The sequence below is a fragment of the Desmodus rotundus genome, chromosome 5 (genome assembly GCF_022682495.2).
Source record: "Desmodus rotundus isolate HL8 chromosome 5, HLdesRot8A.1, whole genome shotgun sequence".
Taxonomy (NCBI): Eukaryota; Metazoa; Chordata; class Mammalia; order Chiroptera; family Phyllostomidae; genus Desmodus; species Desmodus rotundus.
The window spans coordinates 22,310,279-22,381,833 of record NC_071391.1 but is presented as its reverse complement, the minus strand read 5'-3'; the positions used below and the strand labels follow the sequence as shown (position 1 = coordinate 22,381,833).

Below are 71,555 nucleotides of genomic sequence, written 5' to 3'. Positions count from 1 at the left end.
CTCAATCCACTTGTGATCTGAAACCTAGTTCTATTTTTTTCTGTATTGGTAACAAGGTTTCTATTGCTGAACCATATCATGGCCTTTCCACATCCTAGATCAGTGGTTCTCAAATGTCCACATATGAATACAAATCCTAGGGGTCTTATGAAAAGGCAGATTCTGATTCAGTGATTGGGAGGTGAGAGCTGAGATTCCACACCCCTCACAAGCCCCTGTGGGCGCTCTGATGCTGGGTCCTTGGAGGACAAGGTTCTAGACGGCTCCGGCGATTTGAAGAATGATTGTCAACGTGAAGTACCAAAGCTGGGTAAACATGTGCAATTGAAATGGACGGGTGGAGAATATCCAAGAATTTTAAACATCATTCATCCGTGTATTAGGAACTGAAATTCTAAAGTTGTGTTTTTAAAATCCAATTTTTACGATGCTTTTATGACAATAATTTACCAGACCCATTTTAAATAACTTTGAAACTTTCCAAGTACAATTAATTTTGCAAGTATCATATCCAGTGCAGAATGTGGCTTCTCAAAATTAAATATATTAAAACCAGTGCAAAGTCCACAATGCCATAAGAAAGACTACCAATCTGGTGGTCGTTTCTGTCATATATGAGCAATATAAAAAAAAAGTAAGCATTAAAACTATCAAAAGAATTATTTCTACCAAGGCAAGATGTATATCTATACTATAACAAATTATTAGATCCAAGTGTCTTAAGTTCCTAATATCATAAGTACATGTTTGAATTTTCCATTATTTATTATGAATCATGTACTTGCATAATTTATACACAATTACTGTTGTTCTTTAGTATTTGTTATTATTGAGAAACAGGTAATATAACTTTATTAACTGCAGGAAGGGGTAGCTTTTGCAAATTTGTGTAAAATACCGCATGGGCTGGCGGTAACCTTGGTTTGGGTAGTGTACTTCATAAGGAATAAAATGACTTCTGAAACCTGTTTGCCTGTTTTCAGGGTTTTGATGATAGCCTGAAATTACCATCTGCCCCCAAGTAGATTGTTATAAGGATACCCACGGTACTAAGGAAAACAGGATTCTTGGCCATGGATCTGTCTCCCCCAAACCCAGGAAGACAATTACCAAGACCCCATGGGAAAAGCAGGAATTATGGGTGTACGCGGCACAGAATTCTGGAATCGAAAGCTTGTCCAGGGCCTCAGGCAGCTCCAGCTATCAAGTTCTGTGTTCCTTCCTCAGTCCACATGGTAGCCATTCAAGTGAAGGACCCATTCTTTCTCTCCCTCTTCTTTCCCTTCTTTTCCCACCTTTGCTGCTTTCTCTGTGGGAATCAATGCAAAGAAGAGAACCGTACTGGATTGATAGGGTCACTGTTGGTCCTGGGACAAAACTCCACTGCACTCCTAGACCTGTGCTTGGAGGCCCCTCTGGCAGCCTCTCTAAGCAGGAGGCACTGGGCAGAAACCCCGTACTTTCAGAATGGAGGCATTATGCACTGGGTAGGGAACCTTTTGAAAATAGTCCTTTTCTTTAAAAAGCACCCTTGATGGAAACGTACTTTCTAAACAGCATTTATTTTCCTGAACATATAAAATTAACACCTGTTTGTTTCACAAAATATAGAAAAAGGTAAAGAAAAACAATCGGTTAACTTTCATATATTTTCTTCCAGTTAAATGTGTTTGTTTATGTATACCCACATGCATAGATAAAACATATAGAAGATTTGGGATGAGACAACTTTTTTTTTCCATTTATCTTATGAGAATTTTCTCCCTAGGTCATTAAAAAAAAAATCTTCAAAAACTCCCTTGGCTTCCTCACATCCAACAGGAGATGGGGCATTATCAGCGGCTTCACTATGGTAAGACAGATGTGCACTTGAACCAGAATTCATCTGTATGAAAACGTTGGAGTGGGGGGCTGTGGGTTGTGCTTTGGGGCCTTTGCCCCTAGGCCTGACTGAAGCACAGTAGCTGGCTCCTGTCTCCAGGTCGGCTCTGGCAGCCCCCACTCCATCCGCACAAACAGAAGCTCCAAGTCCAGGCCCGGGATTTGTTGCACGTGTTTACGGGAAGGAGTTGGTGGTAAAGGGTTACAGGATTAGAGAGCTCCGCTGAAGGGCCGCACCTGGAGGCAGTCCTGTGCACTGAATTTACAACAGGAGCCTGGGAGTCGTATAAATGAGTAATGCTTCCTGATGCTCTTCTCCAGGCGAGCTGCAAAAATTGGCAGGGGCCCTTCAGTGGGCTGTCGATGTGTCTGGAATTCAAATAATTTGATTGTGAGATACAGTGACAAGGGGAAGCAAGGCGGTACCTTGAGAGACGGATGGCACAGACAGCTGCTGCAACCAGTATTCATGGAAGGCGCCGTGCCAACCGCTGTGCTCCCTTGCTGTCCTCCCTGAAATCCCCATCATGCCTCGTTGCTGTTGCCCTGACTCGAGGGCAATAAATTAAGAAGTAATATAGCTGGTAATTCTTTTTATTTTTTCCCCTAGTCCAGGCAGTGAAGAATGGGGAAAGAGAAACAAAAACCTTGGCTGAAACTGATATGTCTCTTTAAAAAAATGATGCTGACATCAGATACGGCTCAGGAGAGCACATGTGAATGTCGGGTGGCATTGCAATGTGCAGCATCGCTTGCTGCTGCTTCTTTTAAATGTGTCTTTGTGGGCTGAACACGTTACTGTTTTCCCAGGTTTAACAGCTGGGAGGGTTCCGTCAGTAATAACAGGATACCTGGTGAGCTGGGGGGCCTCTTATCTTTCATATCACAAGGCATTTTGCTTGTGATGGTTGTCATTTCCCTTAGGGGGGCAGATAAGCATATTCAGACTCCATTTGCCCAAATATAGGGCTCACGCCATCTCTTGTTGGTAGAGCGTTTAGCTTTTCTGAAGCACTTTTTAAAAAGTAAGTCTTTTTATCCAGAGCGTAGCATTCTGGAGAACCCTGGACAGGGACTGTGAGCTATGATTACAGGTTCACTGTCGAACTTTCTTTCTCTGGATCTCCTTCTCCCCTTCTGGAAAAGGAAAATGTTGATCTTTCCCTCCAGGTCCCCAATTCTCTGATTCTGTTATCTCGTTTGATACTTTATTACTAACAGTAGCATTCACTAAGCTCTCAAGTATCTTCACATTTCCTATAGAAATTGCACTCCTTTAAGATGAATTTGGCAAATTTGACATTTTAACCTAGGAGTTAGTTCTCAGAATGTGAACATGTAAATAATCATTGTCACTGTTTACATGGCATTCCTATGTGGCAGGTACTGTTCTAATGCTTTATTTATTTTCACAAAACCCTATGGGTAAGTAGGTAGAAATTATTCCACTTTCACCATTTAAAAAAATAATTTTAAATATATTTTGTTTTTGTTAAGAAATACGTTGGACAGATAGTCAAAAAGGAATAATGAATAAATAAAAATTCATCAACAATACATCCCCCAATCCAGTATTTCTCCTGGATTCATGGATTTAGGGTCAAAGACATTAATCCAATGTCTAAGTAGCAAAGATAAATTCAGCAATGAAGTGATAAATTCTATCATTCATTTTCATGACAACTGTCCAGGAATGTGGTCATGGGTCCATACTGGGTTGTTCGGATTGACTTCTGTAGGTGTCTTGCTACAGAGTTAATACTGCAACGGGCCAGCATTCGGACTGTTGATCACCCTCGTTAGCAATTGCTTCATTTGCAGCTACCGCTCCGGCAGCAGAGCCTTTGGGGTGCTGGGGAAACCAGGGGTGCTTAGGAAGGGCTATAGTTAGGTCAACGTTATCAAAACCCTTGGGAAGGCTGTCGGGCCACAGGCAGCTTCCTCCCACGACTGTAGCATTGTATTCTTCACGCACCGAGACACATTAGGGAACATTAGGAAGCCCTCAAAGAGAATTTATTGTTTTTCTACTTGCTCTTCCTGGGAATGAGAATTCAACCAGGATGTCTATGTTAGGTCCAGGTCAGGAACTCCCCACGGAACAAAACAATAGAACATCATGTATAAACCAGAATAGCCACACAGAATAATCCAGAGTTATGCCTGCTCCAAGAAAATACCATTGTGTTTCATTAGTCTTTCCCTCCCTTCTTTGCTCACTCCCTCCCTCACCCTGCCCCCACCCCAAACAAGGAAAACTGTACTTCATGTACCCCAAAATATTTTCAAAGACTGGAGATTTTAGCATAGTTCACCTCCCCTTCAGAGTGTATTGCTACCACCTGGAGTCACCACGAGAGCCTGATGGCCCAGAAATGGTGCTGGGCGTCCATGCCTTTGGCCCCCTTCGTTCACACTAGGGCAGGGTGGCAAACTCATTTTCACCGGGGGCCACGTCAGCCTCGTGGTTGCCTCCAAAGGGCCGAAATAACTTTAGGACTGTAAGGAGTAGTCACTATTCCTTAATAGTTAAGGAGCTGAAGCGCAACAAGTTTTGACAAAGGTGCACTCATGTAACCACGGCCACAGTGGCGATATCGAACATTGTCATCATCCCTGCGGGCTCCCTCACGCCCTTCTGAGGGGATTCAGTCCTCTCTGTTCACCCGCCAGCCCGTCCCTGCCCACCAGCCCTTCCCCAGCTCCTGGCAACCACTGAGTTGTTTTGATTTTGTCAGGATAATTTTCTCTTTTTGAGAACTTTGTATGAATGGAATCATACAATGTATATAGCCTTTTGGGTCTGGCTTCTTTCCCTTGGTGTAATGCTTTTGAGATCCATTCATGTTGCATACATAGTAGGTGTATTGTTTCTTCTTACTGCCGGGGAGTCTTTCACTCACGTAACTACTTTAGCACAAAGTGTCTATTCAAATCTTTTATGCATTTTAGTTGAGTTGTCTTCTATTATTGAGTTGTAAGAGTTTTATATAGTCAGGATAAAAGTTCTTTATCAGATACGTGTTTTGCAAGTATTTTCTTCCAATCTGTACCGTGCTTTTTTATTTTAATGGTTTCCTTGGAAGAAAAAATTTAAAAATGTTGATAAAGTCCATTTTATCAATTAAAATTTTTGTGTGATTTGCACTGTTTATGTTGCAGCTAAGCAATCATTGTCTATCTCAAGATTGCAAGATTTTCTCCAAGTTTCCTTATAAAACTTTATAGTTGTATGTGTGTTAGCCTAAAAATAAAAGGCCAGAGTGAGAGGCAATGAGCATTAATTCGAAACAAAAAGATAGCCATTCGGAAAGCACTGCTTCCTCCTGGTGGAGACCCAGCTAGTGTTCCAATTAGCGGGCAAAGGCAAGGGGCACTTAGGAGCCCAGGAAAGGGAGCAATTGCATCAATAGAAGGAAGTTATTTCTCTAATATAGTGATGTTAATTCTAAATGATGCTTTTAATTTCCAGTCCAGTACTCAACAACCCTATATTCATAATACCTGCTTCCTTGTGGTGCTTGCAAACCATTCTTCAGGGCGCGTGTTGCTTTAGGCCCAACCCAGAGGTGGTTTCGCCCTGTTTAACATGCGACAGCTCAAGGCATGAGATGTGCAAGGCGGCTCCTCTGGGAGGGCAGCTCCAGCTCCACGTTTAAGCGGTTCCCTTTACACAGTTTTTACATGTGTTATAGTAGGTCTATGAATCATTGTGAGTTAGTCTTTCTGTGTGGTGTGAACAGTTGACATTTATCTCTTTTTTGAATATAGATTTTCAATTATTTCAGCAGCATTTGAATGATTTATTGAATTTTCTTGGCATCCTGTCAAAAAACAGTCGACCATGTATGTGTGAGACTGTTTCTGGATTATCGGTGGAACTTCGTTCCACTGTCTACTCTTACACCAAGGTCACACTGTCTTGATTGGATAGTATGCAGTCCTCAACTTTGTGCGTTTTCAAAATTGTTTTGCCATTTAGAGACTTTGCATTTTACGCAAATTTTAGAATTAGCTTGTCAATTTTTACCCCTTAAAAAGTTTTCTAGGATCCTGATTGGGATTGTGTTGAATCTACAGATCAATTTACGGAGAATGGATATCTTAACAATATAAAATCCTCAGACCTGCGAACATAGAATTGCTCTTCACTTATCTGGGTCTTCTTCAACGATTCTCAGCAATGTTTGGCAGTTTTCAATGCACAGGTATGCAACATTTTATTAAATCTATCCCTAAGTGTTTAATATTCTTTTGATTTTTTAAATGGATTTATTTATTATTTTTCAATTTTGTTTTTGTTTCTTCTACTTCTAGTGTGGGTGTTTAGCCACATTCTTTCAATTTCTGGTTGTTCATTGCTAGCATGTGTAAGTACAATTGACTTTTGTAGTTCTGTCACCCTGATGAACTCCCTTATTCCTTCCAGTTGTATTTTGGTTTTGAATCCTTCCAATTTTCTACTTAGACATTCTGTTTATTAAAAGACAGTTTGACTTCATCTTCTAAAGCAAATACTTCCTATTTCTTTTTTCTCACCTTACTTCACTGGTTCGAATCTCCAGTGCAAACGACATTGGTCAAACGAGAGTAGTGAGAGCAGGCATCCTTCGCCTGTTCCCAAACTTAAGGGAAAGTATTCAGTCTTTCACATCCCGCATGATTTCAGCTGTGAGTTTTCCACAGGTGCTCTTTATCAGGCCAAGGAAGTTCTCTTCCATTCCTACTTGGCTGACTGTTTTAATCACTAATACAGTAGATCCATCAAATGCTTTTTTAATCTATTAGTTGTGTGGTGTATTCACATAGAAAATTATGCTGATTGATTTTCAAATATTGAACCAATCTCTCACTTTACAGCAATGTTTTTTTTTTTTTTTCCCAAATGAGCTATTCATTTGCTCCCAATAAATCGATCGGCAGTGATTAAGAAATCGATGTGGCCTGGGTGGGCTAGTCGCCAGCGGTGAGGGAAAGGCGCTTCCACCCAGCGCCCAAGGAGGCGCAGAGCACAATGTTTTTTTTTTTTTAAAAGGACTTTATTTATTTTTATTTTTAGAGAGCAGGGAAGGGAGGGAGAAAGAGAAGGAGAGAAACATGGATAGGTTGTCTCTCACACGCCCCCAACTGGGGACCTGGCCTGCAACCCAGGCAGGTACTCTGACTGGAAATCGAACTGGTGACCTTCTGGTTCACAGGATGATGCCCAACCCACCAAGCAACACAAGCCAGGGCAACCGCAGTCTGGATCTCTTACCCCTGCATGGTCCCAGACTGTAGCCAGCAGCTCTCCCAGGGCGACTCAGTGTCAGCTTTCCACAATTTTTCTGACTTTTATATATTTCTACACCTATATTTTCTATATTTGTTTTATTGCAGCTCATTTTTGCATTTAAATGTCTTTGGATCTACTTTATTCATCAATTATACTTTGTAGTTCGTATTAGGCTACCATGTTGACTGAACTAAGCATTCTCCAGCTGAGATTCTATTCATAGTTCCCAGCTGGGTTGACTCCTCTCACCTTCCCCTGTTCGGTTGTTCTGGGTGCACTCCCTGGGCACCCTGGTTTCATTATGAGCCATGGCAGGCAGGGTCAGAAGATTTCCATTGTTTTTTTAATAAATTCAAGTCCCTTGTAGTTAAGACCAACTATATATTTTTCTTTAATCACCGGGAAATGAAGGGAAGGTTTTGTCTATATTCAAATAAAAACTTTTTCCTCAGCAGCTCATTTCTTCTGATCAAACCGATCCAGTACAACCTTAGAGAACGTGGTAAACCGTATAACAACAAACACCATGAAGACGGTGTGTCTTTAGCAAGAACAAACAAAAATGGTGCTCAAATGGTTGAGAAGTTCCTACTAGTAGTAACGGTCATAAAATCTCAAAAACTTCTTTTAGTGCCTGCTAAGTAATTTTAGTTTCCTCTGAAATATACTTTGAATCTGCCGACTTTTCTCCCTCCTCATTGAAAACACCCAAGTTCAAGCCACCTTCGTGTCTCACCTGGATTATTCACTGGTATCCCACCGAGTCTCCCTGGAGTCCTACATGCATACAGCAGCCAGGGAAAGTTTTTCATTTTTAGAGAGAGGAAGGGAGGGAGAAACGAATGGAGAGAAACATCGACGTTCAAGAGATCCATCCATTGGTTGTCCCTCACACGCCCCCAACTGGAGACCTGGCCCACAACCTTGGCATGTGCACTGACTAGGAATCGAACCAGCAACCTTTTGGTTCGCAGGTCAGCACTCAATCCACTGAGCCACACCAACCACGGCAAGCTTCTGAAACATGAATCAGATTAGTATGTCATTCTCCTGCTTAAAAGATTCCAAATGCTTTCCATTCCACTCAGAAGAAAATCTGAGCTCACCTCCAGACCAACACGATCCTGTGTGATTTGGTCTCAGGTGTGACCTTTCTTCTCGAGCTACCCAGGGACTTCTTGGTGTTCTGTGAAGTCACCAAGCTTGCTCTGGCTTGAGATCTTTACACTTGCCTTCTGTTTCCAAATGTTTATGTGGATGGATTCTTTCTGTCTTTCTGGACCTCGCTTGAAGTTGCTTGCTCACCAAGACCTTCCCTGGCCACCGCCAATCCTAAAATGAAAACATCACTCTGTATCTCTTTACTTCCCATCATGTTGTCCTATTTCATTTTTTAATTTCATTTATCACTAAAATAAACTTTTTCCTTCCTTTGTGTACTTATTTATTCCTGTTTCCTCACACTAGAATGTAAGTGCCGTGGTAACAGGGGTCACGTCTGTCCTCTTCACACCACTGTATCTCCATCGCCAAGAACAGTGCCTGGCACCTATGAGATGCTCAACACATGTTTATTGAGAGAATGCATGCATCATGAATGCCAGGAACTGATCCTGTGTCGCTTACATAGATTACCCATGATTTTTGCAATAATATGTGAATGTAAGTGTTATTATCCCCGTTTTACAGGTGAGAAGACTGACTAGAACTAGGCCCAAGCCCACTTGTCTCTAAAAACTACTGTTCTACACTGTACATCTTCTATCTTGTCCGGTAACATTAAGTGCAATGAAAAAATTCCAGGTTAGCAAACGCTTTAGATACTGTATTTTCATCAGTTCTACTAAGATTTGAATTCTGCACAAATGAAGAAACTGAGGTCAGCTTGAAGACATCCCTCATTAGGGGCAAAATCAGATTTTCATTTCCATTTTAGTGTTCCTTCTATCATACCACGTTGCCTCCATACCTGTCTTACCTATTCCACATCTAAGGGCGGCATTTGCCTTGAGCTGCTCATTAAGTGATGGGAATGAATGGGGTGAGGTGGAAGGGCTGGGGCACCCGGAAGCTGCTGCTGTGGGCTGTCTCGGCATCACCTCAAAGCCGTCCTCGAGGTGGCCATCCAATAGGATAATTCAGTGAGCTCACTTCAAAAGCTTCACAATGTGACAATGGAAATTAACTTGATTTAGCTTCAAAAATTCTATTAACTCAGAGAAATGATGATTTTCTGGGAGAATTCATACACAGCCACGGGTAGAGAATGGAAATGACCTTAGAGCTTTGAAATGTCTTTTAACTGAACTCTTAGATCTAGGTATAACACATAAAACATTGTAGCTTAGATTCCTGCCCTATGGTACACACATTTCAGAGCCAGATGATTTCATCTTCATCCTAATTACAAAGGAAATGAAGAATTTGTAGTAAGCTCATTTTGTAAGGTTGCGAAATTACCTGCTTCAGAAATTGGCACTCGATGAACCCTCCTAACCACATTATTCACAAGTGTGTGTGTATTTGGGGGGAATTACTTGCTTGAGACACATGACCTTCAGTTCTAAGGTCAAAGTACATTGAAATTGAAATTATGACAAATGAATAGTAGTATACGAGTGTGTCCGGAAAAATCCAGCGATTGTTAAGATAATGAGAACAATTTGTGTGATATCGATGTAACCTGGCAGCCAAGGAGAATGGACTGGAATGTGCATGTGTGAACAATGACAACTTCACTGTACTAGTCAGTGGGGGCAGTAGACGCCGTTGAGTGAGCCTGTGTACTGTGTGGCTGTTGCATTCAAAGTGACTAAGCGAGTAGAGCAAAGAATCTCCCTGCAATTTTGCGTTAAGCTTGAACATTCCTCCATGGAAACTATTTGGATAAATCAGAAGGCTTTCGGGGATGATGCAGTGACTGCAGTGCAAATGAAAGTGTGGCACAAACGCTTCAAAGATGGTTGAGAATCTGTTGAAAGTGATCCATGTTCCGGAAGGCCTGCAACAAGCAGAACACCTGAGAATGTTGAACGTGTATGGGCTGCAACCAACAAAGAAGAAGGTGCGGCAAATTCACAGCAAGGTCAAGACCATGTTAACTATGTTTTTTGATAGGGAAGATGTTCATCACGAGGACATCCCTCCAGGCCAAACAATTAATAAGGAGTACTATCTCAATGTTCCTCATTGGTTGAGAGAGCCAATACAACAAAACAACCCCAGCTATGGGCAACCAGTGATTGGCAGCTTCATCACAACAACATGCCTTCTCTGGCATCAGGTCTCATGCAGAGTTTTTTGTGAAACATCAAAGCACCCAGGTGACTCAGCCCCGCTACAGCCCAGATTTGGCACCCTGCGACTTCTGGCTTTTCCCCAAACTAAAATCACCTTTGAAAGGGAAGAGATTTCAGACCATCAGTGAGATTCAGGAGAATACAACGAGGCAGCTGATGGTGAATTCAACAAAAGATTTTTGCAGAGTGTTTTGAATGGTGGGAGAGATGCTGGGAGAACTGTGTGAGGTCCCAAGGTGCCTACTTTGAAGGGGACTGAGGCGTCATTGTCCTATGTCCAATGTTTCTTGTATCTTGTATCTTCTTCAATAAATGTCTCTATTTTTCATATTACACGGCTGGACACTTTCTAGACAGACCCGTGTATTATAACTATATTTTCTCTCTCTTTATCTCCTTGTTCTTCTCCTAATTGAATCAAAAACCCAAAATAAGAAAAAGTCTCAATTCCAGAATTTTCAAAAAAATGTTTATTTGTAAATAGTTTCAAGCTTATAGAAAAGCTGCAAGACTAAAAATAGTACACCTGTATGTCCTCTACCTAGGTCCTCCTATTAACATTTCAGCCCCATTTGCTTTACCATTGGTTGTGCGTCTCTCTCCCTACACAAACACACCCGTCCCCCTGTAAGCTTTTTCCTCACTCATTGGAGAATGTTATAGACATCATGACCTTTTCCTCCTAAATGTTTCAGTGTGTGTTTCCTAATAACAGGGATATTGCCTCATGTATCCCTATTACTGTCTCTCACTTTCAGCTTCACTGGGTTTACCACTTCTGCAATATTTTGAACTGATCTACCCATCCACACTCCAGGTTTATCAATGGACCCAAAGATGTCCTGTAGAGCTCTTTTCCCGCTTCAGCACTGGATTCGGCGTAGAGGCAGCTCTCAGAGTTAGTGGTCAGGTCTCCCTAGCCTTCTTCAATCCGGAACATTCCCACAGCCTGTCTTGGTCTTTTACGACGTTGACATGTTTGAAGAACAGAGTCCACTCCCTGCCTTTTTAAGTACAAAGCTCGTAATTTTGAGTTTGTTCATTTGTACCATGCATTCTCAGCCAGAATTCTAAAAAGAGTGTCCTTCGCAGGCTGTCACATCTGGAGGCACACAGCGTCCACCTGCCCTTCACTGATCACCTGCACAAGGTGATCAGCTCTCTACTGTGTAGTCACTGCTTCCGAGCCTCCCCCCTTGCAACTAACAAGCAACATATGGGAAGGCACTTTAAGAGCATCCAAGTATCCGGCTCTCTCTTTGTTGAGATTTAGCAGCTCTTGATGATTCTTGCTTGATTTTGTTACCTGACTATGATAGTTGCAAAGTGATTTTCCAACTCCTTCACTCTCTCCACATTTACCAGTTGGAACTCAAGATTCTGCTGTAAACACGACCCCTCCCTTCTCTCCATTTATTTACTATTGGTATTACCTGACAACTTCTTATCCCCCCACTGTGGTTTCTAACTCGTCATTGTCCTTAATTATTTTGGTACTCAAATTCTTCCAGATTTGGCCGCTGAGAGCCCCCTTTAAGCTGGCTTCTTTGTTCTTATGACATGCCTATGTATATATTTTTAACACTTCCTTACTTTCTGGCATAAAAAGGTGTTCCAAGCTCATCTTTTACCTCCCTTGCTTCCTTCCCTTGCCCCTCAGACATTCCTGGGTTTTGATTTAGATTTGTAGAAAACTCATCTCCCCTATATATTTACTCATTGGCCCGGCCCCTCTCTAGCCAAAGCTCGCCACCAGCACCACCAGCACCATGAAAACCCGGGGCTCACCTGACACCTTGTTCGGAAAGGTCAAGGTCTCTGAGTTTTTGCCCTTGCCAGTGTTACCTTCTTCCTCATCCGGAGTAATTTCAAATGTCATTTTCTCTTTACTCCAGATAGACACCCCTGGGCCGATTTTATTGTTCCCTTATCTGTGTTTTCATAGCACTTTTTATATATCTTTATTATGATGTTTAATTTTTTTTTAATTTATTGATTTGAGAGAGAGAGAGAAAAACATTGATTTATTGTTCCACTTATTTATGTGTTCATTAGTTGATTCTCGCATGTGCCCTGACTGGGGATTGAACCCACAACCTTGGTATATTGAGATAATGCTCTAACCAACTGAACTACCTGGCCAAGGCCTACGGTGTTAATCTTGTATTATTGTGCTTTGGTTATGTTTCTGATTAGACTAAACTCAATATTTTCAAATACCCTGGGGATAAAGTATTGATTTTTATTTTTGAGGCAATAAGCTTGAGGTTCAGGGAGGGGAGCCCTAGAGGCAGCAGAGCCCAGGTGAAGGCCGTCAGTTACAGCCTACCCCTGTCATTTATCAGCAGCGGAACCCTAGGCAAGTCACTCAACCTGTTTGGGCTTCAGTTTCCACAGCAGTAACATATGGATGATAATAAATAGAAATAACCCACATGGAGCTGCCATGTGGGTTAAAGGAGTTAATATTTGTAAAGCACCTCGAAGTACGCCTGGCATGGTGTTATATAAATGTTTGTTAAGTAAAAAGTCACGTCGTCACAACTCAATTCCAAGTCTGCAGATGATAAAGTCCCTAGCCATTGCTCTATCTAAACTTCGTGGAATTTTAAGATTCCCTGAGAAGCAGTGGTAATATTAGAGATAGCAATAAAAGGAAGCTGGTTCTGGGCATAAGACATTACTGAGGTGAGAGGGAGCAGAATGTGCCAGCGTACTGCTGAATTAAGGCATGGGCCAGGGGAGGCAGCAGGCGCCTGGGTCTCCTGACTCTGGGTCAAGGGCACGTGGGTCACATACTCAGGCGAGGATCACCGGGGTGGGCTCTGGGAGCTGGTCCCCAAGGAGGTCTCTCTCTCTGTCTTTTCTTTTCTTTTCCAGGAAGTCTCTTATATGTCCTTCCTCTCGAGTCAGTTGTGGGTCATTCTGGCCCCTGGGGTGACCTGCCACCAACGCCATCCGTGCACTGGCAGTTCTGCCAGGTAGGGCCACCGTTAACTACTGCTCCACGGAGGCCGGCGAAGGTCCTGGGTCTTACGTGTGCTGCATTGCCATGGAGAAAGAATGAAGTTTACGTTTCCAAAGCAAGAATCATTTCTATTTCCACCTAAGACTGCTCATAATCGAGTTGCATAGCTAAAATCGATGACCACTGTCATTGTAATTAATGCTGATGCGACTGAAGGAGTGCATTGACCTGTGATTGAGCTGGCGGATGACAGCTCTTACCTGAGTGACAAAACTATGTGACGATTTTAGGTTTGGGGACCGTGGGTGGGCAGTGTTGGTCCACACGTGCACATTTGTGTCTGATGTGAACTGCTAACAACTTCGAGTGCGTGACCTGCCTAGCAGGGGGGTTCGAGAACAGCCGTCCTCAGTCACCTGCAGGCTGATTACAACTCAGATCGCAGGACCCCATCCCCGAAGTTTCCGATTCACTCTGACTTGGGCGGAGCCCGTGAACCTTCATTTTCAGTAAGTTCTCAAGTGGTGATGATGATACTGCCAGTTCAGGGATTACAATTTGAGAACCACATCCGCTCACTGGCCACACCTTACTGCCGCTGGAGTAGAAAGGCCATATAATTATATTTGTTTTTTTCTTTTAATTCCTTTAGTTGCCTTTCCTTTTCTTTTCTTTCTATCCTCACCCTAGGACGTGCTCGTTGATTGCAGAAAGAGGGAGAAGGAGGGAGAGAGGGAGAGAAACATACATGTGAGAGACATCAATCTTTTGCCTCTTGCACGTGTCGGGACCAGGGACCGAACCAGCAACCTAGGCATGTACCCTGACCAGGAATCGAACCCTTCGGTCCATGGGATGACACTCCAACCAAATGAGCCACACCAGCCAGGGCTAATTAGATTTGTTTTAAATAGGCCACCTTAAGCAGCCGGACTTCCCAACCACGTTTACAGACCGAGAGCCACCCCTTGATTATTTCTCCTCTACAAGAAAAAAAATACACCAAAGAAACCATAGTGATGGAAGTTTTAAAGAAATACCATAGTTAACTGTAGATATAGGTGCATGTTTCGGATGTCTTAATAATTAAACATGTTAAGACTGCTTGGTGCTTGCTAATTTTTATTAAACAATCCATGTAGGTTGTTCTTTCATTGGGGTGGGCTTGAGAGGTGAGGACCAGCAGGTGGCGCTCAAAGTCAATTCACGGAGCGACCTGGACTGGGTGGAAAGCAAAAGCACCAAGGAAGGTGCCTGCTTTAAATCCTCAAAGTAAGGTCCTCTTAACCACTTGTCATAAAATACCTTGAGACACGCGTCTTGGAAAATCGAAGTGTCAAGCTCAGCATCTTTGCCACATTTCAAACTAGGTAATTACCTTCTCTCCCAAAGGGAATCTGTTTTATGTGTTTGTGTCCTTTCTAGGTTACAGGTTTCCCAAAGGCAATGACCTTGCCTTCCGTTCCTTCCATACAATGCTGAAGTGAAACGCACGTTTTACAATACCAATTTAATTATTCTGCATCCCTCTGAGCTACATGATGACCTGTTATCTAATCGCTAGTAATATAGAAATGTGCCTGCCTTGTACAAACCCTAGCAATAAACGGAAGTTTTTATTTGACCTCAAAGTAAATTGCTTATTTACTTCTCCTTTACGATGTAAAAAAAGCCACTTTCCTGACAAGCCCAATTGTAAGTCATTATCAAACAAACACCACTGCGTTTTAGGCTGTCGTTTTTATTGTCCACAGAGGTTTTCTCTTCTTTTTTTAACTACACACAACGAATACTTTGATATAATCTAAGGTAATAAAATAGTTGAACGACCTTTGTTTTTCAGATTTACATTTGTATAGAAACAATCTGTGGAACTCTTCGCCTCAAAACTAAGGTATCTAAGAACCGTGATTCATCAGTGTTGTTTTAAATAACTGTTTGGTTCGGAAGCTGCTGTTCCCATTCTCAGCTGAAATGTGTCTCCATGCAGTTTCCCTTGGGTCCAAAGCTTAAGGCCTTGGGAAAGTGGCCAGGAGAAAAAGGATGGTCACTCTCCTCTCTGTCCTTCCCTTGTGCACAGGACAGTGATTGGAACAGGGCTGTCACAAAAGCCAGGAAGGAGAGAAATCAATTGCACATCTCTAGGTTTCAAGGGTCAGAGTCATACCACGTCTTCCCACAGCTCCCTACCTGTAGAGGTGACGTTCCGTCCTGACAGCATGATGCCTGTCCCTCCCCAAACGCTCCTTTCCTTCGCTAATCATGTCAGTTATTATGGGTAGGCTGTTTTGTCCAAGTCCTCCCTAAAGGCGGGTCACTCAGTCACATTTAGGTATCACTCTTTGCGTTATATCACTTTGATGCTGTGTCCCCTAAGAAATGCCTCATCCCGCCCTCAAATCCCCAAAGTGCCTAAGAGTGAAGACCCCACGGAGACAGTGATTTCAGCAGACCCTCCCCCGCAAAGACGCCTAGATCATCCCATTGATCTTAGTCCACTCGTAGATGTCCTGCTCGCACACTATGTCGGAGTTGATGAGGAGGTATCTGTCACCCACGCAGAAGTGTTTCTGACAGGCGGCACACTTGAAACACTCCAGGTGATACACTTTGTCCTTCACCCGCATCGTCATCTCATAGGCACGGATCCGCTTGTCACAGGAGGCGCAGAGACCATCTTGGCCAAAAAGCCTGGAGGGAAAAAAAAGAAAAGCTAAGAAGACCAGTGGCAGAGCCAGTGGGAGAAAGGGCTTGAGAAGCAGGCTGGCTTCCCAAGATGTCAGGGAGCAAGGAGGAACTGGGTGCCGACAGGTGGCCGACTCCGGCAGTGTTCCCTGCAGGGCAGGGGTGCTCTGGGATGAAACCGTCATCTGTGGCACTTGTGTTTCGCATAACTGGTCCCTTGTCTGAGCTCCCCCCACCTGCAGCACATTCTCCAGGCCTCTCGCCTGCCCCGGGCCCCTCTTCTGTGGAGAAGACTCAGCTGAAGCATCTAAGTGAAGAGGTTAGGCATGGATCATGTGTCCCCTCCCAAGGGGACTTTGATTTTAGAAGAGAAGCTGGAGTCAATCCCCGGGGACCCTTTGAGAGGGAACTGACCAAGAATGTAACGAAATGGGCATCTTTCAGAGGCTCCCCATGTTGAGAGCCACTCATCCCACCCACAGGGAGGGTGGGTCTTGAATTCCTCCGTAAGCTACCAAGGCCACTCCACCTGACAGTCCACAGAGACCCCAGCTTCTGGGTGACAGAGGGAGCCGGATGGAAAGCATGTGGCGCAGTAATCATGCCTCAGAGATCTGGAGGACAAAGAGCGTCTCCACATTGAATGGAAGGTCTTAATTCAAGGCCCTCGCTGCCCCATTGCTGTGAATCTTTGGAGAAACTTCTCTTCTGACATTGAAATCAAGACTCTCCTGTTTCAGTAGATCAGTCCCTGAATATTTCAAGCAATATTCAGTGTCAATACGGGGGACGCAATTCAGTGGAGCCTCGTGCGGTGGTTCTCAAAGTGTGGTCCTGGGAACTTGTTAGCAATGTACAATCTCGGGTTCCCGTGACGGAGACACTCTTTGGAGGGGGCCCAGCATTCAGTGTGTGCATGAGCACTTCCAGGTGACTCTGGAAGTCCGAGAAGCAGCCTGCAAGAGTGGAATTGCACCAGCATTGGAATCAGAAGACCCAGCTTCCATCCAGGACTCTCCCTGAGTACCCACGTGACTCTGGGAAGACTCTGATTCCCATGAGCTCATGAAACGGCAGTGACCGTGGCATCTCCAGCACTCCGCTGTTGGAAGGATCCAGGGGACTGTGCCAAAGCACCGACAGCCAAGGGCTAAGCTGACCTGGTTGTGTTTTAACGCATCCCAGGTGTTCCCAACTGTGCCCGTCTTGCAACAGGGGGTCATTTTCACATGTGCCTGATAACACAGCATATTAGCAGGTTCTTGCCACATAAACCTTGAGGACAGTTTTCGATAAATGCTCATTCTTATCGAAAGTTCTTATTCACTTCTGAATGGCATGGGATCAATCAACTGGTACATTCTGAGAGGTTGTAAGCGGGGATGAGGGCAGTTGACAAATTTTGAAACATTCGGGCAAAATTAACGGGATCAAGGACATGGTCTGCGTGTAGGGAGCTCACTGTCAGAGCCAGGGCCAGCTCATTTCTCTCTGTATCCCGTTTTCCATCTGAAGAGCTCTGAGTGGTTTCAAGGCACCACCTGGGAGCAAACTCATTACTGGGGGAGAACATTTTATCCCAACGTAGCAGATGGTGGCGCGGCAGGGAACTGCCGTCGTGGAGGTCACAGAGTGGGAAGACAGTTCTGGTTTCCTGACTGTTCAGTAAGTTGAGTTTGGGCCTGAACAAGGATAAACAACTCACAAAGCAGTGTGTGTGGACTGCAGCCAACTGCCTGCGGGGGTGAGACCCTTAAGGAAGGAGAGCGTTTATTAAAGGGAAGTCGGGGGTAAATTACAGTACACATCAGGCAGCTAATGAAGGGAAGGACGAAGGAACAATATTTGAGAGATAAGTTCAGGTCTAGTTAGCATCACCTCTAGCAAGCCAGGTGCCTGGGAGCATGTGACTCCTCTCTCCTGGCTTCTGTGTCTTAAGCAAGGGGACTGGAAGAACCGGCCTCTCTCTGCAGCCCCTTCCAGCTCAGGCGGTCTGAGATTATACTCACTGTAGAAACACACTAGGACAGGGGTGTCAAACTCATGTTCACTGGGGGCCACATCAGCCTCGCGGTTGCCTTCAAAGGGTTGAATGTAATTTCAACTCCTTAACAGTTAAGGCGTAGTTACATTTATACAGTCCTAAAATTATTTTGGCCCTTTGAAGGCAACTGAGAGGCTGATGGGGCCCCCGGTGAACATGAGTTTGACGCCCCCGCACTAGGACTTGACATCGACCTTGAGCATTCATGTCCGGCACTGAGAATCGGTGCCTTAGGCTGGGTATCCCAGAAGCAGAGCCGGAGGTGGGGAGTTACTGAGAAATTACTGAGGATGTTTTCTCGGGAAACCGTTAGGTGGCCAGAAGCCCCAGACAAAAGTCAAGGAAGGCAAGCCAAAGTGCATCTCCTGTAGAGTCCCTGGGCGGAGTTGTCCGGACGGGGCATCAGTTAGCAGGACAGCAAGGGGACTCTGCGGCGTAAGTTCTGTCTCCAGGTCACTGAGGCAGGCACGGCTGCGGGGCTTTGGTACCCCTGCAGCACCGGTCATGGGGGTCATCGGGGTCATCGGTTAAGGCACTCTGGGGGCCCGGGGTGGGGGTGGGGGGCGTGGGCATGCTTCTGGCCTGAACAGATGCAGGGGCTGGCTGCTGAACGTGAAACCGCTGGGAGGTGGTGGGTGCTCCGCACACCAAGGTTGGTAAAGAGGGACCGGAGGGGATCTGGGCCCGCACTCACGTGAACAGCTACTGTTCGGGGCCCCAAATACGCAACACACACAGCACAACACACACAACACAATAGCTCGGGTTAGGCTCTGCCCAGCATCTCGTGAGTATTTCAGGCTAAATGTCTGAAAATAACCGTAACTGGTCAGTCAGCCATTGGAGATCCTTGGAGAAGTTGTCCCAGCGGGAAGAGCTGACCGCCACCACGAGACCCATTTAGTCACCTCTCCGACGTGCCCTTCGAAGGCACTGCCAGAGACCTTACAAAGGCAAGTAAACAAGTCCATGGCTAAAAGGCCATCCCTGAAGAAGAATTTTTTTTCCTCCTCTGTCAAGAGGTGTCTCATCGTAAGCCTTCTCCTGCCCATTTTAATAGCAATAATATAAATACTGTATTAAAGGGTGTCTGAAAACTCCTGCACTCACACGGAGTTAATTAACATGTTGCCTAGGAATGTAGCAGGGAGAAGAATTATTTCGTGTCACCAAGACACAAGTTAATTAACATTGGGTTCTCCCAGACTATTTCTTTCTCTCCTTTTTAAAAATGGAAAAGATTAACAAGCCCAGGCAGCACCGGATTTATTCTTGAATGTTATATAAAACCGTAGAGATAGGGAGAAGCCTGGGCTCCTCTGACCTTACTCTATCTGCACTTCATTTAATAAGATTCAAATGATTTGACAGGGATGTAGTCAGGGGCCCAATGGGAATCATTTGCCCGTCTGCTTTCTGCAGCGATTCGGCAAACTGGTAGAGAGCAAAATCAGGTCTCTATTTATCCCAGTTTTATTTTCTTATAACTTACAAGAAAAGTGACCAAAATGGTAATCACAATCATTGAAAACCCTCCTTATTTCCTCTAAACCACCAAATTTGTGAGGACTTTGTCAGGGAATTTAGGGGGGGAAAAGCTTATTCCATCAGTCTCTCAGTAAACAGATAAGCTTCCTTCACTGTAAAATTGCCTGCATATATATTTTTTTAATATAAAATGCTCTGCGGGCAGGTTGGGGAGGAAGAGCTGGCCTGGCAGCCAAGGGCACTGGAGTCTAAACAAGCTTCACGGGGCTGGGTGGTCCCAATGCATCAGGGCTGCATGCTCCACGGACCCTCTGCCACAGGGAGATGGCCAAAACCTGACAGCTCCACACGTGAGCAGCTCTGACAGCAGAGGGCACAGAGCTACCTCCACAGCAGCTAATGTGAAACTGAAAACGCTAGAACATTCCGGGCAAAGGCTCTCACTAAGTGCCAGAAAATTCTCATGGCCAATAACATGTATGACCTGGAGCGTCAGAGCTGTCCCAGCGCTCGTCTGCGTGTGGTGGAGTTCCTGTTTTCCCTCCCTTCTCCCACCTCTTGTTCTGCAGACAGGAAACGTCTTGATGATAACGTCGGGTTAGTTACAGAGCAGCTGACATCTCTTTGATCCTTGGGCACCACCTCCTCCTTGGAAGCAAGTATTACTATTACCCCATTTTACAGGGAAGGAAATTGAGGCTTGGGAAAGTTAAGTAACTTGCCCCAGGTCACAGAACTAGAAAGCTAGGGTGCTGGGGCTCAAGCCTACAGCTGACTTCGGGCCCTCCTGTGGTGGCAGGCAAAATCTGGGAGTGCCGTGGCGGGAACACACTTTCTATTTTTAAGTTTCTGCTCACATCATATTGGAGTCATACAAAAGAATATTTATAACCCATAGGTATGCTTTGAAGCATTAAATGAGCTCCTAAGAGCCCAACCTCCAATGTACAAAGTGTCCTGAATTTTGCGTTTATCATTCTGTTGCCTTTAAACAATTAGCATTTCCCCCCATAGAGATGTATGAAAACATGCTTCTCAAACAGGAAGCAATGCCAACTGCTTCTCTGCATGGGGCAGCTGAGACTCAGCCTCTGCAGCCTGACCTCATTCTGGCAGGCAGCAGGAGCCAGGCAGTGACCCAGACTCAGGTGGTGGCGGCAGCCCGGGCCCCTGCTGAGGGCCCTGAGCGGGTGGCGAAGAGGATACCTGAGGTAGTCTCTCCGGCAGAGCTTCCGGCCCAGCTTGTAGTACAGGCGCCGGCCCACCTCGCCCAGCCGGCACCCGCAGAGGTCACAGCTGAGGCAGTCCTCGTGCCAGTACTGGTCGATGGCCTTCAGGAAGTAGCGGTCCCCGATGCTCTGCTGGCAGCCTCCGCATGTCAGCAGGGACGGGGGGATCTGCAGCACCTCATCCACAGGCTCCCTTGAAAGAAGGCCAAGCATTAGGGATAACCACCTCATTTTGGTGAAACAAGCACACGCAGGCAGGAATCCCTCTGGGCTGACAAACAGGGACTGTCACTCAACTGTCTGTCAAGAACATACAGAAAGGATGGACCAAGGTATCCGCAGGCCGGACCGAAGAGAGGCCCTGCCAGGTGTTCGGACAGGAGAGAGCTAGACCTTATATCCTTCATCTTTGAAGAAGTAAATGCAAGCCCTCACAAGTTTGGCTCAGTTGGTTGGGATTCATCCTGCAAACCAAAGGGTCATGGGTTCGATTCCTAGTCAGGGCACATACCTAGTTTGCCGGTTCAGTCCAGGTCAGAGCGTGTATGAGAAGCAACTAATCGATGTCCTTCTCTCACATCGATGTTTCTCTTCCACATCAGTTCAATGCTTCCCCCCTTTCTTTCCCCCTTCTTCCCCCCTCTCTAAAAATCAGTAAGCATGTCCTCAGGTGAAGACTAAAAAAGAAGTAAACGCTGGGCTCCGAGACACCCAAGGTGACTGTAGGTGGTCCTGGCTCCCCTACCCCCACCCACAGCCCAGTACCACGCTCACACTTCTGGCCTGTGTTCTCTTTCCCACTCTCCCCTCCCACTCTCCTTCTCCATCTCTGCATTTCTCTTTTCCCCCCTCCCACCCCTGGACCCAAGCACACTGCCGAACCCCAGGAGGGGCACCTGAACTAAAACAGTTGCTTGCTGCCAGGACAGCCGGCTAGCTACAGAGCTAAAATTCTGCAAATTCCACATGGAATCTACCTGCCATCCTACCTCAGGCCCTTCCCAACTGCACCAAAGCAGAGGTGAGGAAGAAAGAAGAAAGTGAGCACAAATTATTTTAGGTTGCTCTCTCTTTCCAAGATAAAAATTCCAGCAGGATGTAATAGAAAGTCTCATTATTTTATTTTATTACAGAAATTTCTTAGCCCATCCTTCTTACCTAACAAATCCCTGGAGAAAACCCCAGATGTTAGAGCCATTGTTAAACTTACAAAGGACATCAAACAGACCTTCCTGCATGTGAAATTTTTTACAACAGCTAAACTGATGTGGGTGAGGTTGATTTAGGCAAGAAAATGGGGAGAAGGCAACAATTATTTTCAAAAGAATGAAAGACGACTAGCCCCTGAAATCTGCATCCAGGCTGTTGTTAGTAGTGAGCCCACGACAAGTGTTCTTTCATTAAAGGGCCATACAGCTTCCAACTTTGCTTAACTTAAATCTGAATACTTTTGTTTTTACATTTTAAAATAAATACCTTTACTTGCCAAGGGAAAATAAACAGAAGAAATGTTTCTAGCACCAAACGGGACATAGGAAAACTCCAATACCTGTTGATCTTTAACAATTAACGAGTGCTCTTTGAACCTTACTCAAACACAAATCTATTTTAAAATATCTTTTATGTTTTAAAAAAATGGACCTGATTCCAAGTGTGAAATTCCCATAGGGGTATCTCCCTCTGGGCACCCTGAGGGTATAAATCTGTGTGTCCTATTTCTAGCTGGGACTAACTGACCAGGGCCTGTGCCCACAGAGCTCAGCATGCCCTGCACTCCGGGGCGAAGAGGCTCAGGTCACCAGTGTTGGCGACACACTCTGACAGCTGCAGGTGACTCTGTCTGCAAAGTGCACACTGCCCTGTGAACAGGTGGGGGTACAAAAACCAAGCCCACACTTTGCAGATTGAGTATGGGGACCTTCATGAGTTTATCTCCTTTTAGAACAAGGAAATGTGGAACCCAAGCCAGTTTTCTTTTGAACACTCAAGACGTCAGTTTTAAGAGTTTGCTGAAGCCTGACCTGCTTTTCTTTGTTTCCACAGGTGAGACAGAAGGACTTCCAATTCTCCCTTCTGACAAAACAATATCCCCAGCATTTTCATGTGCAACAACTCAGAATTGCATCTCTTCTCTTTCCACAGACCCTGGTCTTACTTGGGGCTTTTAAAAACACTGAGGGAACCTCAGCCCCGCTGGATGCCCTGATGTTGATGCTACCAACCAACTGTGAAAGAGGAGAATTTGCACTTAGCTGGTGCAAAACTGCCTGGAATTAAAATGAACTGCTCTTGTTACTCACTGGGAGGGGCTGGGGCCACTGACTGCATGGTAGAAAAAACCTCTACGTTCATGAATTCTGGCTGTCTTCCTGCCTAAATGTGTCATTTGCATATGTCTAGGCAAATTTTTATCTGTAATTTGGAGATGTGATCATACTGACTCAACTTGGCTTTGAGCAAGCACCCAATGAAGCATCTGGTAGAACAGTGGTGCTGCAGTAGGTATATTAAGCACAAAGCTATTGTGATCGTCTGAGATAGGAAAGGATAGGAGAAGATATTGGCTCTATCTTTCTATAATTAATGACAATATCACATGATTTTTTTGGTGGATGTTCCAAGCCAATAACTGAGTGGGATTCCCCTTCAAATTAATATTTTATATTCCCCTAGAGCCTAACTGAATATTATATCTGAATACACTTCATGCTGGATTTCTGGGATAATTTCTTGAAAATTTCTGAGAGGGGAAAAAATGTGCTGCAGTAATTCCTCGACCAGCTGGTCCATCTCCCAGAACAGCCTACCTTCAATGGGCAAAGGGTGAGGCACAGGATGGAGTAGGGGAGCATCCTTCAGCAGGTGCCTGCTGTGTCATAAGGTTAGGGTGTTTCAATTTTCTAATCTCAGTGAAAAAGCACAAACTTTGAAAAGAGCAAACCTCCTTCAGGGAACTGAAACCTCCAGATTTATCTTCTAATAAAAGGATTAGAGACTAAGTTCTGCTGATCGAAAAGGCATTAGGCAGCAATTTATCCAATTCACTCTTACTGTATTACCATGGTCTTTGCCCAGGCTCTGAAAACTCAGAGCTAAGTTGTAATTCTAGGTTTGTTTAAAAAAAAAAAAAGTGAGCAAACCACCCAAACACCCTTTAAACCTCGTGTGTGTGCGCATTATTTTTCTCCTCAGAGTGTAAGGAAGCTGTTTTTTGTTAGAACAAACCTAGCTGCTTCTAGAACTGGTGCCTGAACCTTCCAGATTGAATAGTGATGTTTATATCCTCACTGGATCCTGGTACTTCCTGTGTTTTATGAGAACATGCTGAGCTTTTATGCTGGTAACTGAGGGTGCAACCCAGGTAGATAAACACCACAGAAGGCTGAAATAGGGGGAAAGGGGAGACTTCAATCAGGAAAGCACAATTCTTTTAAAACAGGAAAGGGAAAGAAAACAAAACAAAACAAATGCCTCTTAAAAGCACAAATGGACAAGTCATTAACCAGCTCCTTTGGTCTGTGTAACAAATCCCTTCAAAGGATTAGATGGGGGACTTCAAAGGAATAAAAATTCTCAAAACCAGACAGCTAATGAATCTTAAGGGCATGTGCGCTGACGGGAAAATGGTATTTTAAACAACCCTCCCTGTCCAGGTTAACGCTAAGGAATGGGCTGGAGGTATAGACATAGGCTGGGCACAGGGAAACACTTGCAACTAGTACGAGGCTCAGCAAACAAATGCGGCAAACACTCGTCAGAGCTCTGCTTCTCTGACCCCAAACCCCTTTGAGGCTGTAATAAGAGCAACGAGACTGCGATCCCCACAAAATTCACCTATACACAAAATGTATACTAACTTTCGAGGTTCACGGGCCCCATCGGAGGACCCTGAAGGGTGGGGCGCGGTACATGTATCCAGATAAACTCGGGATTTAGGTGCTTCAGAGTCTCTGGAGGCCAGAGCGAGCTTCGAGGTGGACTCGCACACCCCCACCCTCCGGCCCCTGGCTCTGCTGGCTGCTGCCCCACCTGCGGACCCGGAAGGGGGCCGTCGGGGACTCAGGAGGCCTGCACTGGAATGTTCCCCTTTCCAGGACCAAATGGACAAAGAGAAAGAAGACCGAGAAGGAGCGAGAGGGGAGAAGGGAACAGAATGAAGCCCTGAACGCTCTGGGGACTGCACCTGCGCGCCTCCGAGCTCCCCCGTGCCTGCTCCCGTGTAAACTTTCTGGCCCGAGGTGGCTTTGGGAAGCGTCCCGGGTAGCCGGGAGGGGCCCGCAGAGGCGCCTGGCTGACCCCCACTCCCTACCGCCCGCCGCCCAGCCCCTTTCCCGGTGCCTCCGGAGTCACCGCGGACAAGGGGGAGCCCCGCGCAAGGCAGGAGGAGCCAAGGGCGAGCTACGGACGCGCACCTGGAGCCGTTTTGCTGGCTGCCGGCGCCATCCCACCGCCCCGGGGCACGAGGCCGTGGACACCGTGGGTGGCAGGGGCGCTACACTTACTCAGACGGGTCCAGGCTCTTCCTCTCGATGGCCGAGGACATTGGGGAGGGAGGTGGCGTGCCAGGCGGTGGGGGCGCTCCCTTTGTGGCTCGGAGCTGGCCGGCTGCTGGGGCTCGGACCCCCTCCGGTGCTCGGGCGCCGCCGCCGCTCCTGCGCCTCTTCTTGCTCTGGCGCGCTGGCGGTGAGCTCGCCCCTCCGCGCTCAAGGACAGTCACCGCGCTCCCTTCAAACGCCAAAGAGAGAGAGCGAATCACCGGGCTGCCAGCGCGCTGCGGCCGAGGCGGGGACCCGAGCGCGCAGCCTGGCCCCGGGCGGCTGCAGCAGCTGCTGCTGCTCAGGACTTAACCTTCCATCCCGGTCCCGCCGCAGCCACCGCCGCCCGGTCCGGCTCAGCTCGCGCGCTGTGGCCCGCTCCGCGCCGCCCGCGGGGATGGTGCGCGTCCGCCCGGCTGCCCGGAGCCCCTGCACCTTCCGCCGGGGGCAGGGGTGGGGGGCGGCGGCCGGGGGGCAGGGGGGGGACCCTGCCTCTCTCCCCGGGCTCCCTCCTCTCTCGGGAAGGTCTATTTTCGCTCAGCTTCCCTCTGTCTCTGGTTTCATTTCCTTTTCCTGATCACGATTCAAATACAATAGAAGGAAATCACATTTAAAGAGACAGCTGCCCAGTACCCCCCACCCCCGCTATTTTTTTTCTTCCTTTTTTTTTTTTTTTTAAATGGGGCTCCTGGGGATTTGCAATACAAACAGCAGCGGCAGCAGCGGCAGCAGGACAGCCTTGGCTTCTTAAAGGGGCCAGCGACGGGGACAGGAAGAGTCGCTCAGCGAACGCGTCTCCTTGGAGAGGCAGTGGGTTGCCCCTGATCGTTCTCAGGGCTTCCCCTCTTCGGCGTTTCCCGTTGGGTTAACTATGGCCGAAAGTAACCAGCGGGCCGCTCAAGGAAGAAAGAAAAGACAAGAATGTGAAATGAGCACCTACAGAAACGCAGGCGTGCCGAGTGGCTTTCGCGCCCGTCCGCGGGCCGGGGGCCGAGGTCTCAGGTCTGCGAATGCTGTGAGCGCGGATGCCGGGCACAGCGCGGCTCTGCTGGTGGCCGGCTTGTGACGGCGTCCGCGCTCCAGAGAGGAGACTCGAGCTGTGTGAGCGGGACCGCACGGGCGGGTACGCCTGAGCAGTGCTCGGGCAGCTAATCCCGGAGGGAGGGTTGCTGGGAGGGACCACGCTGGTCTAGTGTCCTTCCATCTGCTGGCGGCCGAATTCCCTCCCTCAGCATCTTTCAAAAACCGGACTCCTGCGGTTAAACTGGGCCCCTGTAAAGTGCCAGTAGTAATACTCTGCAGAGAAAGTGCCTTTCCAACGATCAGGAGCAATAATCAAGGGACGATTTTACCCTGGGTCAGGGAAAGAGAAAAAAGCCAGACTGGATTTTGGAGTTCAGGTTTCCCCCACCAACCTCGAGGGAAAATTCTAGGAGGAGGGAGGAAGTACAGAGGGGAGAGGAGGAGGCTAACAGTCTGCCCCTCTGTATAAAAAAAAACTTTGCGTCCCTTGGTCCTCATCAGAGTTCCTTGGAAATGATCACATTCAGAAATAATTATTAAAGGCCTACTTGTGCGTGACGCCAGTCACAAGTCTTGTAAAGAGGAAACTACCGCGTGCTTTCAGACTCCGTAGGGTTTTTTTTTTTGTTTTTAATGAAACGTCTGTGGTAATAGACGTTTTACTCCCATTTCACACGTGGCACTGAAGGGCCTCCATGAGCTCACCTTGAAGGGTTGTGATGAAAGTCAGAAGCGAATCCCTGGATGCCTCGTCTTCCCTGTTCCGAGCCAAAGCCTCACCGACTTCTCACAAGTATACCCAGAACTTACTGTGGTCTGCATGCTCTTGTCATTTTCTTGTGTCGGTGCCCAAAGCTTGGGTCCCTAATGGGTATAATTAAAATCTGTTCCTCTGGGGGGTGGGGGTTGGGGGGGGTGAGGAAGCCTTAAAAGCAGCTTTTTGTCCACGTCAAGGCCTTAGTAAAAAAGACATTCTCCTGATCAGACTCTTGGTTTTTACACTTAATCTTCTTTTTTTAGACCCTTATTTTAATATTTTTTTAAAAACCTAGAATTTTTAGGTAAGCCTAAATTATGTGATAAACATGTTTCCTACTACTCTACGATCAGAAGTAAACATATAGGTTGTGATTGGCAGTTTACATCCTTACAACCAGTCAGCGTGGTGGTTAAATGCCAGGACTTTGGAATCGGTCTGTCTGCATTAGGCTTTTATTTAACAGCTGGCCTGGCACAGGAAAGTTCCTTAATCTGAGCAGGCAGTGCTGGGTCATGGCTCTGGAGTCAGTCTGCCTGCATTCCAGCCTGCCCTGTCCCACCTGTGTGAGCCTGGGCCCACAGCAGGAACTGAAGCTCCCAGCATCCTCTTCTGTACCTCCGGAATGCCAGACCTATGAAATCATTGTGGTGAGGATTAATTGAGTGGGCGCAGGCAAAGCGTGGCACATAGACTTGTGGTGGGGCGGGGGCAATAACAGATGTGAGATGAATGCATGGGAAGCACTTGGCATATATTAAATGCTCCCACCTGGGAGATGCTATGTTACAGCAGAATCTCCAAAGAGCTTGAATCCAGCAAGTCCACTGGGTACTTATCCAAAGAAAACAAAACAGCAAATCAAAAAGATACAGGCACCCCCGTGTCCACTGCCGCCTTATTTACAACAGCCAAGGTATGGAAACAAGCTAATTGCCATCCAAAGGTGAATGGAGAAAGAGCATTATGTATAAATATAAACATTAGTCAGCCATGAGATAGGAAGAACATCCTGCCATTCGTGACAACGTGGATGGAACCTGAGGGCACTAGGCTAAGCGAGATGAGTCAGAGGAAGGCAAACACTGTATGATCTCATTTATATGTGGAATCTTAAAAACAAACCCAAAAAACCCCAACTAATAGGTGTAGAGACCAGACTTGTGGTTGCCATGGGGTGGGGGAAGTTGTGAGTGAAGTGGGGGCAGGGGATCAAAACGTACCAACTTCCAGCCATAAAATAAGTAAGTCCCGGGGCTGTAATGTACAGCACAGTGACTACAGGTAACAACACTGTATTGTGTGATTGCAAGTTGCTAAGAGAGCAGACCTCTAAAGTCCTCATCATGAGAAAAAAAATGTGTTACTATGTATAACAACACAGGCTAACCAGACTTACTGGGATCATTTCACGACGTGCAAATGTTGAGTCGTGCTGTACCCCTGAAACTAGTATAGTTTGCATGTTGATCATACCTCAAGAATAAATACATAAAGCTTGAAATTAAATGTGAAGGTACGAATTTCCCACCCAGATTCAAAACAACTTTCTATTTTAAAAAAGCAAACAAGCAGGGTCCCTTTCCCTCACCTCCTGTTGCCGCTCAACAAAACAGAAGCATTTTCCATTCTAACGCTCACTATGTTGGTGATGAGATGATGTACTTGCATCTGCTTGCTTTCATTGAATCTGATACATCGCTGCCTTCCTTGCTACTGTTTTGCATGAGGCTCAGGTTAGTTGTTAAAATAAACATATCCTGGGGTTCCAGGAGGTAACCTCTGAAAGGCCAACTTTAGGGCATAAAGTTTCCTTTGAATAATATGCTTCTGTTTTGACCCAAGAGTGTAAGGAAAGAGTGATTACTGCCTGTGACTTTGGGTCAGTTTCTTATCTTTCACAACTCTTTGGGGAGAACTTCCTTAGAGAAAGTGAATATTTGAAATGGTATCTTAAGATTTCAATTTCACACACAGTGGTTGGAAGGAGTAACTGCCGACCGGTGGGATTTCATTCCTATTCAACGGGCTTTTGAATTGCTCAAGTTTAAGTTTAACATTTAGAATCAAGTCTCAAAACATGTTTTTATTATGGATACTTTTAAAGCAATTATGACCTTATTGTATCTTTCCATAGCAACCTTATCCCTCATGCAGAGAGGGACTCAGTAACTCTTGAGGTGATTCAAACGTGTAAAATGGTTCTTTAAAGTTGGGGAGATCCGTGCTTGATGCCTACCAGGTGAAACTGCAGTTTACTTCCTTCATCCTCTCCCCTCACTCCTTGCAAATCTTAGATGCCCTAAAATTTAGAACTTTTCCAACTTTTCCTTCCTGAATGTGAATGTCAGAAGAAGACTGAATCAGGCTGCATGAGGAATCTGACCCCACGTGGATTACCTCTTTCCCATTGGCCTTTTCTATTCTTTTTGCTTATTACATTTATAGTTGTTTTCTAAGGAAGAGCAGTTTCAAGGGACTAAGGCTACATATCTTTGCTAAAATAGACTTACATTGTGGGGGGCACACAATGCAACGTATAGGTCATGTATCAGAAATCTGCACCTGAAACCTATATAATCTTATTAATCAATGTCACCCCAATAAATTTAACTAAAAAAACTTGTTTATCTGAAATTCAAATTGAAAAAGAAAATGGACCTCTAATAGACATAAAAATGCAAATGTCATTGGGAAAATGCCAAGAACAACAATTTACTTCTCTTATTTTTTCCACCCATTAGAAGCCAAGCTGTACGCATGCCTGTTAGTTAGACATTCCCAGATCAGAACAAAAATAAAGATTTGTTTTGATATGGCTTCGGTTCCCATGCAAAAGTCTTAAACTACCTAATTGTCACAGGCACCTGCCTCCCAAATTTATTTTAGAACATTTCAGGGCTGGTTGATAAGTATGTTTTAACAGAATGTTTGACCTATTAGTGACCTTACTGATAAATAAATCAGGGTTCCTATACAGTGGAAAAGAGCTCCCGGAAAAAAATCTAAAAAAAAAAGTCCATATTAACCGAGTTTAGGAAAATGAGCATCGGTGTCAGACAGACGTAGCTCACTCATTTACTAGCTGTGTGATCCGGGGGAAGTTACTTCACCACTCTGCACCTCAGTTTCTCTATCTGTTAATGAAAGCAATCGTGATGCTCCACAGGGCCAGGACTAGGATGGGGCCGCTGGGACAGGAACTTTAGGAGGATTCAACAGGACGACATGTGTAAAAATGCTTTGTGCAGTGAAGACGCAGAGTAAATGCTCTGAAATGATAGCTGTTGTTATTGCCCCATCTTTCAGAAGTAATCACCCTGGATCAGGAAGCAGCAATCTCTCAGCGAGTCGGGACATCTGCCGAAGAATGCTGAGACTGAGGCGCTTTAGAAAGAGATGCAATGAGCCTAAGACGTCAGCTGCCCTCAGGCTCGGGGAGCCCACAGTTTTCAACCAGAAACGCTGGGTTGTGCCCCTGCAGGTCACAATGAGGTTGCCGACAACTTCATTGCTCCCCCCTAACCACACTGCCCGCTTCTGCCGCATCCCTGATTTTATTCATCTGATTCCCCACTCCCCCAACCCCTTTTCGATAACTTCTAAATCACCTTTTACAACTAAGGCAAGAGGCCAAATCAAGTGCTGAATAACTGCCACGAATGTCACAATGCCACAGCAAGGTCTTAGCAGAGTTAAGCTCATAGCACATTCTAGTTGATTTTAGCTCATGGTGTGCCTCTGAAATGAGATTTCCCAGCTTGCCCCTTGGGTCTCTAAAGTGCCTCCCTAGTGAGCTTCACCTGCCCCTGCTCCAGCCACAGCGGTTCTGTACTTATGGACCTTAGATATGTTGCTCGACCCCTTGGGACTTTAGCTTCTGCATCTGTAAAGTGGGCATATTCGGAGTACCTACCTCATGGAGCTGTTACTGAGTTTCTGAAATGAAATGAATAAGGTGCTTGAAAGGAGACTGGCACAGAGCTTCTGTGGAAGATTCTGTGTATACATAGCGATTCCAGCTTTAAAATATTTAAATATTCCTCGATAATTCAGACACTCTTTGATGGACAAGGGAAATGAAACATGGAATCAACAGCTCCTTCTGCCAGCTCTGCCACTGCCAAACCCTTCCCCATCTCTCCCTTGGGTACCGGGCCCTGAACTTACTTGCTGGTGTGAGTTCCAGGGGCAGACAGAGCTGGAGGGCTGGCCCACTGAGCTGTCCTTGCGCTCTTTGTTCATGCAAACTGTCTCCTGTCTTTAGCTACTCAGAGACAGCCCTACCCGAGTGCCCTCAGGTCCCTTAGACCCTGGCTCAGTACACTTGAAATCCAAGCTCCTAACTGTGGCCTAGAAGGCCCCAGACTTTCTGGCCCCTACTACTTTTCTTCACCACAACCCCCTCGTTTTCTCTGCTTGAACCACACCAACCTCATTTTCTATTTATGAAAACAAACCAAGACAACGCCTATCGGAGGCCTTTCGGACTTGCTCTTTGGTCTACTGGCGATGCTGTTCTTCTAGACCATCCTGTGGCTCCCACGTACTTCATTCAGGTCTCAGTTCAAATGTTTGATCCTCCTAAGAGCTTTTAAAAATCCTCTATCCTGCTTTATTTTTCTTCCTACTATCATCACGACTTCTGCTTTGCTAGATATGTACTTGCTGGTTTTGTGTGTGTCTGTCTGTCTGTTTTGGCCTTTCTTCTTGGCTAGAATATTAACTCCATGAGGCTAGAACTTCTTTATGACTTGGTTTAAGAATCTAGAGTTTCTTTGTTTTCTGTTGCACCTTCAGCACCTGGAGTGTGCCGAGCATGCAGTAGGCCCTGGAGAAAAAGTCACTGAATGGATGAACGTGCGAATGGCAGCTCTGCTCCCCTTGACCGAAGCACACCTGCACTACATTCTCTGGGTAAAAGTTGTGAAGGACCTGGAAGGCCCCTTGTCTTGCTGATGCATCACTTTTGGGAGAAGACAAGGGCCCAGATATTATTCAGATTTGGGCCCAGGGCTTTGGTTTGGGAAAAAGAGCAGGCTCTTGACTCCTATGAACGTTCGGGTACAGGGGTTCCCAAACGCCTATACTAGAAACAATGAGGCCACTCTTGGAAGCTGGATTCTCCACTGTAGGGCCCCCATGTCCACAAGGAGACGGGGCTGCAGTGAACCAATGTGTAGAGTACAGTCAGTCATAGGGGTAAATGCACAGGATTTGCAGATGGACTTAGGTTTCAGTCCTGGCTGTTTTAGCTTTGTGGTTTTCAGCAAATTATTTGATGACTCTGAGCCTCGGTTCTGTCACGTGTAAAATGGGGATAATTATATCTTCATCACAGAGTTGTAGGAATAAAATGAGATCATGCATGTCAAATGCTTAGCACAATGCTCAATGGATGGCAGCTATTATTAGAATTAATTAAGCAGAAAACCTCAGAGGAGGATAGTCAACCAGGGCAAAACTTTCTTGGCCGGACATGGGTGGATCCTAGAATTCTGCCACAATAATGGCTCAGCCCAAGCAGGGTGGGCTCAGCCGCCTTGCCTGGGGGACTCTTGCCTGATCTTACCTACTCTGCGACTCCCACGGTGAGGTGGGTTAGGCTTACAGACACCTGGCCCAGCCTCATGCACAGGTGACAGGAAGAGATGGCATCAGGAGCCTGCCCTGGCCATCTTCAGAGTTGGGGGTCTCTGCTCAGAAATGGCACTGCAGGCAGGTGTTCCACTGGAAGAAGGGGCCAGGCTGCTTCTGAGGAAGCTGTCTGCTGGTACTCAGGTCCTTGCTGAGTGTACTGAGCCTGGTGGGCGATTCTGAGCCTCCTAATGTCATTCACCTTCTCAAGTTTCAAACCTCAGTAGGAAGGAGTCTTGTCTGCCCTGCTCCCTAGAAATACCCTTTAGAAAAAAACAGGGGAAGAGCTGTGTGCTTTTTTCTGCTTCCCTTCAGTTGCCCCTCAGATATCTTATTGCCAAGCTAACCTATATGGAATATTTTTTTGAAGAAAACAACAAGAATATTGTTTTATTCACTGTTACCACTCTGCTCAAGAATTTGCAATGGCTCCCTATTGCCTGTGGTCATTGGCAAGCTGCTTAACCTATTGGGACCTCAGGGTTCTCGTTTTTATAAAGGGAAGAGGGGGACTGGAAGGTTAGAGCCGTAGCTCTATGTGTGATCCTGTCCTTCTGGAAGATCCAGACCAGACTCCCTGAGCTTCCATTACAGGCGCCCTGTGATGCAGCCCACTCCATTGATTCAACTTTATATCTCTCACTCCTAGAGCCTGAACCTTCCCATCTAGACAGACTGCTTGCTCCTGCTTAGTCTCAAACATCCTACTGGTGCCCATTTAGATGCATTGTCCTATCCTGTTTTCTCTGTCTGGGATGTCTGTGTTTCAAAACTTCAGTGCTAAAATAGTAGACTGGTTAAGAATAAAGGTTCTGGAGATAAATAAACCTGGTCTGAGTCTCTGCTTCACAAGTTACTATCTGGGTAATTAATCTTAGGCAAATCTCTGAGCTTCACTGCTTGCAACGATAAAATAGAGACAATGATAAATGCAAGGTTAGGAGGAGTAACTGAGATAAGGCATGCAGTAGGCAGAACGTGGTGTCTGGCACATAGTAAGTGCTCAGTAAGAGGCAGTCATCACTGCAGTTAGCACAAAATCCTCCCCGGTCCTCTCTCCTCTTGCAGTTGTGTCCATCCACCCAGACCCAGCTCAAGCTAAAGGTTTCTTTTTTCCAAGAAGCTCATGGTGGATGATCCTTTCCCGAGTTCCCGCAGCTCTTGGCTGTCGGGCCTGGTTAGGTGCTCCTTAGACTCCGCTCTTCAGTGCAGCGATTTCCTGTCTGTACAGCATCTTGCTCCTGCAAAAGCGCCCTTGTTCTTGGAGAAGAGAGGCCATGGCGATCATTTTCATTAGTTCCCAGGGTACTGATATAAATTTGGAGGTACTCAATAATTCCTTTGAATTAAAGACTTCAGATGTCACATCCATGTTGCCAATTTCCCACTTCCAACATTCCCATTGACCAAGACCTGAGCGTCTTTACGTTGGTGAGGAAGTTCTCCCTGGCAACAGTACTGAGGATGCCCTGTGCATTGTCAGTCACAGGCCTCTTACAAACCTGGTAACTAAAGTTAAAACTCCCAGAAGAAAACAGAAGGGGAAATCTACATAGCATTGGATTTAGAAATGATTTTTTGAGTATGACACCAAAGCACAGGCAACAAATTAGATAAAATGCATTGCAACAAAGTTAAAACTGTTTCTGTATCAAAAGGACATTACCAACAGAGTGAAAAAGCAACTGGTGGAATATCCAGAAAATATAAAGATCTCCTCCAGTTCAACAACAGAAAGCCAAACAACCCAGTAAATAATGGACAAAGAACTTAAATAGATATTTCTCCAAAGAAGATATACAAGTGGCCAAAAAGCACATAAAGGATATTTAACAACACTAGTCATTAGAGAAACGCAGATCAAAACCATAGTGAGATACCACTTGAAAGAAACAGATGAAAGACAAAACTCCAGAAAAAGAACTAAACGAAATGGAGATAACCAACCTATCGGAGGCAGAGTTCAAAACACTGGTTTGAACCCACTGAGTATGGCAACAGCACAAAAAAGACCCAGGCAGCAATGAAGTTTATATTAAGTGAAATAAAAATCTACAGGGAACCAACAGTTGGAGGGGATGAAGCCAAGATTCAAATCAATGATTTGGAACATAAGGAAGAAAAAAGCATTCAATCAAAACAGCAAGAAGAAAAAAAGAATTCAAAACAACAAGGATAGAATAAGGAACCTCTGGGACATCTCCAAACGTACCAACATCCGAATCACAGGGGTGCCAGAAGGAGAAGAGGAAGAACAAGAAATTGAAAACTTATTTGAAAAAATAATGAAATAAAACTTCCCTAATTTGGTGAAGGAAATAGACATACAAGTCCAGGAAGCACAGAGAGTCTCAAACAAGATGAACCCCAAGAGAAACATACCAAGACACATCAAAATTAAAATGCCAAAGGTTAAAGATAAAGAGAGAACCTTAAAAGCAGCAAGAGAAAGACAGAGAGTTACCTGCAAAGAAGTTCGCATAAGACTGTCAGCTGATTTCTCAAAAGAAACTTTGCAGGCAAGGGACTGACTGGCAAGAAGTATTCAAAGTGATGAAAAGAAAGGACCTACAACCTAGATTACTCTATCCAGCAAAGCTATCATTTAGAATGGAAGGGCAGATAAAGTGCTTCCCAGACAAGGTAAAGCTAAAGCAGTTCATCATCATGGAGCCATTATTACATAAAATGTTAAAGGGATTTATTTAGGAAAAAGATCAAAACTATGAACACTAAAGTGACAACAAATTCACAACTATCAATAACTGAATCTAAAAAACCAAATTAAGCAAACAACCAGAATGGGTCAGAATCATAGGTATGGAGATTATTTGGAGGGCTATCAGCTGGGAGGGGGAAGGAAGAGAATGGGGGAAAAGGTGCAGGGATTAAGAAGCATAAATTGGTAGGTAGGAAATAGACAGGGGGATATTAAGAACAGTATAGGAAATGAAGTAGCCAAAGAACTTATATCCATGACCCATGGACATGAACTAAGGGGGGGGATTACTGGAGGGAATGGGGGTACTGGGCAGAGGGTTGCAAAGGGGGAACGTTGGGACAACTGTAATAGCATAACATAAATAGCATAATTTATAGAAAAGGACAAAGACTGTCTAATTCCACTCACATGAGGTAAGCAGGGCAGTCAAATTTCTAGAGACAGAAGGCGTTATAGAATGGTGGTTGCCAGGGACTGGGGTGGGGGGCAGGGGAGAGCTTTGTTCAATGGGTGTCGTGTTTCAGTTCGGGAGGACAAAAAGAAAAGCCTGGAGATACATAATAAATTCCTAACCACTATGCTGTAGCTGAAATTAATATAATACTGAATGTCAACTGTAATTGAAACATGAAACAGTTGAAACGTAAGTAAATGAGAGATTTGTATTTTTTGTGAGTTCTGGAGATGGGTGGCAGCGATGGCTACGCAGCAACACCAGTGTGCCTGGTGCCACCGAACTTGGCTAAAATGGTAAATTTTATGTTATGTGTATTTTACCACAATAAAGAAACACACTGGTGAAAGTCAAAGACCATTCCCTAGGTTACCAACTCTGCCAACATGCAGAACTTCACCCGCTATTTCTGGGAGCTCCAAGCCTTCTCAGGTTCATCTGTGGACCCAGTTAACAACCCCAGTGCTGTTGGAAAGCTGGTCCTGGGAGCCCTGAGATGTTCTCCAGGTCCCCTCAGGGCAATCCTTGCCCACTTAGGCCTTTCTGAGCAGCGCTGCTCTGTGACGTCCAGATGACCTTCCTTGTGGAGCTCACTTGGCTCCAAGGACAGGGAAAGAGGGTGCAGTTTGCTGTTATGTAAAGCCACATCCTTAAAGGAACTCAGCGCTCTTACAGGTATCTACCTGCCGGCTCCTCCGAGGGTCCAGGAGTCAGAGTGTAGCAGGCGCATGTTCCGTTTTGGGTGGTAGTGGAGGGAGGGGCTCTCTTGTATGTATGGCATCTTTAATGCCCCTCCAGCCTCAGCCCCTTTCCCAAGGCCCCAGGGCCAGCTCAGCTCCTCTCACTCTCTCAGGCTACACTGCCTCCCACCACATTGCAGAAGGCTGCCTGGGCTCGTAGCTAGCAAAGGAAGAGCTATTAAAAAATATTCCATTTGTATTTCCATCTGGAAATATCTTTTATCTGGCAACTTTTGCAGAGCGAACAGAATCTTGAAGGAGGTCCTGGCAGATTTATTCTGGCTTCTCTATCACTCCAATAAGTCATTTCCACCCTAACTTTCACGAGGGTCAAGTAATCGTGACTTGGGGGCCATGACTTGGCAGTGGAAACAGGACTGGCAGGCAATGGCAGCGAGTCTTTCCGGCCCTGAGGGATCCTTCTAATCCTGAAAACCCGTGCGTGGAGGGCAAGAGCAAAATCTAGCAAGCACAGCCTCTCAGCTCAAATATTACTTCTTCAGGGAATTCCCCGGGGCCCCTGTGACTAGATTCGGACCCACCACGGTGAGATCTCACTCCCAGTTTAGAGCACGACGTGTAACTCTGCATGTTGTAATTAAGTACTCTCCGGCTCCCCCAAAGACTGTAAGCTCCCACATAGTATCTAGCACATAGTACTGCAGTGTATCTACCCACTAGTACTGCAGGAATGAATGAGCGAACACATGAATGAATAAAACTCATCTTACCTTCCTCTCCACCAGTTACTTCAAGTCCAGGAGGAAAAATATCTTGTTTTCAGAACTGTTGTTAGTGAAAGAAAATGAGAGGAACTCTCTGGTAGGAGCTAGAAGTAGAATGGAGAGACAGAGAGAAAAAAAAGTTCTTTATCTTCAGTTAGAGAAATGTTTCCACAGGTCCTTGATAAACTTGGGACAAATGTCCCCAGGGCTCTCTGATAGTGTGAGGGTCCTTGATAGTGTGGCTGGGTGGGGCAGGCGGAGCTTTGGCATCAGGGCAAAGGGATGGATTCTAACGGTTTCTTCACTGGTTGAAAAGGCTGCTTCCTGCCCAACTTTTTTTTTTCTTCGTTATGTACCAGTTTAGTTTATAAATTTGAAGGAGCCGTGCACTTCTCCAAATGTTCGGGGCTGGGGTATCAGGAGCCGTCCTTCTCGCTGCTGCTGTGGCCGTTCAGTTGGATGCTCTGGCTGTCTAAGAAGGAGAGTGTTCTGTTTGTGTCTCGCTCTTTGCAAATCTCACATTCATTTGGGTCTCAGAAATCAACCCCCTACCTGAAACCCTCCAAGATAGGGCAAGTAGCCAGGCTTCCATTTTATTAGGAGAGGAAATTGGGCCACAGTTATTTCAAATCTCAAACCTGCCTAAACGAGAGCCACAGGACACTTATTCATTGGACTCTGGCCTTCTCGCTCACAACGAGGTCTTTTGAGAATTAATTTTTAAGAGGAACAGTTTTATTAGGCAAAAATCAACTCTTTTGTTGGGTTTGTCTTCTGAGGAATTCAGACAAAAGATTACAGTTAGGAATGGAGACCTCTTGTTGTAAATAATAGCTACCTTTTATTGAGCACATACTATTGCCAGGTACTTGATATGTTTTGCCTTATTTGATCCTAATCACAACCCTCTGGGATCAGTAGTAGTAGTTTTACAGGGAGGGAGACTGGGGGTTAGAGAAGTTCAATGACTTTCCCAGGGCCACACAACTACGTAAGGGTAGGGAACGAGTTTTGAGCCTAGGTCTTCTGTCTCCAGCCCCTCCTTCTTACTCGCCTCGTCAGGGTTCCTCAAACTTCCTGCACTTGCTGGTTAACAGCACATATTCTTAGGCCCACACCGAATATACCAGATCAAAGTTTCTAGCATCTCTAACAACCTTTCCCTGGACACCCAGTCCAAAGCAGCCCCCTCTCTAGGCACTAACACACCATTACTGGTTTCCTCGTTGTCCTTATCACCACCTCAGAGTTTCATTGTTATGTATTTGTTTATCATGTTTTCCCTTACTTAGTGACGAGTTCCATAAGTGCGGGGAAAAGATGCCCAACGTTTTATCTCTAGAATACTAAATGAGGGCCAAACCTATTAAATACTCAATACGTGTTTATTGAATAAATTAGTAGACATTGTCCAAAGCACTGGGTTAAGAAGGATTCGGAGTCTGGAGCCAGGCTCTAGGAAGAATAACTTAATACTGTGTCTCCCAAGGCTATGCCGTGGGGACATGTGGGCACACATGCTGTGTGCCTGTCATTTCAGAGAAAGAAACTCAATCCCAAGAAAAGTAAGTTCAAGATGTCACAGCAAGTCAGTAGGAGAGCCAGATACAACATAGTCCCTTCCTCCAAGGACCTTTATCTCTTCCTTGGGGAGTCAAAATGAACACATGTGTAATAGAGGACCAATACGTGAGCAACGGCAAAGTGCCAACAAAAATGCAGTCGGGTCGCTTCGGCTGCTTCCAGCACGTGGCCATTGTAAACTGTGCTGCTGTGAATAGTGGGGTGCACAGGTTGTTTTGGATGGGTGTTTCAGGGTTAACTGGAACATAGTCAACAAATGAAAAAAGCAAGCAAAATATAACCAGAGACACTGAAATGAAGAACAATCTGACAGTAACCAGAGGGGAGGCAGGAGGGGATAATGGGGGGAAGGGTTTTCAGGAGCTACTATAAAGGACACATGGACAAAACCAAGGGGAAGGGTGGAAGCAAGGGAGGGAGGGGTGGGTGTCTGGGGTGGGGGGACACGTGGGTGGAAAATGAAGACAACTGTAATTGAACAATAAAATAATTAAAAAAAAACATTAAAAAAATGCAGTTGGTTGGATTTAGGAGAACCTGGCATGGGACTAGGCGTGGAAGGCTTTCTGGAGGAGGCTTTCTGAGTTGTCCCTTGATGAGTGAATACTTGGGAATTGCCTTTGTGTCAGGCTTGTACTAGGAGCTTTACCTAGAATGTCTTTTGTTTGCATATTTTCTCTACAATACCCTAAGTAAGTAATGTGACTATGACTCAGGAAACTGAGTCACAGAAAAGCTAAGGAACTTGCTCCAGGCCACAGAGCTACTACGACTGAGTAGGGATTAAAAGCCAGTGATTTCAAAGCAGGTTCTCCTAACCAACCCAGAAAACAGAGCAGGGGTGACTGGCAGGAAGCAGAGTGAGTAAGGACCGGGAGTGGGGTCAGGAGTTGGAGGTGCAGGTCTGGGGTAGTGATGGAATAATGACAGGTTCCTATTTCCTTTCATTGGAATATTGTTATGGTCCAGTCTGGCCACCGGTTTGCCAAATGCATCATATCTGAGCCACAATCACAAGTAGCCCAGCAGGTTATTACTGACTCAGGCATCGGCAAAGTGAGGGGAGTCCCTGGACGAGGGGGCTCCTTGGCATCTGCAGGGAGAGAGAGCCTGGTTCTGGAGACACAGATGTGAAACAGGAGCTTACCTGTTGACAAATGCTGGGAGGCGGTAGATTAATTTCAGGTGCTGTATTCTGGTGTGGGCAAGCTGGGGAGGAAATTAAAAGGGGGCAGCTTGGGTTACCCTGCATCGGACCTACTAGGTGTAGCAGAAGTAGGGGCATGGGTGTCTGATGATTTCTGCCCTGGTGGGTATCAACTGATTGGCCAAAAGTCATTTTGCTGGGAGCTAATTTTTGCATCCAACTCAATTTCTCAGAACTCACCTTTTGACGTTTGGTTCACCATGCCAAGACTCCTGTTAACGTCCTTGTCTGTAGGTGTATTGATTTTACATATCAGTTCGGTACATAAAGTCCACTTGTGGGCAGAGGGCCCCTGGAACAAGGTTACCCCAGGCTGCCAGGGTCATCTAAGTCCTAGGGAGCTCAGGGCACATCGTGTAAAATTTGGTTTGGGTTGGGGGGGATCTGTTGGTCTTTGTGGACTCCTGCGCCTGTGTTCTTTGTCCACACACGCACAGCAGGGAGCTCCCTGGAGGGCTCGTACTCCTGGGCAGCTGGCAGGTCACTGGGAGCTAGTCTGTTGTCTGCCTCCCTGGCAATGAGTCAGGGACTTCTGTCCTTCTGTGAAAGCCTCAAGTGCTACTGCCGTTTATGCCACAAGGTTCTGACAGGGCCTTGGGCATTTCCTCTGTTGCCTCTGCTCTTCTCCTTGTGTAACCATGTTGTGAGCCCGTAGTCTCATTTCTGCAGTCCCAGGCGACACTCCTGTATGTAGGGCAAAGGGTAGGGAAACAGCTCAGCGCCTGCCGCTGGGGACGGAGGCCCCAGAGTTCGACCAGGGGGCGGTCCGAAAAATGTTCAGGATATCGTCAGAGTTAGTAGAGTGCCCCGGTGAGTTTAGGGAGTTGGGACATCAGGAGGGAGGTACGTAGGGGAGTGGCACAGGTGAGCCAGGTTTCCCCTGGGGGGTTCTAATTGTTTGTGTCCCTTAAATATCTGGGCCACGTGTCCTGTCATGCTATGACACAAACCCAGGCATGTGCATTTGGATGGATGTATGATCTGGGCTCGGGGGCCGGGGGTCAGGCTTGAGAACATCAATCAACATCCTGGCCACCTGGCCCTGGATAGGACTGGGCATGACCTAGGGGTCCAGACCAGCAGCATTGGTATTGGCGGTTTTGTGGGCCCTTTTTGTGGGGGCAGAGTGTGCCTAAGATTGTGTGAGGTCCAGCCATTGGGAAGTGACCATACAGATTAGCCTGGGGGTAGGCTTGCTTAGGAGGGTCCAGGAGGGGAAGTTTAAACCATAGAGGGAACGGGGTTTATTGCGCCCAAAGAAGAGGATGGGGAGGAGAGAGCTAGAACTTCAGTCAGCCTGGTGTTCACCTCTTTTGAGTGTGTGGTACCTGCTGAGTGGGGCAGCCCCTGAGGGGAAGATGCCTGTGCTCTGGCAGGGGGCACCTTGGTAGCTGCTATGGTAACTGGTAGCTGTCCTCTGAGACGTGGTGGTCATCGGGGCTGTGGTCGCCTGCAGTGAGGAGGCTGGCTCCCTGGGCCAGTGCGTCTCTAGAGCCAGATCCAGGTCACGGAGGCGTTGCTAACATTGGGAAGGCTTGTCATCAGACTTGCAGGGCGGAAGGATTGCTGAAGCACATTTGGCTGTGCGTCAGGCAGTAAACGGGTCATCATGACAATGGGAAAGGCAGCCTGCGGGGGTTCACTGTGTGCAGGACCACATTCTTGTGGGTTTTTCCCGAGCTGCTCAGGTGATGTAATGCACCTGGGCCGTGCTGCTGTGGAAAAAGGGTTGCACGCTCCACACAGAATTGACACTGGGGGTGGCATATTGCCAGGTGTCCTGGCATTGAGTAGGAAAACTGTCCCAGACGGAGGCCCAGTGGCAGCCTAAAGGCTGCACGACAACATTTTGGGGATTTTAGGCTCTGTGATAGCATTCGGGCCTGCCCATTTATAATGCCCGGGGCATCTGTATTCCACAGCTGTGAGAAACTGTCCTTGCTTCAGCTTCACGTGGTGGGGAATAGAGCGCCTTGAGCACGCTATTTTATTATAGAACACTGGCGCTGGGGACCAGGCTTTCTCTTGCTTTCTCCAAGAGCCACATGGTGGTAGGTGTCAGTCACAGTGCCAGTACTTCCTTGTGCAAGGGCCCCAAACTAGCCAGCCTTTAAATCCATCACACATTCCACCAGCAGGGACATTTTAGGGGATGGTGAAATCTGTTCTCCAGGCTGGTGGAAACACAATATCAGGAATTTTGCTGTTCCATCTATGGTCAGCAGGTCCCAGCTTATTATCTGTCCTTAGTCTGGACACCAATCCTTTGTGGACTGAGCTCAGATTGACAAAAGATAGAGAAATGGAGGATTCGGGGAGCTTTTAACAGGCAGTCAGCTGTGGGAATCCATGACCTGGAGCCTGGATCTCCTGTCAGAACCAATAAAGGCAAAATGAGGGCATCTTGTTATGGGTGAGGGGCCAATAGGGACAGACATCAAGAGAGTTAAGAACAGTGACAGGGAACTCATTTGGGAAACCGCATGCCATTTTGTAGCTGTAAGAGGAGACCCATTACCGTGGAGTCCCTGGTAGCGTGAGGTGGGGGTGAGCGATGAGCCAGTGATCAACAGGTGTATGTGTGCTCCACGGCTGGGGCATGGTGGGTGGGCCAGGGAATCTGGGGTACGGGCCCATCACAATCACTTTGTCACAGGAGAGCTGTTAGGCTCATGGGTCATTCTGCTGGGAGTGACATACTGCACACAACTCTCTCTATAAGTAGCCAATGTTTCTGGGAGGGCAGAAGAGTATGGGTGGCAGAGGTAAAGGTGCCCATATCATATGGGGGAAGGTCTTGAATGTGAGCTTCTAAGAATATGGAGATGATGAGCCATTAGCCCTTTCAAGACTTTCAAGCAGGAAGAGGACATGATTGGAGTTGCATTTGGGCTGGATTGGGGTGCAAGAGACAGGAGGCTGACTGCTATGTGGGTAGCTTCAACAGCAGTGAAGGGCTGAGGGAAGGAGGTGTGGAGCAGAGGGAAGGACTAGATGGACGAGGGCAGGAGGGACCCTGACCGATGGGGCAAGACTTGTCTGCAGGAGACAAGGGAGAGGCAGCCAAGCCCGCTCCAGCCGCACCTATAGCAGCCCCCAGACAGAACAGCTCTAAACTTCCAACTCTAGCCTTAGGCTCTTTGCTCTTTCCCTCCCTCTGGGGCATTCTTCCCCAGAGCTCATTCCAGGTAGAAGAGGGATTGGAAGGGCCTTCTTGCAACACCACCAGGACGAGGCACTGACGACCCTGACCGTGCCACTCCGTTTCCCTCACTGATTTTTCTCCCTAGCACAGACCGCCGTCCAGTAGAAGCTTACTGGCCTCTTTGTTTAGTGTCCTTCTCTCTGGCTTGGAGTTCATCGTCCAGGCAGGAGCCATGTTTGTTTTGTTCACATCTTTGTGTCGTCCCCAGAGCCTAGAGCTCTTCCTGCCATGTATTAGGCACCCCATTAATACTTACTGAATGGATGAATAGTGTGCCTTATGCCCTTTTGTTTGAAGAGGAGGGAGACTGAGGCTCAGGAAGGGTAAAGAACTTGTCCAGGCAGGACAGCCCAGAGTTGCCAAGGCCAAATTCAAGCCCAGAGAAGTCTGACCATGAAGTCTGCTCTTTTCCATTAGGCTACAACACTCCCGCAGAGCTTTAGGCCTTTGTGACTGAGAAAATGGGTCTTTTTAAAAAAAATTTTTATTGTTATTCAATTACAGTTGTGTGCCTTTTCTCCCCATCCCTCCACCCCACCCCAGCCAAACCCCCCTCCCTCCCCCACCTCCACCCTCTCCCTTGATTTTGTCCACGTGTCCTTTATAGTAGTTCCTGTAATCCCCTCTCCTCGCTGTCCCCTCCCCACTTCCCCTTGACCATTGTTAGATTGTTCTTAACTTCAATGTCTCTGGTTATATTTTGTTTCCTTTTTTCTTCTATTCATTATGTTCCAGTTAAAGGTGAGATCATATGGTAATTGTCCCTCACCGTCTGGCTTATTTCACTTAGCATAATGCTCTCCAGTTCCATCCATGCTGTTGCAAAGGGTATAAGCTCCTTCTTTCTCTCTGCTGCGTAGAATTCCATCATGTAAATGTACCGTAGTTTTTGGATCCACTCATTTGCTGATGGGCACTTAGGTTGCTTCCAGTACTTAGCTATTGTAAATTGTGCTGCTATGAACATTGGGGTGCACAGGTTCTTTTGGATTGGTGTTTCAGGGTTCTTAGGGTATAATCCCAGCAGTGGAATTACTGGGTCAAAGGGCAGTTCCATTTTTAGTTTTCTGAGGAAATTCCATACTGTTTTCCACAGTGGCCACACCAGTCTGCATTCCCACCAACAGTGCACTAGGGTTCCCTTTTCTCCGCATCCTCTCCAACATTTGTTTGTGGATTTGTTTATGTTGGCCACTCTGACGGGTGTGAGATGGTACCTCATTGTGGTTTTAATTTGCATCTCTCTGATGGCTAGTGATGCTGAGCATCTTTTCATATGTCTCTGGGCCCTTTGTATGTCTTCCTTGGAGAAGTGTCTGTTCAAGTCCTTTGCCCGTTTTTTAATTGGGTTGTTTGTCTTCCCGGAGTGGAGTCGTGTGAGTTCTTTATATATTTTGGAGATCAGACCCTTGTCTGAGGCATCATTAGCAAATATGTTTTCCCATACTGTTGGTTCTCTTTGTAATTTAGTGCTGTTTTCTTTAGCCATGCAGAAGCTTTTTATTTTGATGAGGCCCCATTTGTTTATTCTTTCCTTTATGTCCCTTGCTTTAGGGGACATGTCTGTGAGGATGTTGCTGCGTGGAATGTCTGAGATTTTCCTGCCAATGTTTTCCTCTAGGACTTAGAAAACAGGTCTTTAATTAACCAAAACAGGCAACTTCTGTGGAAGACAAGCTTTGGGTGATAAGTTCAAATGCATCTGAACTCTGTTCTCCTTTGAGTCCGGCTGGATGCAAAAGTCCACAGGTAGCCAGGTGAGCATTTGCTCTGTACCGGGTGCTGTGCAAGTATGAAGGATTTAAAAGTGAAGAAGACTTGGTCTTCAGGTGGAGGACCTCGTGGTCCAGAGGCGAAGGGTCAAGGGCACCCTTGCTGAATTCCTGGAGCAGAGGCTGAGACAGATGAGGGCACACAGACAGGGGGCCTGGGCCGGGCACTGGCGAGTAGCAGCCTCTCACGGTCCTGCTCACTCGTTCAATGGAGGCACTGAATACTTGGGTTGTGGCAGATTGTGAGGACTCGGCAGACACAGAAATGGGTCCGACAGGGGTGAGCCTCGGGCACGCCCAGAAGCTGGGAGGAGGCAAATACTTCACTCTTGTTCATTCACTCAGCAGCTAGAAAACGAGTGCCTATCATGTGCCAACCACTCCTAGGCTCTGGGTGTAAAACAACCAGCACAGTAGGCACTATCCCTACACTAGCCTACAACTAGTGGCAAGGAATTATAAGTGGAGATATTATTACTATTATTAACAACAGCAATAATAACTAACAAAGGCAAGCATAACTAGTTTTACTGATAAAGTCAGGAAAGGTTTTATTTACAGAAGGTTTACATTTTCAGGTGGGACTGAAGGGCTAAAGCTTTTTTATAAGCGGAAACGTGGAACAATGAAAGTGTAATACCTGCGTCAAAGGGGAGTTGCAAGAAGTCAACAAGACAAGCTAGGTAAGGCCCTAGCATGGTGCCTGCTGCAGAGTAGATGGTGCCAAAGGTCTGCTCCCCATCATTGGCTCCTGTGGTGGTGGGAACCTGGGGCCACTTTCCTTGTGCACCTTTGCTCTCTAAAACCATCCTTCAAGTGTTAACCCCTCTGCTCGCCAAGGCCTCCCCGAAGCACTCCTTGTCAATGCCTGCCCTCAGTGCAGAATTGGAACATGTTTAAAAATTTTAGCAAGGACAGCGGTCCCATGGCTTTGTAAGGCCATTATGCAAAACACACACACACATAACACACACATGGCGTTGCTGGTGAGTTCATGGTAAACACTAGCCTATTGGAAGATCAAAATAACGGAATGGTTTCCCTGCATGGCTGGTGTAGAGGAACAAATTGCGTGGGCAAATTAGTAGTTTCCAAAGACATTAGCAACCGCCCATATCACACCAAGGGGCCTCTCCAAGTCATGGGTTATGAATAGAGGCTCTTCCTGCTTTTCTCAGAGAGAAGCCAGAGTGCTCAGGACACCCTGGGGGAAGGTTCAGAATAGTTTTGTTTTAAAAGACAAACCTAATTACCACTTCTTCTGGCTCCTTGAAGAAGAACAAGTTCCCTGGCAATACCCCACTCATCAGAGAGTTAATCAAGCCTACTCACCAGCAGATGATGTAACCTCAGTGGCTTCTCCAATCAGATCTGGCTGCTGCTCCTCTGCCTCTTTCTCAGCTAATTGCCCTGCTTCACACCTGTTGCTTCTCAGGAGGCCCCAGCACCCTAGCACCTGATGCCTGTGCCACCTCCTTTCTCTGCCTGGACACCCATAAGTCCTAGGCTGAGGGGTGTTTCCATCTCACTTCTGCTCAAGGCTAGTTGCTGTTTCTTGAGGGTGTTGCAAACCCATGGTTCAGGGGGGCTGGGCCCCCTGCCAGCAGCCGGTTGTCTATCTGATGGGGTGGAGCCTTCACTGCTGCAGAGTGTGCTCAACCACACGTGCTCTGTGTGGACTCCCAGGGCCTTTAGGAGAGGTCCTTCGTGCTGGGCCAGACCGCAGGCCTGGATGGCCCCAAGCCTAACTCAGACCCTCACGCTCTTGCTCAGAAAGTGGAGAAGACTCAGGATCCGCAGCTTTGATCAAGCCCCAAAGGACCCTTCAGTTCCAGGAACCTTCTCTGACTGTTCACACATAGCTCCCTCTCCCTCCCATGGCTGCTCCCTTTTAACATCGCTCCTACACCAGTAAGGATTCACTACTTTTCCCTCTGTTGCAGGCTGTACCAGAAAGTTCAGAGGCTCACACCGACCTGGATTTGAATCCTGGCTCAGCCACTGACTAGGTGGATGAACTTAGAAAAGTTGTGCAGCCTCTCAGAACCTCAGCACTCTCATTTCTAATTGGGGGCCACGGCACCCACCTTGCAGGATTGTTGCGTGGACTGAGATACTTCAGGGAGAGAGCTTGCGCAAGCGCCACTATGGATTCACCTTTGAATTAGGTGTTAAATTCTTACTTGATTCTTCTTTTGAACCTCTCAGGGCCTGGAACACTTACAGGCATACAGAAGTCACTCATAAGTAGTTATCTCTTTCTTGGGTGAATAAAACAGACTCTTATTTCTCCTTTCCCTTGTCTTCACCACAGGGCTCTTATCTGCTGCTCTCCTGACCCCGCCTCCTTGATCCTGGGCTTTGGGGCCATACTGGGCTCTCCCTCCCTTGTGCCCCACACCCTGGTGAGCTCGCTGGCTCCTGAAGTCCTGGTGGGCATGCTATTGTCGCCACCCCCTGAAAGGGCTGTGTCCCCATGTGGGCCTTGTCAGTCAGCTCCCTCCCCCGCCTGTGCTGTTTGTGTGCTGGGCCAGGCCTTATCGGAGGGTGACAGCTCACCAGACCTCACCCCCTAGTCTCTTCCAAGCATTAGCAGCCCATCCTGGTCCAGAGATATCTTTTATAGCTGATCTCTGGCGGCACCTCCTACCTTCCAATTAGGAGCTTGTCAACACCCCAGCCATCACTCTTCCCGGAGCAGCTGACAACCCAGGCACCCGCAGAGGCTGCTCTGGAAGAGTGAAGAAAATTATTTCCCTGGTGGAGGTGGTGCCGAGCACAAGAGTTGGAATCTAGGTGAATCTGAATCTAGTTCAGCCTCTTCATTCTACAAGTGGGTATCATCTTCTTTGAATGTGCAGCACCAAGCACAGTGTTTCGCATATAGTAGGTTAATAAAGGAGCACATGTGAATTGAAAAGGCCAAGGACATATTTTTTTTTTAAGATTTTATTTATTTATTTTTTAGACAGAGGGGAAGGGAAGGAGAAAGGGGAGAGAAACATCAATGTAGGGTTACCTCTTGAGTGGCCCCTACTGGGGACCTGGCCTGCAACCCAGGCATGTGCCCTGACTGGGAATCAAACCAGCAGGCCGGCACTCAATCCACTGAGCCACACCAGCCAGGGTGAAGGACAAATTCTTTAGCTAGCAGGTTCCCTTTCTCAGCTCGTTGATGTCCAGTTCATTTCTTTCTTGTATGTGTAAATAACAAAGCTAGCTCATAATTAATCTTTCATAATTTTTTCTTTCCTTTATTTCTGTGGTTGAAAATAAAATGTATAGTAGACAAGAGAGACGTCTGATCCCTTTGTCCTCTTTCTTGCATCTTCTCAAAATCTTAGGATCATGGCGAGGCTGTCTGCAGGGGCGTTTTCAGAAACAGGAGCCGATGAAGGAAGTATGACACAATCGAACATTTTTCTTATCTGGCAGTGTGGTCTGGTGGTTTGCATAGGGGCTCTGCGAGTCGGAAGTCTGGCTTTCTATTTCTGGGGCTTAAGGGAAACCATGCAACAACAGTCTTTACAGCCCCACTCACTCTTGCTTTCTCTTTCTCTCATTCCCTGTAATGGGCCCAGACTGGAATGGCTTAGCCACAGCAGTCAGTGTTTCAACCAGGAAAGGAAACGTCCCGCCCTCCTGGGCCCTGTCTCAGCCTTGGCGGAGGCCGTGAGGGTTAGTGGTAAAGAGATGAAAGATTTCCCAAGAAATGGAAAGTGAGGGTGATGAGCAGGGGCGTGGTTTGGGGCCGAGTACGAAGATGCAGTGAAGACGGCCTTAACCACATCAAACTAAACCTTTTATCCTATTGCAACCCGAGAGCCTGAGGTCGTGAGGGTGCCAAAGAGTGCCCTGTGGACCTGGCAAAGGAGGAGGGAAGTTTCCCTTGCTTTGCCCTCTAGGGAGCAAATCCGGAAGTGGAGATGTGGGAAACTCCTTTGATCTGAAGTAGAAAAGCAGGGCGGGGGGGGGGGGGGGGGGGGGCAGGAAAAAAGAATCAAAAGGGCAACAGATTTGATGAAACCAGAAAGGGACAAAATGAAAGGAGGGTATTAAGATTAGATCTTCGGAAGGGCAGAGGACTACAATGACACTTTCCTACTGTTCTAGGACGGTTCACAGAGCAGCTCAGGAAAGGCCTCCTCCTGAGGGACTATGTCAAACCAGCCTAGCAGAGTTAGAAGCATAAATCTCCTAGGAGTTCTACTGCACCCCACACCTCAAAGTACATAGAGATTTCTACAGTCTTGAAATCGATAGAAAACTTTCAGCATTTGATCAATCATACTAGCCTTTCATAGCTATGCAAGTTTGGTCTCTATCTAGAAAGAACAGGGCAAGTTGGAGAAAATAGTCATTTAACATGCCGTTTCCTTCCTCATTTCATACCCCCTGATCTTTAGGCCTCAATTCATGCTACTGTAGTTGTTGTTTGAACAACCAGGAAGCTACGAGACCTTTGGAGTTATCTTTAGAGTGACGCCCTGCAGAAGGTTTCTAGGCTGAGCCTCGGGCAGGGCGATCAGATGGCATTTGCCCCGGCCTGACTGCTGCTTTGGGGATCTGGAGGCTTCCTCTCTACCAGGGTGGTTCCAAGAGTAGGTTTTCCGGGTTAATTGTATGTGTGCTATTCAGCGTCTCAGACTATGGTGGGAATGGGGTGTTTTATGAGATCCCAGTGATGGTTGTGCAATTTGGAGTGCTTTAAAGAGAATAAAAGTCTCTCCAGAGGGGCAATGTTAAGAAGAGGACACTAGCTTTGTAGTTAGAGAAATCTGGATTTGGATTCTGGCTCAGCCCCTTACTCAGGCAAGCTGCTTACTCTCACCGCCTCTACTTTGCCCCTCCATGCTGTTGTGAGGATTTATGAGATATTCAATTGGTGTAATTTCTGGCACGTAGTAAGTGTCATTTACTGCCCTTTTGTCCCAAAGAGCACCCTGAGACTTAATTTTTTTAATATTACAAGAAAGGGTTTCACCGTGGTGATTTCTCCCCAGCCTATTGAACGGAGAACACATTTTCAACCGCCACAGGCCATCAGGATAGAAGAACCCATTTCAGGACAGTGACCAGGCTGAGCATTCCTTCTGTTACGTGGAGCCCAGCAAATGTCAAGCCAGCCCCGCACCCCCCTACTGCTCTACCACACAGCCACAAAGAGCAAAGCACTTGACTCATTTTCTTTCCAATATATTACCACCTTTATGTAACAGACAAGGTAGCCTAAGCTGGGTCTAGACACGTTGCAATCGGTCTGGAGGACCAGTGCAGGTCCAAGCTGCTCTCAGAAGATGACTTGTCCCAAGGAGAGACAAAGTTGAGGGGCATTTGTTTCATTCAAGGACAATGGCTAACCGTGGACAGAGGGTAAATGTGTTTCTGAGGACAGCTCTGGGGCCCCCAGCAGAGTCCTAGAACCAGAGGACTATAATAAGAGAGGGAGTGAAATTTGAATGAAAGGCTTTTTACAGAAATATCTGTGGGATGGCAGGACACAAGACATTGGGGCCCTGCTTGGCTGTGAGTCAGATGGCACTGATGGCTTCAGATGGTTGTGCCTGAAGGGACATTTTCAGTTGCCTTGGCTTTAGGCAGCAACCCTCTTTTTTTCCCCCTGATTTCTTGCCTGGTGAAGTTAAGGTTTCTTTAGTTTATATTTGGGGGCAATGAAAATATTAACATTTTTATGAGACAGCACCAAACATCTAGAAAAATATAACACCATTACTCTGATCTACTACTTCTCTAAACCAGAGCAATCTTGCATCTATTTATAAAATAGATTATAACTGACATAAATATTAATATTTTATCAAGATTTATCAATTGAAAAGATTATGTACTGAAAACAGTAACATGTAGAAGGAAGCTGCACCCAATTTTGAGGTCATTCCCAGATTCATTCATTCATTCATTCATTCATCACATTTATTGAATGCCACTATGTCCATGTTAGACATCAGTGTATTCAGTGCAGAAATCAGTGCCCTCAGTACGTGCAACTCCATAAGAAACACTCCTGGGGATTGGCTCCTAAAACTATTTGTGCAGGGCAACATGATGGGTCTGGAGCCACCACAAAGCAGGAACCAGGGGAGCCAATCACATCCTGGCTGGTTACCACCTCTCTGACCCCGCAGGCTCATGTGGCTGGGGACCCAGTGATGCGCATCTGTAAAATGAATTGGCTCAACCAGATAATCTCTAAGATCTACATTTTGTTTAAACTTACACAAATTAAAGCTCTAAGTCCTTATAATAAGCAGTAATGACTCACTAACCAGACATTTGAAAAGCAGCTATTATTAGTTTGCGATCCAGGTTGATAACTGGGTTATCAGCTCTGAAAGGGTCCACATCTCTCATTTTCCCTCTTTCCCCCTCTTTGTGGCAGGATTAGGCACTACTTTGCTTCTGACCCTTGCTGCCAGAAATGATAGCTAGTCTGGATTTCAAAGTGAATTCCTCTGGTTTTTAAGTATAGGCAAATAATTCAAAAATCTTTTTTAAACCTTGCACAGGCCAAACACTGTGTATGTTAAAAAAAAGAATTCAACAGATCGTCTCTGGATGTCTGCCTCTGACGTACGTCTGTGTGGCTTCGAGCGTGCCATCAAACCTTGCTGGGGCCCATGTTCCCTCATCTCGCAGTGATTTCAGAAGTCAATACTCCTTCCTTCACTGGAAGTCTGTGCCTGTTTCAGAGTGTGCATCCTCCATGGATGTGTTGTCTCAACAGTATGTCACTGTTTTGCGCTCAAGACTAGAAAGTGTGCCCATGTCCTTTTCGTTGGGAGGTGAGGGGGTTCTGAAGGAACAAAATGGTTTACCTTTCCTCCACTTCTCCTTTGTATTGTGTTAGACATAACTGAGAAACCGATCAGGAAGCTAAGCGGAAATTAAACTACAAAATATGCTTTACTGCTGGTAAAGCTGAATAATGACCACCCTTTCAAACTTTGGCCAAAGTAGGAGCCTCCTATGACCTCCTCCCATGTTCAGGCCAAGAGACCTGCTTGTGCACAGTTAGGGCTACAGAACAGAGCCTTACACCCACAGCCATACGGAGAACCCGGCCTCTGCAGCTCGTGGGGGCGTGGCTGAGTAACAGCCAGCACCCTGCGTCCCTACCTATGCCATGCACCTGCTGTGCTCACTGGGCCCAGCAGCTCTGGGAAGCAAGAGCATAGAGAAAACCTGACTCTACCTGCAGACAGACCACAGAGAACAAAATCTTTAGAGGAAGCAGAGATGCTGCTAGCCCATTATGTCACCTTTGTAAGAGTTAGAAAAAGCTGCTCTTTCCCCTTAGCAGACCAGCCACCTCAGGGTGCACAGCTGGGCAAGCAGGAGACAGGTCGTACTTTGGCCCAACTCATCCACTTGACTGTACACCCACAGCAATGGGCTGCGTGGGAGCTCCCATTTTATGAGCTCGGATAGGACTGCAAGATGACGGCCTCAGGTCTCTCTCTCCATGAAATTAGAGAGAGCCCTACTTGAAATTATTATCATGGGTTCAATGGCTGCACTGTCCAACATGGTAGCCACTAGCCATGTGTAGCTTTTTAGATTTACGTTTAAATTAAGCAAAACTAAATAAAACAAATAAAAAATCTTCCTCCTCAGTCATAGGCGCTCATGTTAAGTGCTCAATAGCCACGTGTGGCCAGTGGCTACCATAACGGACAGTGCAAAGACAGAACGTGTCCATCGTTGCAGAGAACCCTCTTGGACAGCACTGACCTATCAGATCACTTGCAATTTTATTAGCCACAGCTAAGTCCTGAGCAACTTACCTGTCTCCCCTTCCTCTTCCACCCGCCATCATGCACCATATTCCCTAGCCCTTCAGACCATTCATTGTGTTACCAATGTTCCAGGTTGTGTCCAGTTGCCATACTTTTTGTTCATGCTGTTCTCTCTTCCTAAAATGTCCTTCCTCTGCCAACAACTGCCCGTGCAACAAAATCTTCCTCATGCTTCATCATATGCCAACTTCCTAGATCTCCTAAGTGGACTTTTTTCTCCTGACAGCTCCCCGAGCTGTGTATTCATGCCACAAGGCATGTTCTCATCAGGTGTTTGCAAGTCTTGTCTCTCCTGCTCGCTGTGTGCCCTGGAGGCAGGCACCTGCCCTATGCATCTCTGTGTCTCCAGGGCCTGTGTGAGAAAGCTGCATTTCTGGAAGGACGCATTTCTTGAACACCATCATGAAGGCCCTGGGTGGGTCAATTGTATAGTAGTATTTTTAGATACAACGCTTTGAGCTTTGCAGGTGGTGCTTTGCATTCACCTCCTCTGAGCATTGGAGCACTGCTAGGTGGGCACTATTTTCCCTAACTCCCAGATGAGGGAGCAGAGGCTCAGAGATGGGCAGGCATCCAAGGTAACTCAGCCAGACGTGGCAGAGCGCTATTTGGACACAGGTCTTCCTGCCTTCAGCACCCAAACACTGGGGTGCCTCTCCTTTGAGGGCACGCTCTGTGGCCCTGACCTGGCAGACCTGCATTTGCTTACTTAGGCAGGAGCTCCGGCAAGCAAGTGTTCTGGGCAGATGCCTGTGGATGCATGCCCTCCTGTGACTCACTTCCCCCACCTCCTGGGAGGAAGACTTGTCCCTGGGAGACTTTCTTGGGCTTCATTCCTCTGGACAGGGCTGGGACAGGCCAGAGACACATCCCACCCCACTGCCAACTTGCCCTTTCCTCTTCCTCCCTAACTGCTGTGTGCTGCTTCCTGCTAACTGGGACACAGCAGAAAGGCCAGTTTGACTCTCTGACTGGGAGGGGACCTGCATCCCAGACCTTTCCTTCTGCCCCAGTTTCAGGTCAGATGCTCTTCTCTCCCCTCTGTCTTCAGAGCCATCATTTTCACAGCAGGCCTAGGCGAGCTGGGCAGTTTTATGATGACATAAAAAATATTTTCTTCCTGCAAGAGGCTTGAGTGTCATAACCAACTCTGGGCATCTTATTACTGAAGCTCTTCCTGCCTAGGGAGAAACATTTTGTACTCAAAACTCGTTAAAAAGAGCGGACAAACTGGGGGAAGGAAGCTCAGGTTGTCTGGCACAGCTTGTTCTCCCATGTGCCCCCCTCCCAAGTTTCTGGGGTGCAACATGGAGGGGCAACAGCAGTAATTGCCAAAGCTTGAATCTCCGACCTACTACCCCAATCACTTCGGTTTTCTCCTTTTCTGTCCTTGCCCTCCTTCAAACTTTCATTTTCTTGTTTCCCGTTTTCTCTCACTTCTGCACATGTGTGAAATCTCCCAGTGAGTTCCCCAGGCAATATGTGGCCCCAATGGGGGCTCTCAGCCCAGAAAATACTTTGATGTGGTCTCTTAGCTCCAGCTGACCACCTCCGCTCCCCTTTCTAACTTCTCTGCTTAATGCTTTGAGGTCCAGATTTTACGAGTACAAAGGGGTTGAACTGTGAGCCAAAATACACACAGGACAAGGGAGACACCGCCTGGGAGGAGCATGGTCAATTGCCTCCTGGCAGATCACCTTTCTCTCTGGCCCTGCCCATCCAGTTTCAGTCCCCCCTGTGCTTGTTATTCTGGCTCCGTGGCAACCAGATTCTGAGCACTGGTATTCCTGGTCTGACTTTCTCCCTGTTTGTGACATTGGCTGAGCCTGATCTCTAGGTTGAGACCAGCCCAAGAACCTGTTACTCCTGGTGGTGCTTCTGCTTTGGTTTGGCATCTTCCACCTGGGACCGTCCTCCATTTCGGTTAAAGTCCTGATTATGACTCCAGCCTCTTCCAAAACTAAGCACGCCGATGTAGAAGTTAAGATCACAGCCCCTAGGGTCAGACTAGCTGTTTTGGACCCTGGCTCTTGTCACTTACTAGTTGAGTAGTAACCAGGGACACATTATTTTACCTTTCCATGCCTCCATCCTCACATCTATAAATGGTGGGGATTACACCTGTCTCACAGAGGCGTTGTAAAGATTCAATATAGTGAGATATGTAAAAGGCTTCTAACAGTACGTGATAAATAGAAATGGCTCAATAAATATCAGCCATTATATGTTTATAAGTGTTTTTATTGGTTTCCAAATTAAAAAAAAAACACAATCTTTTCCTTTTTGCTGAGATATGAAAATTTCTTCAAGATGGTTTTCATAGAAAACCAGCCACTGAAGGGTCTCCAGTTCCCCTGAGAACAGATGGAGGCCCTGCCCACCAGCTCAGGACTTGGGATGTTTTCTCTGTGAGCTGTCTTCCGGCCTGTACTCCGATTAGCTACAGATAATCTGCGTTAACAGTGACTTCATTTTCAGATCTACAAACAGCACCAGTCTTCTCATCTGAAATTTCCCACTTGACAAGGCCAGAGAAGGGCCACAAGGTCAGAGTTCTAGCACAATTCTAGAGAACGTTCCCCTGGCCCAAGGAAGTATGGCGGACACTTGACTGTCTTTCTCTGGACTGTGGAATCCCCAGTCCTCACATCCTGTGAGCCTACAGGGATGATACATTCAGAGATGACTTAGCCATAGAGAGGAGCCAGTGGGACTGAGGCTGGAGAAGGGGCAGGCAGGACCCAGAAGCACACTAAGACCTAATAAAAAGAACTTCCTCTCTTGAGGACTTGAGTCCAAGGGAGTGTAAGCAAAACCCAAATGCAATATAGGCATATGATAATAACCAAGGAGTAGGCAGACCACATATGGGAATGGATGGCAATGGAGATAGGGATAGCAGAGCATTAAGAGAAGCCAAAAATGAGATCCACAGGCAGATATTCTACTAGAGAGCCCATCAACCCCCACCAGCTGCCAACTCCTGAAGGCTATGGGGTCAGTTCCAGGGTAGGGAAATCTAGAAATCAGTCCTGAGTTGAGGGTTCAGGCAAGTGGGACAGGTTTTATAGCCTGTTGCTGGAGTTCAGAACTAGGGCTATTATAGGCTCCATTCCCAGGTGCTAGGAGGGCCAGGGATGTGGGTCGGCACCAAAGGGAGTGGGAAGGTATAAAGGTACATACAGCACAGTGCTATCAACTGAAGTTAGTGTCCTGCCTACCTCTTGGTACCCAGTGTGATTTGTGGGAGGGTTTTTTGGTATCCATCCCTCATTTTTGGTAATAACCCTTGATATTCCCTGGGGAAGCCACCTCTACCCTACTCATAGTCCACAAACTCTGGGCGGAGTTCCCACATCCAGTTCCCATAGTAGACCACACCTGGCTAATCAAAGCACTGTGCCTCCCTGGCTGCTGGGATTGGCTCAGAAAAGAGCATTCACCTTAGGCAGCAGATGTTGCTGCAGCCCTCTTGCCACCATGTGGAGTGGAGACTGAAGGATGAGAGAGCAGAGCACAGAGAAGAAGCTGAGGGAGACCAGGTCCTAATGACATTGTTGGAGCCCTTGAATCCAGCTGTGCCCTGGAGCTAAGCCCTGCCCTGGGTTTTCCAGTTGCATGTATCAGTAAGTCCCCTAGTAGCTTAAATCTTCTTGGTTTGAATTTTCTATCACTTTCAACAAAAGCATGCTAACTGAAGGCTTAAAGAGCTGAAGACCCTGTCTGCTCACTGGCAGAGAGCAGGTTCCTGGTGGACTGTGAGGCCACACCCACTGGCCCAGGGCCTGGGTAAGGCCCAGGCTGCAGATGCCTGACATTGCTGTGGGCACCCTGGCAGGGCTGGGTTGCCAGCAGGGATCAGAAATATAGAAAACCAGGTTCTTCCTGATGTCTTGTACTCTGCTTTCATATCTCCATCTCTCACTGAAGGAGTTCAATAGGGTGCCCCCATTTTGGACACGATGGCTACAATTTTACTTTCCAATTATATAGATATGTAAATGCCCACTCTTTCCATGGAACAACAAAGGCAGAATAAACTACAGATTATCCTACTAGAAGAAGGCAAGCTCCTGGGACATTCAGAATGAAAACCCCAAACTCATTGAACTTTTTAATGACAAATAACAGAAATGTCCATTGCTGTTAAATCTCTCTGTTACTATTCCTCATTTCTTTCTTCTTATAGGTCCAAAGTGTGAAAGTTTAGTTGCTATATATATATTAAATTAAGATGACTGCTGAAACAACAAGACCCTCGAAGGTATAATGACTCAACATAATTGAAATTTACTTTGTGTTCTCATCGTAGTACTGGATTGGTGAACAGTTCACAGGGTGGGCTTCTTCTGTGCAGTTGTTCAGGGACACAGACTACCAGTGACTCTGCCATCTTCAACGTGTGAGGTCCTCTCAGTCCCAGCTGTCTGGGTGAGAAAAAGCATCCTGTGGGAGGAACTTTGTGTGGTTTGCTTTTGTGTGCTAGGCTTGAAAGGGAGATGCATACAACTTCTCATTCCATTGGCTAGAATTCAGTCAGGTGGCCATGGCTAAGTGCAAAGGGGCCTGAGGAATGTAGTCTATCTGTGTGCCCAGGAAGGAGAGAAAACATGTGGCCCTCAGTCCCTGCTACTGTGGATGCTTCTTTTCTGAATTCTGAATGGCACTTGGATCTTGTCATTTTTCTTTAGTTTCTTCTTGTGGATCTTTGTAATACCCTATAGATTTGGGACTGTAGACCTGACCTAAGGAAGCTAGTTAGTCCCTCCTTGTACATTCGAGTGGATATTCATTTGTTGAATAGATAAGTGAACTCAGTAAGGTTAAAAGAAATGGAACATGTTAAAGGGAATATATTGTTGGTCAGATTCAGCAGTTTCAGTTGTATACATCTGGGGAAAAGGGGATAAAACTTATGCATTTAGCCTTAGAAATCTAAGTTTCTTAGAATTTTCGCATAAGTAGGCATCTCCTTCTGCCATCTTTGTCTCACAAATACATCAATATCACAGAAAGGGAAATTTAAAGAAGTAGAAACAGATGTAGATGTTTTTCCCCATTAAACTCAACTATTATCAAGTACTTCTTAACATTGACAATCCTTTGTATGCTTAAGAAAGTGCGATCTATCTCTCAGCACCTCCAGTATGCAGAAGTCCTGGGTTCTCAGCTTGTTCTCAGGGTGCTGAGAACTGCCGCTGGAGCTTGGATACTGAGATTCCTCCCCAGGGCTTTTCAATAGTACAGCTTTCTTCTGCAGGATTAAGCCTCGTTGCTCACTTCAAAACACTTGCCTGTATGGTTGTCCACCAACAATGCCATACACCTGAAACTAATCCAAAATAATTTTGACTTTACACCATCATTAAAAAATAAAATTAAAAAAAAATTGCCTATACACTTTGAAAAGTGCTTCCATAGCCAATGTTTTATTTGATCCTCCCAACAAGTCTGGGAAGGTGGTGTGAGGTCATGATCATCCCTAGCTTCCAGAAAGGTGACCCAATTCACACCCTGAGGTGTGGGTAGATGTAGCACTCACCTCCTCTACCTTTCCACTAACCATCTCCTGAAGGAGTGCTGCTTTTTTCATCTCAGATAATTCCGTCTCCCCACCCCTGTCTATTCCAGGTCAGAAGCAGAAAAAAAAGACAAAAGATCAAGGTCAAGAATACTCTTTTCCTCCAGTCACCACAGAGTCTGTATCAACCCCAAAAGAGGTCCCCTAGCAACAGATGAGTAATTTTTTCATGCAACTTCCTGCCTACCTTATTTATCAGTAAGAAATTTGCATGGATTTTCCTCATTGTAAGCTAAGAGCTTTTTGCTAGTACAGGTTGCCTGTTACAGGGAGTAGAACCTTTTCCCTCAAAACATTTAGAAATGTATTTTGATTGTAACAGACCAGGGGTTTGATTTGTTTTGTTTTTTAAAGTATACAGTGGTTTCCTCACTTCTATAATTACAGCAGCAGTCACTTGTCAGCATTGGGGACTTACAGGTAGAAACTGAGTTGATTTCCACATAACAACCCAAATAAAAAAGGCTGAGAAATGAACTCTGAGTCACACGGCCCACCGCAATGCATACAACTGCTTTACGTTTAGGAGCAGCCAGGGCAAGTTTGCCTGATTTGTGAACACAAAAACAAAGCATTTTCCTGAGGAGCATTTTTAACCTGCAAATTTTTTCCAGATTTGCCTTGACTCCAGGGGTGGGCCTTCAGAGAGCAATGCTTCTCACTAGAAGTTCCCATGATGCTACCAATCCCATTGCAGGACCAACAGGTAATTATAACTGTAAGAAACACACTGTGTGCCCAGGCCTCCCTTCCTGTTCTTCAGCTCATAAAACGCCCTGCCACCTGGACTGTTGATGTGTGTGTGCTTAAAATAACCCAATTAAAATTATGTGTAAAAGGCACACGTGAAAAACTCTGAAAGGAAGAACATCCAAATAATTCAAGTAGCTGGATTAGCATGGTGATATTAATAAAAGATGTCATTTTCTTTACTCTTTTTCTAAAATAACTGTATTGCAGTTTTTAACTTAAATAAATAAGAGTACTATCATTAATTCAATGTGAAAACTTTGAAGTCCTTTATTATTCCTTCAGCCTTCATTGAGGACCTACTATGTGCCGGGTTCTGCTCTGGGTGCTAAGGACACAGGGTGAATAAGACAGACACAGTTCCTTCTGCCATAGATCTTCCAGTCAAGTGGGGGGAGTGGTCAGAAACAAGTAATTATATACGTTTGTTCATGAATATGTTCAACAAATGTTTACTGAGCACCTACTATGTGCCAAAGATGTTCGTAAGCAAGAAATGGGGGCCAGCTGTGAATACAGCGGGCACACGTCCTTGCCTTCATGGAGCTTATATTCTAATGGATGTAGCTATTGATTTACTTGTAATTAGAATGCGTATCAGGAAGGAAAAGCACAGGGCGACTGCCTAGTCTGAAAGGTCAGAGATGACGTCTCAGAGGAAATGACACATTTTAAATGCCTCCAATGAAACATGGCTTTGTTTTGCCCTCTGGGACTGAGAGAGCTTACCCGGACTAGCAGGAGGCGCCCTAGGTGACAATTCTGGCGCATGCTCCCTGCTGAGGTCTGTCTCTCAGTTCCATCTGCCACAGAGTGTAGCCTGGTACAATAGATGCCGCAGGTCTCAGGCTGCCAGCGGGTAGGGGGATTCAGAACCAATTTTTCATTAGTGGTCACTGTTCCTTTGTGCCGTAGTGCGTTCTGTCTGGGAAGTCCCGGTACAGCAAAAGCAGGGCCATCCTCCCCGCAAAGCGCAGACAGTAACTAATGGGCCTTCCTTTCCCAGACGGGAAAGCTGGAGCAGAGAGGACAAATACAGCCTGAGCCAGAGGGGCCTCTGCATCGCTGGTCAGGAGAAAGCAACTGCTCGAATTCTTTGCCCCTCAGGCTGCAGAGCTGCGGGTCACCAGTCTAAACCGCTTAATGCACATCACGCCTAGGCCTACTCGGAAATGGCTGAAGCACTTAAATGGAACGCCCAACCTTTGTCCTCAGCTCCGAAACCACAGGTAAGTATTTAGGTCTGTGTTGCATCGATCAAGCCTCCCACCAGCAGCAGGAAAACTGCTGTGAAGCAAGTCAACTTTCCCGTGACAAGGAAGTCATTCCCCTAATCCGCTCTCACTGGACAATCAGGCTGACAAAAACCATTAAGTTTTCTGAGATTAGAAACTCACTGTCAGAGGGAGTCATGTGTAGAGTTTTCCACTCCATTACACCCAGGACAATAACCAGAGGCCAAGTGACAGGAAAAGGCTGGGGCTTTTTAAAGTTTCCTGTGTCCTTTGGTGGAGGGACATAAATTAACAAGTACCTCCCTTCTGTAGGACACAGGATATATATTATCTCATTAATCAATGCAACAACCTATGAGGTGGGCTGTGTTTATTGCATCTGACAGAATAGGCGGGGGCTCAGCAGGATTCGGTTGCTACCTGAGATCACCAAGCTAGTTAGTGTGACATGGGTTGACACAGTTTTGGAGCAAGTGGAGGCAGCCTGGTGCAGTGATTAAGACCACAGAGTGGCAAATGCGTGTCCATGTGTCGGCTCTGCCTCTTGCTGTGTGACCTGGGGCAAGTTCCTTCACTTGTCTCAGCCTCCTTCCCCTCCTCTACCCATGAGGAGATAATAACCTAAAAACACCCACCATGCAAGGGCTCTGAGACTTACATGGGATCACACATGTAAAGCATGTAGCATACTGCCTGGCACAGGGCAGGTACTGAAAAAAAAGAAGTCAGTTGGTAATAGGAAGTGGCTCCTTTAACTTATATTTTTACTATGCGTTTATACAACCACAATGCTGAAGGTTTGGAAAATAGAGGGAAAAAATCACCCCCTACTCATAACTACTATTATCCTTACAACATATTCCTTCCACTGTTTTCCCAATGCATCTATTTCCCCACAGATAGGATTTTTTCTTTGCAACATTGCATGAATTGGCATTGTATTAAAATCGTTTATCCATATTGCTACAGTCTTTATTTCAATAACTACAATATTCCATCACATGGGTGTGCCATATTGACTTGCCCATTCTTCTGTTGCCTGACACGGCTTTTTAATTATGCTGAGACCAGCATTTTTGTGCAAACAGTGTTTGTACATACCTCCATCTGAACATTTGCCACACTGCGTTGCAACGATCTGTTTCTACAGCTGTCTCCCTTAAGAAGACTTGAATCTTCTGGAAAGTTGGAGTAGGTTTCCTCATTATTGTACCTATAGCTTGTAGATCTGACAATGAGTCTGAAGTTTGTTGAGTCAAAAACTTTCCCCCAGTTTTGAATTTTGATTTCAGCTATTTCTTTAGGACAAATTTCTGGGAATGGAATTAGCCAGTTAAAGTATATGTCCCTTCTTTTGCAGGGAGGAGGGTGGAGGAGGGTTAAATAATCAGAAAAGCAATTACCTGAGTGCTTTTCTAAGAGGTTGTCCTAACTCACCTGCTGCCAGTCAGTAGTGAGTTTTCACTGTTCACCAACTTCGTGTTTTTTGGTGAACAAATTAAAGGGGGCGGGGAACTGCCAGGGCCAAAAATAATTGAAATGCTGTTGAATAGAATAACAAGGTAGAAAGACCTCTTTTACCAGATTTCAACACATATAAAGCTATCGTCATTAAGTCTATGGGTCGTTAGCACAAGGATAGACATATAGACCCGTTAAATGCAACAGAGAGCCCAGAAACAGACACAGATTGATAGCTAGCTAGCTAGCTAGAGATATACACACAGATATTTGCTTGATGATAAAGTAGTCCCAAAGGTAAGTGGGAAAATGGTGGTGTTTCAATAAGTGGTGTTGGAAAAATTAAGTATCCATTAAATGGTATTAGACACCTACCTCAGACCATGCACAAAAAGTCAATTCCAGGTAAACTAAGACTTAAATCTGAAAGGTAAAATAATAAAGTTTTTAAAAGATAACACAAGACAATATCTTTATGATCTCAAGTGAGGGGAAGGTTTCTTAACATACAAAAAATGTTTGATAAGTTTGACTACATTAAAACTAAAAACTTCCGTTCATTTAATAACACCACCGTAAGGTGAAAGGGCAAGCCTCAGAGTAGGGCTTACAACACACATCAATGGCACAGGAATTGTGTCCAAAGTGTGTAGAGAAAAGGACAGACAACCTGAAAGAGGCAAAAAACTTGAACGGGCATTTCCTAAATTAGAAATCCAAATAGCCAATAAACACTTGAAAATGTGATTGATGTCTATTAATAATCAGGCAATTCAAACTGAAACCACAATGTGATCCTACTGCATAACCAATAAATTGGTTAAAATTTAAAATCTGATAAAACCAAGTGTTGGTAAAAAGGTAGAGCAGTGGGAACTTTGACTCGCCACCGGTGGGAATGTAAAGCGGTGCAGCCACCTTGCGCAGCGGCATTTTCTGGCAAAGGTGTTACAGTGCATACTTGACAACACAGCAATTCTGCCCAAAAGCACATATTCTAGATCAAGTATGAACAAACTTCTTCTGTAAAAGACCAAAAAGTAAAATGATCTCTTCCAATGACTCAACTCTCCTGAGTATCAAAGCTGATGTCAATATCATGGACAGATGATAGTTAAAGAAATTGACGTGGCTATGTGCCAAGAAAGTTTTATTCCTGGACACTGACATTTGAATTTCATACAATTTTCATGTGTCATGAAATATGCTTTCTTGCATTTTTTCAGCCATTTAAAAGTATAAAAAAAAAACCCCATCATTCTTAGCTCACAGACCATAGAGAAGCAGACGGTAGGCCAGGCTTGGCCTGGGGACTGCGGTTTGCCAACAGCTGCTCCCCAGATCTGCTGAAGGGCTGTTCCAGGGGTCAGCAGCCTCATTATCACCCAGGAATTTGTTGGAAATGAAAATATATGGGCACCACCCTAGCCTTACTGAATCAGAATCTTTAGGGAAAAAGATCAGGAATTGGCATTTTAACAAGCTCTTAACTATTTTCCTACACACTAAAGTTTGAAAATCACAGATGTGGAAAAACTCACCTGTATGTGCACAGGGATCTACAATATGTGTGAGAATGTTTGTAACAGCATTATCTCTAATACCCTCAACCTGAAAACAACCCACATGCCCAGGAACCAAAAAATATCCAAAAGCAGTAAAATAGGTTTAGTGGGATAATATTCAGGAATGGACATGAACAAACTAGAGACTTGTGTAATAGGGATAAGTATTAAACAGCCTTAAGTAATATTAATAAATACTGAGCACAACAAAACAAATCCAGAAAGACTAAAGACTCTGATTTTGTACGAGAATATAAAGTTCAAACATTGACAAAGTAAATTATACCATTTGGGGCTGAATATGTAAGTGACAAAACAGAGCGCGAGACAAGGAATTGCACTCATTAGAGTCGGGAGGTGATGTTTGAGGGGAAGAGGGCCTTGGGTTTAGGAAGGGACCTGGCAGGCTTCTGGGGGCTGGCAACTTCCTGTTTCTTGACTTGGGTATTGGTTACATATGTATTCACTTTATGATAATGTGTTAACGTGTACATTTGTGTTTTGCACACTCTTCTTGTGTGATATATTTCACAATAAAAAATTACAAAGAAAAGAAACTGCCAGGAATGGTGACTCTGAGCCAGCCCTGTGTGTGGGACCTGCCAGACCCACTTCTCACCTTGACTTCTTGCTTGGTTGATTCCCTGTAGCCCACCCAACTGCAAGTTGCAAATTTATAGGCCATCTGAGCCCAGATGGTTTCCTGTGATAGCTGCTAGGGGCATAATAATGAATACACGTCTTCCCGCACGTTCCTGAATGCGTTTTGGCAGGATTTTTACTGCAGGCAGTAAAACCTTGTTCCAAAGTCCCTCACTGTCTCAGGGGCTTGGCCGCATCGCGGTTGAGCCATATTGCCTCTTGTTGCCAGCAGCTCACCATCCTTGTCCCACATAGCATCCTTCAGAGCTGGCTTTCTCGGCCACCGTTGCTGTCCTACAAGGCCATGTGATTGATTGTTACTAATAATCATTGCATTTCAGAAATCCCCAATTCCTGTCCTCACAGCTGGAACTTCCTCTTTGCACTAATTGGAAAAACATCCTCTGGGAAATGGGGCCTCTTTATTGAGTCAATTTATGGTGATGACTATGTCAACTGGTGAGATGAAGTTGACCGCAGGGAGGCGAAGGCTCAGAAACCCTCCCAGTGTACTGGTCCCAGGCCTGAGTCCAAGAAAACAGGTTGACCTGTCAGAGACCCAGATCCCCATTTGGAAAAACTAAGGGTCACATTAGGGAAGAGCTAGCTTGAGAGTCTGGGGTCAATCCAGAAGTCTGAGAACCATACCAACAAATGGTCCCCCAATTTTCTTCCCTTGCTTCCTCATTAACAGTAGCCCTGAATACGAGCTGCATAATTAAGATCACATTTCCCAGACTCCCTTACAGCTAGATATGGTCATGCGACCAACTCACGACAAATGAGAACGCAAGTAGAAGTGATATAAGGAACTTCCAGGAAGGGTCTTTAAAGAAAGAGGGCATGTCCTCTTTCCTTCCTTTCCTTGTTCTTGGCTGGAATCTGGCCAGAGCTTTAGCAGCCTTTTTGCACAATGAGGCGAATTTGGAAATGGAGTCCCTGTCAAGGGAGAGCGAAACACCGTACTGGCCCTGGAGTAACTTCCTGAAGTTTTGCAAAAAAGAAATAAACTTCTGTCTTATTGAAGCCAGTGTGTTGGGGCATTTTCTGTCGTTTGTAGTTGAACCCAATCTTAACTGATAGCTTTTTTTTTATAATACTAAAGAAATGGAAGCAACCTCAGTGGTCCATAAGAAAGGACTGGTTAAATTTGTTCCCTCCTGTGCTTACTTACCACATTTTTAATGAGTGCCTCCCACATGCCTGGCTCTGATCAAGGAACTGGGGGTGCAATGGGAAAAAGAAAGAGAGAGAGAGAGAGGTGTCTCTGCCCTTAAGAACTTTGTTAGAAGAGGAGGCAAGAGGCATAAATGAACAATGAAAATATAGCTTAATTACTAGAACCACAGAAGCTCTGTAGTTTAAAAATATATTTAATGAGTCGGGGAAAATGCTCATGACATATTGCTAAAAACAGTAGGTTATTGAATAGCATGCAGAGTGTGTTCAATTTATAAAACAGCACATATGTTTGCATGGAGGAAAAACAAAACTGATGTATACTTTGGATACTTTGAAAAGCATTGGCATGTAGGAGGTGAACAGTAAAATGGTTAATGAATAAAATGTATTTCAGGGTGAAGGGGCTATTTTTGCCTTTATCTTTTTATATACTTTCCAAATGTTCACCAATAAATGTGCCTTACTTTGTAACAAGGAAAAAATATCACTGTTAGGAAACAATGTGGATTATGAAGCTGAAGATTAAGATGAAATGTGTAGAGTAGTGATTTTTATTAGGATGCAAACAAAGTTGTGCTAAACAGTCTCCAAGAGAAACTCAAGCCTGAGTTCTGAGTTTGGCTCTCCCTAAGGGGAGGGCGCTAGAAGGGTCTCATGCCTCACCCCAAGCACTGTCTGGAAGCACTCAGGGAAGGTTGCTCAGGGCTTTGTTCTACATTTTTAGTGGGGCAGGGCCCAGGGCAGCCAAGTTATTAAGCACTAGCCCTATCACTTCTCTTCCCATGGCTCCTCTCTGCTGGGCCTCCTGCTCCACCATTAAAGCAGCTGTTGTTGTTTTGTAGAGGCTAATTAACTCCACACTGCATGAAGCCAGACGCTAATTGGCCCACTCACTTAATCAACTTTAATGTCTCTCTTCTGATGGACCCGCTGCTGCTTTTTGTTCCTCTGATCACCCACAAACGCAGATCCAGGGGAGTGGCAGTAACAGCCTCGGGTGGACACAGGCAGTCCTAACCCTGTCCCCTACTAAGGGGACAGTGAAGCCTCCTTTGACCCTCAGTTAGCTCAGGGACAGACTCTTAAGTTCATGATCCCCAGAGCATCTTGGGACCTGAGCTTATTGCTTCTCTTCTAAACATTGCACGATGATATGAGTCATCAAATGCTTGGTTCCTCTAGAGAATTGGCCTCATCTCTGTCTGCTGCTGACACATATTTAAGGCTCTGAAACCGAACTAACTTACACAACCACTGCAACCCCCTTTTACGGAGTGTTTTTGTTTTTAGGGCAGATACTGTGTCAAGCCCTTTCCAAGGCAACTTGAACACAACCTGGCTTAGGGTAATAAGCAATACATGTTCTTAACTGAATGATGAAATACCACTTTTATCCTCATTTTCAGGTGAGGAAACTGAGGCAATAATAATATTTGCATCTGTGATTGAAATGACACACATACTCATTTCAATCATAGCTCTGTAAGAGTAGACCAGGAATTATTATAATTCCCATTTTGGGGAGAATTTGAGGCTTTTTGGGGAGAGAAATTTTCCTAAGTTTACAAAGTGTGATAGGCAGAACCCCTCCCCCACCAAAGATGTTCACATCCTAATTCCCAGAATCTATAAATATGTTACCTTACATGACAAAATGAATTGATGATATGATTAAGTTAGAATATGGAGATGAGAAGATTATCCTGGATAATCTATGTGGGCCTAATAGAATCACAACAGGCCTTGTAAGAGGGAGGCTCAAAGTCATAGAGAGAAGCTGTAAGAATAGCAGCAGAGGTCAGATGGGAGAGGAGGTGGAGGAAGGGGTCACAAGCCAAGGAATGCAAACAGCCTCCAGAAACTGGAAACAGATTCTACTCTGAAGCCCCCAGAATGAACACAGCCCCAATTTTTAGACTTCTGACCTCCAGAATTGTAAGAGAATAAATTCATGTTGCTCTAAACCACTAAGCTTGTGGTAATTTGTTATAGCAACAATATGAAACTAATACTGATTTTGTTAAGCAGCAACAGAAAACTAACACATACTATAAATGGAAGAGTTAAAAGGTTTGAATTTAGGCATCATGACCTGAAGCCCTCCCCCTTTTTTTTTAACTGAATTGACAAGACTTTCTCATGCTTGAGCAATGCATGGTGATTTTGAATTCCAGGCTCCCCTGAGATGAAGGCAAAGCTGTGCGTGTAGGGCTGTGGGCCTGGCTTCTCCTTGCAGCCCAACATGTCCTCTGCCCCTTCCCAGGCCATTGCATTGCTTGGTACCCTTATTTGACTTCTTCTTCCTCCTCAAGCATCTAAAAACCACACGCACAATATAGCTCCTCTTGGGGAAACCATGGTTCTGTTTCTACCTGAAAATCAACTTTGACCAGGGCAGAATAAGTCACATTCTTGTGGGAGTTGGTGTTTGAGAGGCAGTAGAGCGAAAGGGTTAAGGTCTTGCATATGAATCCCACCTACCCCACTTACTTCCAGTGTGCCTCCATTTCATCCTCTATGAAAAGGGTGGATGTAAGGATGAAATGAAATATCCCACATGTCATGCTTAGTACAACAGCTGGTAACAGTAGAAGCTCCATGAATGTTGACAATAATAACACAGACACAAACTGAGCTCTCCGGTTGGTGGAGGACTACGGATCTCAAACAGTGGTTCTCAAACTGCAACATGCATCAGATTCCACTGGAAGGGACTGAGCCCCACTTCTGGTTTCTGACTCGGTAGGTCTAGCGTGGGGCCTGAGAAGCTGCATGTCTAACACACATTCCCAGGCAGTGGGGATGTTGCAATGACACGGGCCACACTTTGAGAACCACTGATTTAAAGCACAGAGGCAAGGATCATGCCTTCTACACTGTTTCTTCCTACTGCCCAGCATAATGCCTGGCGTATAAAGGCATGCAACAAAAATTTTTGGAATGAGTGCATTTTTCCCACTGTCTCCATGAGGCTTTAAATGTTCAGAAAGCTGCTCTTCTCTATAAAAGAATTCCATTCTCTATCTTTTTTTTTATTGCCATCATATTTACTACAACTTGGCGCTGACAATCTCTTTTTCATAGACTCCCTGTTTTCCCCTTGAATACCCTCCATTTCCCCAGCGAGTGTCTCTCCCTGGGATCTCAACCTTTTCCATTAACTCCATGCACTGCACAGCCTGTTCCAGGACATCAAACTTTAATTTAAACAGAAAATAATCAATAAGCTTAGCAAATTGCCCATGGCAATCTCTGCTGAGTGAATCAAAGGGTTTTATAGGTAATTTAAAGGGTGTCCTCACTCATCCCTCAAGGTAAAGCTTAGCACATTGACAAGAGCCCTTTTCCGCCCTGGCCCAGGAAGCTCCAGAAGGAAATAGAAGAGAAAGGACTTAAGTTCTGGGGTTGGGGGAAGTTGGGCCAGGAAAAATGGGTCTGTCTTTTAGGATTAAAAGCTTTTAAGAATAAAGCACATTCATTCTTGAACTCTATATGGACAAGGGTTTTCTTGGTTACAGGCAACATAAACAGAGTCTAGAAAGTTCAGAAAATAAAAGTATTAGCACATGAGGTGTAGTTGAAGAAAAAGGCTAAGTAACTGGGTCTCTGCAATAGTGGAAACCAGGGTTGAGCTCTTGAAGGTGCTGTTTGGGGATGCACCTGTGCTGTTTTCTGTCTTTTGATTCAGGAATTGAATTCCAAGAGAGCATCTGAGCAGCCTCACTGGGTCACACGGCCCTCCCTTGGCCTGGGAGGATAGGGTACCCTGATGGGCAGTCCCACTGAAAGAGTAAGTGAGGAGGGAGGGCTAGCGCCCAAAGGAATACCACGATAGAGTCACTGAAGGAGGAGATGGCAAAGCTGTGCTGGCAAAACCATGTTTCCATTAGGGGATCCTTTCCAGAGGGTCTGACACCATTTTCTCCAAATGAGGCCAGCCAACCCAGCAGTATTTATGAGTTTATGAGATCCCAGGGCCTGGGCAGGACTTTGAAGGGCCATTGAGCCTGAGGTCTGGCTATCTGCCCAGGCCAGAGAGCTATGTTCTGTTTGTTGAGAATCTCCCCAGACTCCTCTGAGAAGAATGTGTAACTTCCAAATCCTTGTAAACAAGACATTCTTCTCTCTATCCAGGGTAATATTAAACGATTGGGAACTGGCACACCATGGGCATAGACTGATTGAAACTATCTGAGCTGTGAGGAACTCGAGAGATAAAACTGGTCTGGGCTCGCTGACCATCCATGCAGGGTCTCCTTAACCTAAGCGGGACATCGAAAGCCTATTCCTGCTGGCCACTGCAGTGGCTGCCCAGAGCAGCTCCTCATTCCTCGGGAGAAGTGCTGGGATCTTCTTTCTTGAGTTTCACAGACCCAAGGGTTTGTCAGGGACTCCAGAATTTGGCGTGGTCACCGTCCAGTGGATGCTGCCTTCTTAAAAGAACTGAGATGAGATGCCGTGTGATCCACTGCTTTCCTCTGCCTGTTGAACCCACTCTGGGGCCCGACGGCCTGGGTTTAAAATCCAACTCTGCTATTTAACAGCTCTGTGACCTTGAGCAGGTGATTTACCTTCTCTGAGCCTACCTTTTCTTTTGTAAAAAGGAACTAATATCAGACCCTGCCTCATAAAGTTTGTTGCAAGAATTATATGAATTAAAGCTCATAAGGTATATAGCATTATGTCTGGTTTATAGTTGGCACTCATCACATGCTGGCTGTTGTTATATTATTAACATTTATCTTCTGAAAACACCAACAGCAGAGAGTCCTTGGAAGCCAATGTGTTCATCCCCTTCCTTGGACAGAAGGGACACAGAGACCCTGGAGGAGAGTTGTTCCCAGCCCACAGAGCCAGCTTGTGGAGTGCCTCGACTGTGACCTAGCCTGTGGCATTTGAATGGGTGACATCTAGACCTTCAGTGGGTGTGTTGACCCCATGCATAGACCAAGAAGGTAGGTACCTCCAAGGCTGTGGGGGAGGCCTGGGAGACCTGAAATTGGAACCTGCTGCACCGTTGGCTGTGAATGGCGCCAGCACCCCCTATTACCCCTAGGGGTTTACCAGGGAAGGCAAAATGGGGAGTGAAAAACCCCAGGGATGAAGAGTCAGAGAATCTGGCTTTTGTCCCTAACTTAGCTTTATGCCAGCCTCATCCTGGTGGGAGTTACTGGCATTTCTATACTTTACATCTCCAAATAGTTCAACATAAGCTATTGTTTCATTTAATCTCCACTCCACCCTGTGGGCTAATTATTATTATTATTAGCCCATTTGAGAAATGAGGCAGAGGTTGAATGACTTGTGCTTTATCCTTAGAATTTTTTAATTATGGAAAATTTCAAGAATGCATAAAAGAAAAAGAAAACAGGATCACAAACCTGTGTTTACCTATTCACAGCTTCAACAATGATTGGTGTATGGCCATGCTTGTTTTGTCTACACTCCCCTCCGCGATTTTTTCCCTCCACTATAAAGCGAGTTCCAGACATCATATGATTTTATCCATAAATATATCTCTAAATAATAAGGACTCTTTTTTAAACATAACCCTGTACCACAATTCTTTGATATCATCAAGTAGCTGTCCCTTTTCTATGGTTCTTATATGTCTTAATTGTTTTCTTAGAACTGTAGTAATTATCTTTTCACTCAATATAGTATCATAAACATTTTGCTATATCATTAGAGATTCTTCTAAAATGGGATATTTAAGCATGGGTGGTGTTAATGAATCAATTAACTTACTGAGACAATCATGTATTTAGATATTTACATTATTCCTAAATTTCTACTATTAAAAAATGTTTCCAATAAACATCTCTATGGTAAACTCTAGGTGTCTCCAAATATCCATGCTCCCCTGATTCTTTAGAACATAACCCCAATTTTACTTGGTGTGATACAAAGATAAACTAAAAACAGCAGAGAGTCCTTGGAAGCCAATGTGTTCATCCCCTTCCTTGCATGATTTCCCAGCTTCTCTTGCAATTAACCGAGGCCAAGAGAACACGTGTCAGCCAGTGAGCTACCACTTGAAGTGTGGGTGGGATCTCTAGGAAGGCCGCGCGGAGGAAATTGACTCAGCCAGG

General features: G+C 45.8%; 1 protein-coding gene across 6 annotated transcripts; it reads right to left on the bottom strand.

Annotated features, from left to right (window-relative positions):
* Positions 1-14,514: 14,514 nt before the first annotated feature.
* Positions 14,515-46,701, bottom strand: LMO2 (LIM domain only 2). Of its 6 annotated transcripts, XM_053924708.2 has the most exons (7): positions 46,563-46,701; positions 37,469-37,566; positions 27,133-27,291; positions 26,114-26,300; positions 25,372-25,594; positions 20,847-21,062; positions 14,515-16,114 (listed from the first exon to the last, which is right to left on the bottom strand). In XM_053924708.2, the coding sequence occupies exons 5-7, from the start codon at positions 25,410-25,412 to the stop codon at positions 15,895-15,897; spliced, it is 477 nt and encodes a 158-aa protein (XP_053780683.1). In that variant the 5' UTR covers positions 25,413-25,594; positions 26,114-26,300; positions 27,133-27,291; positions 37,469-37,566; positions 46,563-46,701; the 3' UTR covers positions 14,515-15,894. The 6 variants fall into 6 exon arrangements, with proteins under 6 accessions (XP_053780683.1, XP_053780685.1, XP_053780686.1 ...); XM_053924710.2 differs by lacking the exon at positions 27,133-27,291; XM_053924711.2 differs by lacking the exons at positions 27,133-27,291; positions 46,563-46,701 and having other exon boundaries at positions 37,469-37,604.
* Positions 46,702-71,555: the final 24,854 nt, after the last annotated feature.

What these genes read in the sequence shown, in the direction of transcription:
- LMO2 (XM_053924707.1), bottom strand. An exon ending in AAGAGCCTGGACCCGTCTGA is followed by an intron (nt 21,063 to 25,371) that starts GTAAGTGTAGCG and finishes CCTTCTTTCAAG; the next exon opens with GGAGCCTGTGGATGAGGTGC. An exon ending in TGCCGGAGAGACTACCTCAG is followed by an intron (nt 16,115 to 20,846) that starts GTATCCTCTTCG and finishes TTTTCCCTCCAG; the next exon opens with GCTTTTTGGCCAAGATGGTC.